At 39.4% G+C, this 72,089-nt stretch overlaps 2 pseudogenes across 2 annotated transcripts; one reads left to right on the plus strand and one right to left on the minus strand.

Annotated features, from left to right (window-relative positions):
* Positions 1 to 6,235: 6,235 nt before the first annotated feature.
* Positions 6,236 to 6,644, minus strand: LOC311173664 (large ribosomal subunit protein uL1-like; annotated as a pseudogene). Its single transcript has one exon. The product of its transcript is annotated as a large ribosomal subunit protein uL1-like (transcript).
* A 4,635-nt stretch (positions 6,645 to 11,279) lies between these two features.
* On the plus strand, positions 11,280 to 33,224 carry LOC311173665 (large ribosomal subunit protein uL22-like; annotated as a pseudogene). The gene is made up of 4 exons: positions 11,280 to 11,367; positions 12,345 to 12,918; positions 17,584 to 17,715; positions 32,935 to 33,224. The product of its transcript is annotated as a large ribosomal subunit protein uL22-like (transcript).
* The last annotated feature ends 38,865 nt before the right edge of the window (positions 33,225 to 72,089 follow it).

Below are 72,089 nucleotides of genomic sequence, written 5' to 3' on the forward strand. Positions count from 1 at the left end.
GAACAGGGGGCACAAGGGTGAAGGGAAAAAGAGGAAAAGAGCAAAGGAAAAGTGTGTGAAAGACAAAGATTTCTAAGAAACACAAAGGGTCCTCCAAAGAGCATGTGAAGTATCTACTGTGGACCTTAAGCACTTTGCAGGCACAGCTTAACACAATCTGAAAGAGCTGGAGAAACCCTACAACATGCTGAATATACTCTAGGAGGTACACATTTTCAAACTGGGAAGTTTTAAATAACTAATTTATGAGGTGCAGGAAACAAAAGACAATAGAAAAAAATACAGGGTTTTAGATCCCCTTATAAATATAACTGTGGTTATGGAAACTTCTTATGTAGCTAATAAGCCCCTTCCTTACAATTAAGAGAGTTTCTACTAAAACTATACAATTGTTTTGGTGAAATATTTGCTTTCTTATTCATGCCATGTGAATTCTTATTCACTAGTGAGATTATCTTCAACAATGATTGAAAAGCTCCTATTGCCATTCATCCAAATCCGCCACCTCCCCAAATGACCAAAATAACGGGAAAGAGAGGACCCCACTATGTGTTCTCTAGGCCTTTTCGAAAACAAGGAGTTGTTCCTTTGGCTGCATATATGTGCTTCTACAAGAAAGGTGATATTATAGACATCAAAGGGATAGACACTGTTTAAAAAGGAACACCCCCAAATGTTACCATGGCAAAACTGGAAAAGTCTATAATGCCACCCAGGAGGTAGTTAAGTATTGTTATAAATACACAAGCAAAGGGCAAGATTCTTGCCAAGAGAATTAACATTCGTATTGAGCATATTAAGCACTCTGAGAGCCAATATAGCTTCCTGAAACCAGAGAAAGAAAATGATCAGTAAAAAAAAAAAAAAAAAGGCCACAGAGAAAGGTACTTGGGTTCCGCTGAAGTGCCAGCCTCCTCCACCAGAGAAGCACTCTTTTGTGAGAACCCAGGTGCCTTTCGCACCTGAGCTGGAGGAACCCACTCCCAATGGATTCATGGAGTGATACAGTGTGCAAAAGAATAAAGAACCTCTGGACTAATAAAAAAAGAAAAGAAAAGAAAACTCCCTGTGATAAAATTGTTTCTGACTTTCATTTTGATTGTGTTTTTAATGAATTTTGTTAGCTAGATTTTAAGAATTATAAAATAAATACACGTTCACAATAAAAAATTCAAAGCCTATACAAAGAAATAATAGTAAAACGTTGCTGCTCCCTCCTGTATCTTGCAACCCATCATGTTTCTCTCCTGGAGGTACTGCAGCACAAATTTCTTGTGTGCTTTTCTGTATATACAAGCATACATATATAGGTATATACAACTTAAACTTCATACCCAAGTGTGAGAAAACAACTTTGTAATCCAGTCTATTCTTTTAACAATAGACTGGTCATTGTATCTGCATAACTGGAGTTGGAAATGGCCTTTTAAAACTGAGACCAAAATTTAAAAAAAATTTTAAAAAAACCAAGACCAAAATATAATGGTTAATAGTGAAAAATCATTTCATTCAGATTTAATGTTTTTAAAACACATAAAAATCAAAAAACAAATATTTCTCACATTTAACAAAATTTTGACCATCATTGCAACTTTATGGTATTTCTTGGAAGAAAAAAGATATCAAATATCACTTTGAATGAGGGTTAGACCCTTCCTCTCCAAATTATGTGATAGCTCCACAGAATAGCATTATTTTCAGGAAACTCATAAAGAACCATTTCTGAGCTTTATCAGTTTTCCCAAAGTTCTCAGGTAAAAATTCCTTTGACATTCCAGTTTTTTTCCTTTGAAGTATCCATCCTGTCATCACTGTTATTGTTTTTATCTTTTTTAATTGTTGATCATCTAAGACTATCAGCTAGATATTGGTTCAGGAATGATTTTAACTTTTGAAAATGAAAATAGTGGTGAATCCAGCATTCATAAACATTCGTATTTGTACAAAGAGCTAGAAAAATACGTTTTTAGAAGTGGAATTGCCAAGTCAAAAAGCACTGGTATGTTTTAATATTGATAGATTCTGTCAACTTGCTCTATAATGGCTACACAAATTTATCATTCCACCAACGATGCAGGAGAAAGCCTATTTATCACACACTTGACAACACTGAGTATTACCACAACTTTCAAATTTTTTGCCAATCCGATGTTGGGAAAATTGCTACTGTTTTTATTCTAGAATTGTAAGTGATATTAATCCTATACATTCATCCCTTCTTCTTTCACCATTTGTATTTAATTTTCTGTACCCTTCCTCTTAGGTTCTTCAACTATCTTTATAATTAAGTTACTCCTGCTTTTCACATTAATTTGTAACATATTATTACTTCTTAAAAAAGCAGATATTTGCTCTATGGCATGCATATTTCCCCCTGATACAGGGCAGCAAGTGGCACTAAAAACTGGCCAAGGACACTGACCAAATAGTTTACTGGTCACTGTCTTAGTTCTTCACCCGCACACACAATTGCAAGACTGCTCAGGCTCAGGGAACAACAACAATGGGATTTATTTAACAAACCAGGGAAAAACAAAGAGTTGCTGAGGCCAAAAATGGCTTTTACCTCACCCAAAGCAGTGTCCAGTGTTTTTCAGGTCGAAACAAAAGCCGCTGTGATGATGTCTTCCTGCCACTGAGGACACAGAGCTCCTCTCCTGAATAGGCCACATCTCCACGATGGCTTCTTCCTGCCTCTGTCGACCTGGAGCATGGGGCAGCCAGACTGTAGGCTAGGTTCCGACTCACAAAGACAGCAGAAGACAAAACAGGAGATGCTCCTGGAGCTGCCGGGATGCCCCAGCGCAGCACCAGACAAGCAACACTCAGAACAGCAGCTGCAGCAGCCAAATGACCCAACAAATGGCCACGCTCATGTAGCTCAGTGAGGCGCCTGGCTCTGGGTCTTCACCTCCTTTGCCAGGCTGAATCCACAGCAAAACCAGGAACAGTTTCAGTCGCATAGCTAATTGCAAAACCCCCAAAATTTTCCTCTCCCAGTTTGGCTACTGAAGGCCTTCACCTTCAAAGTCCCACAACAGCCTTCTGGAAGATCAGCGTGGTGGGGCCCAGAATCTGCTGACCCCAAATGCTGAAGATCCCAAAACCTTGAATCCCAAAGACTGAATTAATCTATGCCCCCTCCACAGTCACTTATATTTCTAATTGGTCACCCCACCCCAAAATGCCATACTTTTTAGCATTTTCCCTGGGGCTATCTATTCTCACCAGCAACCCCCTCCAGGGGGCTTCACTTGTAAGAGCCTTTTGGTTTTAGCTATAGGTTACAACCCCACTGGTCATATGGCATAGACTATTGGGTATTGTAATATACTCATCAAATTTTTATGTGGTCCATTTTAGCAGCTTCTCATTTATGACTTCTGGATTTTGTATCATGTTTAGTAAAGGCTCCTTTACTGTAATGTTTTTTTAATTCCACTGTGTGTGTGTTTTTTTTTCCCCCAAGAACTTTTACTTTTTGTTTTTTAAAGCACTAAATGCATTTGGAATAAGAGAATTTCAAAATAATGGCCTTTCTTTTCACTTGATTACAACCTTAAAACCAGGGTGGGTCATCACCAAATCTCCATCTTAAAAGACATGTGCAATAAACAACTTCCCACCACTGATTCCCTCTCTAACATGGCGAACATTTGTGCCCACCTTGTCTGATTACAAATTATGACTGAAGGCATGAGGGGAGGGTTTTTGTATATATAAGTCACCAGATGTTTTATAATGATCCTATTAATATGAGTCTCAGGATTAAACTAGAACCAGTGTTACAGGTCAAGACTGAAGCTCATTGACCAGGTACGCGGGAAAGTTTGTGCAGTGCCTCCTGGCACAATACATAAATATCTAGATTTATTACTCTCTGTCTCCAGTACTGAATTTGCCCACAGATTTATGAAAGGGAAAACATGAAATTGAGATTTGTAAATATTTGAAGTTTACTTCTGAGATCTAGAAAGGCAGTAAGAAGGCTAGTAATAAATTCAAAATAGAGGTTGGGGAATGCAGTAAGTTTGCAATTATAGGAATATAACTTAAGGAAGGAATCACAAACAATAAAATTTAATAATTTCACCCTTGGTTCATAAAACACTGAGCTCCAACTGACATAAATTATTAGCCTAAGGAAAGAATGGAATTAAGTGAATATGTACTGTCACAAAGGAAATCGTTGGCACATTTGGCAACTAGAATTAGAATCTCTAATTCTTCTGACAGGATGATTCTCCCTTCAAGTAAGTAAAGGCCAAAAGTCTTTAAGAATTTTTACCTACATGCATAATGTTCTGTGTCCTTTGCCCTTTTTATAACTAATGACATCTTCGAAGTCCCTAAAAGTAGTCATGTCAGCAGTTAGATCAATCTTCCATTTTTTTATTAATTAGGAATCTATTTCCTTCAGGAATCAATTTTATGTAGCTTTTAAGAATGCCAGTCTGTGTCAATTTGCAGGGCTAATACTAGGCTTTATTTAAGAAAAGGAGTTAGGCCAATGATGGGAATCTGGGCCTCAGAGTCAGACAAAACTAATTTTCAATTTCTACTTTGTGAGTTAGCAGCTATGAAACCTTGGCAAATAATTTACTCTCCCCCTAATTCGATTTCCTCATTTTGTAAATGGAACTATTAATAACTCTATTGAAAGCCTAGTAAATATAAAACCCCTCCACGTCTTCTTCATTAACATGACAGTCACTCCTAGCTGGTACTAGACTTTCTGATGAGTTTTAAAATGCAACCCAATAGGCAAATAAACTACAAAGCAGTACCTCATCCTGTGTACTGACACAGCTGGCTCACATGATTTCATGTGTGGGCTGCAAAGTGCATGAGCTGATTCCAGCATTTGCTGGGCACGTTTTTAAAAGGGAGGCCCTGTGTGGAGCCCAGATTTTGTACATTTCCTTGATCTCAAAAAATGTAGACCCAGTTTCTGGCTTAGGGGTGAGCACAGTTGATCACCGAGATGAAAAGGGAAGTTATTGGGGCCTCCCTGGTGGCGCAAGGGGTTAAGATGCAACCTATGTCCGCAGCCTCTGCAGTACAAGTTCGATCCCCCCGCCAACCAGGGAGCAACCCACATGGCACAGCAGACCTCTCCTGATTCACCCGCTCCTCCCCTCAGCAGTGCATTTTGGTCAATCTGTCTGTTCTGTTCCCCACTCTGTCTCTAGTGAATCCTCTCACCCCCCCCACCTCTGGCCTGTACCCCAGCTCTTGTACGCATAAATAAATAAATAAATCTTTAAAAAAAAAGAAAAGGGAAGTTATTAAGAGAGCTTCTTGGATATGGGAAAGGGGCAGGAGAAGAAAAGGTTTGTCCTGTTCTTTGTCACCCTTGTGATCGTGTGATGCTCTAGGTTCTTGTGGTCATTATACAATTGTGAATGGAAGACCAAGAAACTTAATCTAGAACTCTCATGACAATTACCTATGGCGACAATGCTAGAATTCCTCTATTCCTTTATTTCTGCATGAGAAAAATCCTATTTTCTTAAGCCACTGTTCACTGGGTTTTTGTGCTGCTTAAAGCCAACAGTTTTTCTAATTAACAAAGAACCATGAGTATAACTACAAAGATTACAAGAGGTGATATAATTATGCTCTTAGTCAGGAATATAAAAAGGACTCCATAATTGATGGCTGCCATGACAATGATGGTCATAGTCTCATCATATTAAGCAAAATTGGAAGTGTTTGGGATTAAGATAAATCTACCTCAGTTCGAGTTTGTGGCTTTGTGTCTTGGGCAAATTAACTATGGGAGGGCTCAATTTGCACATCTGTAAAGAATTAATACTTGTCTCACAGGGTAATTGTGAGGACCCAAAAGGAAGGAATGTGAAAAGCATTTTATAACCTGTGACGTATGATGTAGGGATTAGTGGTTATTGCAGTATTTTAACTGTCAATTTCAAAGACAGCATAAAAACTGCCCTCAAATTAGAGATAAAGCAATAATAAATGGCTGACTTTTATTTTAGATAGAGGTAAAGAGTATTAAGAATTAATAGTAACTTTCAATTTGTGTTAGCCATGAACTTATATTTTCTTCAAACTTGGGAACTGAAAAAAGGCAATAAAATTGCCTTATCTAGAAGAGGAAGTGTCCCTTTTCCCCCACTGCTTCACTGCACTATTAAGAAAAAAAAACGTGAAAATGAAAACACACACACACACACACACATATATATATAAATGATTGCAGTAGAGTTTATTAAGCTGTGCCGTAGTGCAGGCACTGGAGCTTGCCCATGGTGCTCTTGATGTATGAAGCCCGAATTTTCTGCCACTTCTTCTTAAGCAATGACATCAGGAAAATGACAGCTAAGTGGATGTTGCACACAAGCTCATCATCTGTCATCTTCATGTGCCCAACAGCCACTGCCAGACATAGCACCTTCTTCATTTGGAATTGATGGCTGACTTCACTTCATAAACTGTGGTCACCATGTCCTCGTTGTGGATCAACAAAGAAGGGAACTTGTAGCCTTATTCAGGTGTGGGCCCAGGATTCATGTTATCTGTTTGATCAGAGACTCAGAAGCTAAAAAGGCATCATTCCTCTCGGCCAGCTTCTTCACCAACTTCTCTTAGTGATTTTCTTCCAGTGCCTCAACGTCCATGTGGGTGTTCATCCAGAGCCTTGACCTTGTCACGAGCTGCTGGTCCCCCAGGACATGCACACAGAGAACTTGGGATCAGGGGTGGATTTAAGCCTGACAGTGCCTATGAAATGTTTGTCCTTTTAAGCGTCATAGTTCTTCAAGTTGATCTGCATCTCCAAAAACCTCAAGCTGATCTGCATCTCCAAAAACTTCTGGTGCTTGCGCAGGTTCCCATGTGGGACTTCCCCATACGGCCTCAAGAGGGCGTTGCAGAAGACTTTGCTGCTCACATGCCTCAAAATGAGAAAATTTTAAATGGATCTTGACACAGCAGAAATTATAGAAGTGAACACCAGGTGTTTCCTTGAAGGTGAGGTTTTTCATGTGGTGTTCAGTGGAGAAGCTGACCTCAAGAAGGATCCAGGAAAGGAAGGAAATTACAACTATCCTTTCCTTTTTAGGATTCTCTGGCTCCACCTATGGTGGGCACTTCAGTGAGTTATATGTCCCATGCAAACAGAACTGGGACTTGCTTATGGCCCATTCAGTAAGGGGTGCTGTTTAAAGGGTCTGCCTATTATCCACAGTGTCCTTAAAACATAAATATACAAATACCACAAAGTACAATAAGATGTCAATAACCAGAGCTTGTATCTGGCATTTCACCTTCTACACTAAGGCATTAAATGAATGTTCAGCCAACAATGATTAAGAAAATGTCTCCATGCCTGGTTTGGTATGAGTTTTTATTTTGTCATCCTGATTCCAAGTAATTCAGTAATTCTATGTCTCGAAATGCTCCAAATCCCAGATGGATTTGGTTATTTTCTTGTAACACAGTAGAGCTATGAATTACTGGGAAGTCTCTGACTAATGAACATTACTAAAAGTTCATATTTTTTAAAGTAAATTTCATCAACTGAAAATGTTTGGTTTTATTTCCATTCTGATTTGCAAAGTTGGGGATTTATGCAAACCCAGGAAGGCTTTTCCTGGAATACGGCTTCTGCAGAACCAAGTTCCTACAATGGCTTGGAAACTCAATTAATCTGAACTGGGTGGAGGTTTGTTGATGATCCCAGCTTTTTGTAGGAAAGAAACGCCCGCTGGATGACTACTATTACCAGATAATCTTTGCCCATTAATCAACTAACAAAAACAACTAACTCTATGGTTATTTTCTGAGCTATATTACTACCCCCACTCGGGGCTTGCTTTTTAATTATTTTTTGCCTATTTCAATGTAGGCGACACAAGCAGACAAATTCAAGTGCTGTTCCTAGCACTATTAATCAGTTAGGCGTTTAATTCTAAAGAGACTGTTCACTCACTCATGTAGCCGTGTTAATATTAGTCTGTTTGTTAGTGTACATGCTGAACTGCTAAATATGCCGCCATTTATGATGACTGAAACCAGAAAGATATTTGTTTCTCTCTCAAGGAACAGTTCAAAGGGAGGTGTTTGTAGGTAGCTGTGACATCCTTACAACACTGTGCTGGTAGATAGCTGTGACATCCTTAACTTGTGCCTCTCATTTGTGGGTTGTTGGTTGCCATAGTACATTCTATCTCAAAGAGACAGACCTAGCCATTTTTAAATGCAAGGCTTGGAAGTGACTCCCATCACGCTTCCAACCATCACATTAGCCAGAAAGTAATCTCCCCCAGCTGAAAGCAGGGGTAGGTAAATGTGGCAGTGAAAATTCACCAACGTGACCACCTAAGATATTATTATTGCAAAAGAGAAGATGGATGTTGAGCAATAACAGAAGTTTGCTCCACTAGATATACTGGAATAAAACTTTTCAACCTTTAATCTATATATAAGTTACCTAGGATCATGCTGAAATGCAGATTCTGAACCGGTAGGTCTGAGTTGGAACCTGAGATTTTCAAACAAATTCCAGATGATTCCAATGTTATTTTTCTGTGGACAACACTGAGCAGCAAGGAACAAGAATACTCTCTTGATTGCAAGAAATGGGAATTTGTTTAGATCACCTTAAGGAATCATTTACTGCCAGGAAGACTGTGAAGAATCAGGGCAATTCTGGGTATTTCAATTCTCTTTTGACCATAGAGTATTTATCTTTGCCTGAATGTACCATTCTTCTCTCATACCAAACTGGATAATTTTCTGCAAAATCTTTAGTCCAGAATCTTACAGAAACATTAGTTGCTTTATTTAGACAAGAGATATTGATTTCATAGATCACCTAGAGGGATATAAATGGGATAAACTTTCTATCACTAGTAGCCACATCAACATGAATAGCCTGACTTAGCTTCCCTGAAGTTAAGCATGGCAACTTCAGCTACAAAAGCCATACAGAAAACTAAATATAGTTTCTTGGCTTGCATATTATAGCAAAGCATAGGAACTTCCTATTTTGTGTATGAAAAACAGAATTATCAAGGCAATACAGATATATACTTTAATATGCTGTCATATAATTATTACAATTGGCAAATTCACTGTTTTCTCTTTATAGAAATAATAGATGCAGATTGTTTGTATTGAAAAGCATAAGGAAAAAAAACACAAATTTAAAAAACAAATTTTAATGCAGTTAATTCTTTTTTTCCCCAAACTGAACTTAAATGTAAGAAAGGAGTATCAAGTTATAGAAAGAACAGAATAGAAAGATATTAAATTTTTAAAAATTCACTGTTCATACTTCATGTAACTAACCATCCTTCGTTCTTTCATCTCAATGTATTCTCCTTGACTAATGGCACAGTAGGACAATTTCCATTCTTAACTCCAGCCCACTTCAATTAGTAGATCTGTTTCGTTTCTGATTCTCTGAGCATCCAAACCCTATTCACACTCATCTTAGTTTCTAGAGAGCTCTTTTCTCCATGGAAAAGCTCCTTTTTGCTTCCTGGGCTCTGCCTTTCTATGCCTTCTCAGAAGGAAGTATACGCTGACACAACTGATGCAGCTGTTTTTCATTAACCCCTTCAGCTGTCCTCCAGATGAATGACTTAATATGACTTGGCAAACTGATGGTTTCTAAGGAGTCATACATATTTACAGCACAACAATACGTTTAATAAAATTAACCCATCTTATACCAGCAGTGCAAAATGAAACCAGTGTCTCCATCCTACTCATAAAATTCAATTCAGGTGACTAACAATTCCGATGTTATTTCTCAGTGAGCTGAAGCCTCCCAATTGGAATTTACAGTTCTAATAGATTCTATTTCTCCTTTGGGAGGATTCAGGGAAAGATTGATCAAGACCAGAATGGGCTCCTTAGGACAACTGTGGGGCCTGGGGAAAGGGTGGCTCTTACACATGACTGAATGTAAAGGGTATAAAAGGTTGGGCGAAGAGGGTGGCTGAAACCTAGGACCAGGCTGAACACAGAGTCAAGCTGTGTGAACCAAAGCAGGAATCAGGAAGGCAAAAAGGCAAAAATTGTGAAGGGAAATGAACCAGAAGCAGCTATAAGAAAGTCCTGAAATAGGGCCTTCCCGGCAGCACAAGGGGTTAAGTACAGCACTGTGAAGCAGTCCACAGCCTCTGCAGCACAAGTTTGATCCCCTGGCAAGCCAGGGAGCAACCCATCTGCGCAGCAGACTTCTCCTGTCTCGCCCGCTGCTCCCCTCAGCAGTGTATTTCCATCGATCTGCTTGTTCTGTTCCCTACTCTGTCTCTGGTGAATCCTCTCATCCACCACACCTCTAGTCTGTACCCCAGTTCTTGTATGCGTAAATGAATAAATCTTAAAAAAAAAAAAAAAAGAAGTATTGAATAAACTTTAAAAAAAAAAAAAAAAAGAAAGTCCAGGAATAAAGAATATGGTTATTTCCTTGTAATTTGCCCATCTATCACACCACCATGGGGGCTTCTTCAGTATTTCTCTTGCCAACCTGAAAAAGTATGCATGGCAGATTGACAGAAAGACCAGAGGAGATTAGGTAGGATCAAATAAGTCTTTTTTTGTGAAGTACAGTAGCCACATCAACACTGGGTCTACATGGAGTAGGAAAGTTAGTGGTATGCAGGGAAAAGCAACTTGAAGGCCTTAGGTACTTAAGGAAAAGGTATATGAAGGAGAGGGTAGAAGAAAAAGTTCAGTCTGAAACTTTCATTTAGGGTTTCCTGGTTTTATTTTCACAAGAGGAAATTACCTGGGTGAATGCAAAGTGCAGTATAGATAACAAGTGTGCAGAAATTAGAGTTAACCCAACAAAGAGATTTGCAAAGCTTTCCCTTTCATCCTCTCCTATTTCTTAGATGGGTTCCAATGAGAAGCTAAGGCAAGGCATAGGGTAGGTGTATATTCATATAGGCTCATTCTTCAGTGGAGTCACCTCAAACTTCAAATAAAGAGGGTGCATTAATCTTTTCAAATATGTAAGGTGACGCAAAGCAGAAGTCAAAATTTGCTAGGAAAATAATATATATATCAAGCCAGGAATGATCTGTTAGAACTATAAATCGGAGACATTCAGCAGGGGAGGGGCAGAGAGAAGAATCAAAACAGGAGGGAAGAGCACAAGGTCTATCATGATGGTTCACAAGTGTCTTCGTGGTAGTAATGTTATGGGGACAAATTCTGAAAGGAGAAATCAAACATTGTACAAAAATGAACAATGATGTAAAAATACATTTTTTAAAAAGAAAGCTTTGTCAGCAGCCATGGAAATAGAAGCAAAGAAGTCCCTTAGTCTAACTTGTTCGTTTTTAGACAAGAAACTACATAATTTGATGAAGATTACACAGCCTTGTAATGACAGAACTATTCTAAAATTTACATCTCTGACTGTTAGTCCTGATCTATTTCATTACATCATTCTAGGCCAGCCAAATATTACGGGGAGAAAATTGTCCAACTGCTCAATCTATTATGGTCTACATATGTCAAAATATCCTCCGAGTGGGGATTGGTTGTGGTTAACCTAGGGTTAATCCTGAATGCCTATGATCACTGCTAGGAATATTTGAAAAAAAAAAATCAATCCAGATTCATTGAGCTGATTAAATCAAACATGGGCTTGCTCTTGTTCTTGTTGTTTGTTTGCTTTTTCATGGAATTTCTTTCATTATCTCAGATTCCCAAAACTCAACCTTTTTTGGCAAATGATCCCATAGGTCAGGGACCACTAGGATTCAACATCAATAGATAGAGAAACAGTCACTGCCATTGATAATCAAGAACCCCTGTCGAAAGAACTAAATGTCTAAATAGGAAACTGTCACAGCAGTAAAAAGAAGGCAGGGAGAAATCCCACTAGGGAATGCAAATCAAATAAAACAGAAGAGTATTTTATTCAGGCCTATTAAAATAGACAATTAAAAACAATACAGTTGTCCCTGCAGGGAAACAACCAAGCAGCTCCTCACTTATATATGCAGAGCATGCACGTTTATGAGGCACCTTTCAGACAGAACCTTCACAGCACGCTACCAGCATCACTAAATATATTAGCCTAAGTCAAAGTACACAGGGACTATCATTTCCCTGTTTTGTGATGTCTGAAAAGTCTAAGTCTACAGAGCAAGCGTCACATTTAAGTAATGAGTTAAACTCAAGTACCCAAACTATTCATTTTTGCACTCTTAACATCATCAAGAAAATTCCTAGGAGAAGAATCGTTAAACAACTATTGCTTTAAAAAGTGAAGACTCACGGCATAAAAAAAAAATTGCTGAGCAGTCACTGCTCTTCCTCTTCCCGTCAAGGCCTTGGGTGATATCTGAAAGTGATTCACTACTCAGTTGACCCAGAAAACCCTACAAAGTCATGCAAATGAAGAGGTTCAAATCTTCCTGTTCATTTTAAGAACACTGGTGAAACTGCACAGGCTACCAAGGATATACATATCATAAAAGCCACAACGTTTCTGAAGGACATCACTTTACAGCAGCAGTGCGTGCCATTCCCTTGTTACAATGGTGGAGTTGGTAGATATGTCCAGGCAAATGGTGGGGCTGGATGCAGAATCAGTAGCCCCAAAAGTGTGCTGATTTTTTTACTGTATGTGCCTAAAAATGTAGAGAACTTAGAAGTTTAGATGTCATCATTTCTCTGGTCATTGAGCACATCCAGGTGAACAATACACCCCAGAAGCATCGCAGAATTTGCAGAGCTCATGGTCAGATTAACCCCTACATGATCTCCCCTGCCACACTGAGGTGGTCCTTACTGAAGAAGAGCAGATCATTCTTAAACCAGAAAAAGAGGTTGCATAGAAGAAAAAGATATCCCAGAAGAAACTGAGGAAGCAAAAACTTATGGCCCAGGAATATGTTCAACATAAAATAAATGGAAATAAAAGTGAAAGCAAAAAATATATATATATACTTTGCCAACCCTAGTTACCCCTGATCTTTCAGTTGGTGTTGGGAATGGTCAAACATTATTCTCTAGTCATTCATTCAGCAATGCGTTCATTCAACAAATATTTTTGGGATATCTGCCAAGTGCCTGACACTATTCTATGCTTGGGATACAGCAGCACATAGTACATAGAAAAAGTGATGCCCTAACTGAGCTTATGTTCTAGCAGGAAATGTCCAAGTCACCCTTCTCTCCTGTTTTGCTGCTCCCTGTCAGGGCTGACCTTAGACTTGAGCAAGGAAAACCCTGCCCTATGTTTCATATATGCCAAAGACACAGGCAAACAAATACTCAAGAACTAGGAATGCTTTTATCACTAGGAATCTGGCTCTCAGTGCTGACTCCACGTAGCCTACAACCATAAATATCTGTCCCCTACCCTTAGGACTAATACTATTCAAGTCCAGGAATCTGCTTCTCTACATTACTTTTTTCACATCTTTATGAAACAAAGGGCGACTATATCCAAATATGATGAAGATTTGAGAAACAGGTTGTTACTGACTTCACAGAGGAACTCTGCATCAGAACACGAACATGAGGAATATTTGAGAGGTGAAAATGCTTAAAAGAATGGTTGAATTGCCAAACCCCTCTGAAACAACATTTTATTTCAATAGATTATTGCATAAGGAAGCATCTTTCCCCATTAGTGCCACGTATCTAACCTCTGGTGTCCCTTTGAATTAAATTTCATGGTACGAGAAAGTTCTAGAGATAGCCATAAATACAGCACACGGTATTTACAACAGTTGTGCATGGCAGTTAAAGAAAGTTTTGTAAAATTAAACAATTTTTTAAAAGATGTATTTATTTATACATACAAGAGCTGGGGCATAGACCAGAGGTGCAGGGGGTGAGAGGATTCACCAGAGACAGAGTGAGGAGCAAAACAGGTAAAGCCACTGAAATACACTGCTGAGGGGAGCAGCAGGTGAGTCAGGAGAAGTCTGCTGTGCCATGTGGGTCACCTCCCTGGCCGGGGATCGAACTTGTGCTGCAATAGCTGAGGATTGCTTCAAAGTGCTAATTCTTAACATCTTGTGCCACCAGGGAGGCCCCAAAATTAAACAATTTGTGTTTGCCTTATATTCGTATACTGATAAGCCTAGCTAGACATTGCATGTATGAAGTGTGATACTGATTACATTATCACTGAGGTAGACACTGAAAGCTGTGAAAGTTAGAATGGAGAATAATGTTGTTTTTTAAAAAGTTTTTAAAAGCTTTAAATAGGTATTGCTTTTCCTGTAAAATACTTTGAAATAAATGAAAACATTAACTTAAATTTTTAAAGCCTGAATTACAATTTTAAGTTCAGTATTTAGACATATGATAATGAGGGTATATGTTTGCACTCTTACCTAGAGCCTATAACTATGGAGGTAAACCTATTTCTTTTCCCTAATCCTATGACATAATTGATGGATAAAAAGTGTTTAAAATGTAAATAGAATGTCAAATATGAGCAATGGCCAAAACGGAGAAAAAGGAGATAGCAGAAATGTACCCCCATGTTTATTGCAGCATAATTTACCATAGCCAAGAGCTGAAGACTTAAGTGTCCATGGATGGATGACTGAATAAAGAAAATGAAGTGTATATATACACAATGGAATACTTCTCAGATATTTTTTAAAAGGTGAAATCCTGACACTTGCAACTACATGGATGGATCTGCAAGGTATTATACGTAGTGAAATAAGTCAGAGAAAGACAAATACCATGTGATTTCGTTCATATATGGTTCATAGTGAAATCAAGCAAACAAATGAACTAAATAAAATGAAAATAAACTTAGACTATGAGACCAAATTAGTGGTTACCATAAGGAAAGGGGAAAGTGAATAAGGTAATTGGGGTATAAGGGATAAATTATAAGGTGAAGGATAGAAGAATACTTTTAATAGTGAACTTAGTGTAGTATATACAAATGTTGATTTATAATGACACACACCTAGAACATAAAATTTTATAATGTAATGCTACTTCAATTTAAAAAATTGAGAAATATTATAGATTTGTTGAAATTATTAAAAATTAGCCATTTTAAGTGTACTCTGTTAGTTTCACTTTGTCAAAACACCTCCCCCTGCCTTTTTTTAAAATAGCTTTAGACTCCTCTTCTTTGAGAAATCTCCATCTTGACCTCCATGACATAGTGTATATCTTCCAAACTTATCTTAAAAGTCTCCTATTCCGGGCCTCCCTGGTGGAGCAAAGGGTTAAGACACAACCTATGAAGTTGTCTGCAGCCTCTGCAGCACAGATTCGATCCCTGGGCAGGGAGCTACCCACACGGCACAGCAGACCTCTCCTGACTTGCCTACTGGTCCCCTCAGCAGTATACTTCGGTCAGTCTGCCTGTTCTGTTCCCCGCTCAGTCTCTGGTGAATCCTGTCACACCCCAACACATCTGGCCCGTACCCCAGCTCTTGTATGCATAAATAAATAAATCTTTAATTAAAAAAAAGTGTCCTATTTTGTGTTTTATAAACAGCTTGGGGAAGAATCGTCGTCCACTTTTTAGCCATGTAGTGTATGTTTACTTTATGAGCATAATAAATAAAAGGTTAATGAATAACAAAATATAAAACTTTGTTCTAGCAGCATATTACATGGGGACATAAGCCTTACCAGCTTCCAATTCTAAATAGATAAATCTTCAGAAACACTGTCTCAAAATTCATACCCAATTTCATGGTTATGAAAAATGTTCCATTGTCACACAGATGTGCAGTAACAAACCAGAGAGTGTGATTCACTAAAGACTATGTCAGTAAGAAAATCACAACAGCTGGTATTATTGAGAACATTAAGAACACTTAAGGAGAAATAATACCCACATCAACTTGGAAGAGCATGAAACTGAATCTCACTAGGGCAGTTCCTTTCCTTCTACTTATCACTATCCAGGAATGAATGGATCAGAAAAATTTGCAAATGATTTATGATTTCCTTATATCTGGAAAGGGAATATAAATAAGTAAAAAGATGAACCCAAGAGGCTACGTGGTTAAGTGTGAACATGGCAGATGAAATTGCAATTAAGAGAACAAACACCATCATACTGATGAGCCTCAACCTTATACACATTTCTGAAGGAGACCTGATATGACTTGGTGTCTGTCAAGTGGTTACATTCTGTAATTCAAGAATTAACACTGAAACACTACACTAAACAAATTCCAAGGGGGTGTTTCTAGCTTCTGTTGACATCTTTTTACTGAGAACTACTCCACCTTTTGATACCCATGGGGAGTTACACGCTACTAGTCACAGATAACTGGACCAGGGATGAATACTTGATCCCAACTAGATCAACCTAATTATTTTCCTGTGAAAATATGGAAAATATTATTTTCCTTCAGAAATATGGAAATCAGAGTCAAATGGATTACCTTTAGAAGCTTTGGGGTAAGCCTCTTCCATCATGTTTTCCAAGAACAAGACCTGAGATGCAGAGAGAGAAGCAAAGCTTCAGATTGCCTGCATGGGTGTCTGCTGGCTCTATAAGTTCTGCACTTAGTCCCTGGTAGGCCAGCTGTCTTTGGGGTCTCTAAAATACTCCCACATCCTTCCAGTAAATTCCCTTTACTACTTAAACAGTTAGTTTCTCTCACTTTTAACCAAAACAACCTTACTAAGAAAAGGGATACACATTCTAAGCACATCTGTAATGTGCTTGCAACCTAATTATGATACAGAAGTCCAGGCCTACATCCCCAATGAACTCTTCAGTGAATGTGCGAGAGAAGCCACAGGCTTCAGAAATAAATAGTTATGTTTGAAAACAAATACTAAATCATTTTCTTTCAGTATCTAAAATGGAAGAAAAATAAAGTTTAGGGAGGAAAATTGCACATTTAGTAAATTCTTATAAAAAATACAGGACTTGGGCCTCCCTGGTGGCGCAAGGGGTTGAGCGCAGCACTATGAAGCAATCCGTGGCCTCTGCAGCACGAGTTCTATACCCGGCCAGCCAGGGAGCAACCCGGTGGTGCAGCAGATCCCTCCTGACTCTCCTGCTGCTCCCCTCAGCAGTGTATTTAGGTCAATCTTCCTGATCTGTTTCCCACTCTGTCTCTGGTGAATCCTTTCATCCCCCTGTACTTCTGGCCTGTACCCCCAGCTCTTTTATGCATAAATAAATCTTTAAAAAAAATACATAGGATGGGCCTCCCTGGTGGCGCAGGCACTTGAGTACTACACTGTGAAGCTGTCGGCAGCCTCTGCAGCGCTGGTTCGATCCCAGCCGGCCAGCAAGGGTCCCACATGGCGAGCAGACCTCTCCTGTCTCACCCGCTTTCCCCCTCAGCAGTGTATTTTTGTCAGTCTGCCTGTTCTGTTCCCCACTCTGTCTCTGGTGAATCCTCTCACTCTCCCGTGCATCTGGCCTGTACCCCAGTTCTTGTATAAATAAATAAAAAAATCTTTTTTAAAAATAAATAAATAGAAAAATAGGACTTCAAAATACACATACAAACATGGAAATAGGATGGGAGAGAAGAGGAATGAGGAAAAACAATCTATTCAAGATTTAATCTTTTCAGGAACTTGGGCAATGTTTTGCATATAATTCACGCATTATCTTGCTTTAAGTTGGATGGAACACGCACAAGAGAGCTGGAGATAATGTCACTGTGAATATTAAATCAACCAGGAAGAAGTGCGAAGGTAGTGACACTGAAGATCAGATCAGATACACAACCCAGTCATCATTTAAAGAAACAAGTGAGCCCTCCAGGGGTAGAAATAACCATCAAAGTGAAAGAAAATTAGAGAAAAGAGAGAAAAATAAGATACTCTAATGAAGCAAAATGTATAATGGCTAGCACCTCGAATGCCATTTTGAGTAAGATAAGATACTGCTACCAGAACTGGTTGTATAAACCTTCATGGAGATCAACCTTATGGAAGATGTTGTACATTGTTGTAAGTTGTTTTTCCCCACTACAAAGAAAATAGGACCAGAAAAGGAAAACAATGACCGGATTTTACAAGTACAAATGGACCTTATGCTTAAGTGGACAGTGGGTGACAGTGGGGTCTTTCGTAAAGAGGAGGAGCCTTCCTCAGTCAGGAGAGTCCATTTAGAAAAAAAAAAGTTTAATGTACACATTAGTAGATTGGTTCAAGTTCATTGTCTCAGGCATTGGTCTCAAGGCAGTTTTGCCTTTAAAAAAAAAAGATATGCGGGTGGAGGGCCGGGGAGGGGAGGGATTGGGATCAAAATAAGGGGGTTGCAATTGTATGGGGAATATAAAAATAAAATTTATTTAAAAAAAAAGATAAAATCATTAAAGATAAAAGAGGACATTAATTTAAAAGTGTAACAGGGTGGTCCCCAGGAAAGGGGGAGGTTCCCTGCCCCACCCAAGGGAGGTTGGAGCTGAGCAGGAAGAGGAGAAGCTGAAGAAGAGACTGAGGTAGGAAGCAGGATGGAGCCAGGAGACCTGGAGGAGGCACATGGAGCCTAGAGACACGTGAAGAAACTGCGCTTGTCTTTTGGTCGTAGACTGGGTGACACAGATGTGGGTGAGACCCGTGGGGAGGTGACAATGGCAGCTTTTATCTTGATGTTGATTTTGCTCTTTTCCTTCCGGGCTTGTCCGGTTGTTTGTGACCCTTTTCTGTGGGTCCCCACTGGAAGATGCTTTAGACTTGTGGCAGGCCTTGGGGCCTTGCTCTGGGCCAATCCCATTTGGGTGGACTTTTACCCACGAGGGGATAGGTAACTTTGGGTGCTTGATTTAGAAACTAGATTCTTTGCCTTACCTGTATTGTTTCCTAGTTTTATTAAAGTTCCTTTTCATTAAAGTCTCCTATGTTTTGTGTTGATGCGGCGGATGGCAGAACCCATTTAGAATAGGCAGGTTTGCGGGGTTTTGGGCTGCCCCTCTCCCCGTCCTATAACAAAAGGACATAATCCAACACTTTTCATTTTTTGCTGAAGTTCCTTCCTTCATTAAAAGAAATATCTGTTTCCCAACCCAAATGCCCAAAAATAGATGACTGGATCAAGAAGATGTGGTACATATATACCATGGAATATTACTCAGCATTCAAAAAAGATAAACACATGCAATTTGCAGCAACATGGATGGCGCTGGAAGGGATCATGCTCAGCGAAATAAGCCAAAAAGAAAAAGAAAAATACCGGATGGTCTCACTCATAGCAGGAATCTAGAAAACTTAAATAAGGGACCAGGAAAATGAATAACTATAAGAAAGTGAAAATCAAAATCAACAAAAAACTATGAACCAGAGACACTTTTAGGGGGGCGGGGGCGGGAGGGGAGGGATTGGGGTCAGAATGGGGGGGCTGCAATTGTATGGGGAATATAACAATAAAATTTATTATTAAAAAATAAAATAAAATAAAATAAAAAAAAAGAAATATCTGTTTCCAAACACTAAGGTGCATGTTTGTCACTGAACTTTGTATCATGTTATTCTACACTGTGGTTTGACAGACTAGGGATGCTGCTATTTGTTATCATTATATGTAATGTATGTATCTTATGGTACATATATAATACATTTGTGTGTTCCATCACATGCCAGGCCCCATGTTTGATGCATCACCTAAGTCAGATTCTGTGCCAAATATAAAAATTCTGCCTTATGTTCTCAATATCAAATAACAATAAAATTTCACCATTTTTAAGAAACATCAGGAATCACATAATCATTTGTATCTGTGGGGATAGGAAGAACTTGATTCTTCTTTTGCTTTCAACTTCTAATATTGTGACAAATTTGATGAAGATGACATTAGAGAACAAGTTGTATATTAACTTAGCTAAAGAACTGATAATTAAGACCGCCAGGATTGTTGCAAATTACTAAGTGCCTCTTTTTCATTTGCCACAGTTGGCTAAATTTTGGGTTTTGACAGATGGGAGGGATGATTATGTTCACCCATAGATTGCAAACTGTTATCATTTTCTCGCGTAGTATATAATCTGATTTTACACTGTTATTTCACACTCCCAGTTAGTTTTATCACCTTAATTTTATAATATTAAAATGGGAGTGCTATATCAACAAAAAAACTGTCCTTAGAACCAGTTCATTTTTTATGGTGAAATTGCCTTATGACCAATTAGTTAATGTTTGTTGCAAAGAAAGTAATGTAATGTTAATAAACAAGACACATGATTCATATTTGCTGCCTTCCACAATTAAAGTCCACATTTTTGTTTATTTCAAGTGTCTCAGTTGGTCAGAAAATTCTAAGTATATAATAAATATTAAATTTAAATATGTATCAAATCATCAGATTGTATACCTTAGATTTTCAAAATGTTGTATGTCAATTATGCCTAAATAAAACTAGAAAAAGTTAAATAGTTGTAAATGCATAAATCTATCCATGTGGGAAATGAATCCAGAATATTCTTGAAGGATTGTGACAAAAATATTAAATCTCTTATATATATGACATGGATGATAACCTGTCAAATGTTTTATTAATATTCATAATTGCTAAATCAGTAAATCTTTTATCAGTTTGTTAGCAACAATAGCAAAACAAAGTGAAGTGACTTGTGACCAGATTCATATTTAGGATATTATTCTTCCTGCACTTTAAGAAAGTTCTACTCAGGGGCCTCCTTGGTGGAGCAAGGGGTTAAGTCTCAGCACTATGAAGATATCTGTAGCCACTGCAGCACCAGTGCTCTCCCCAGCCAGGGAGGTGACCCACATGGTGCAGCAGACCTCTCCTGCCTCGCCTGCTGCAACCTTCAGCAGTGTATTTCAGTCAATCTGCCTGTTCTTTTACCCACTCTGTCTCTAGTGAATCCTCTCACCCCCACACTTCTTGCCTGAACCCCAGTTCTTGTATGCAGAAATAAATAAATCTTAAAAAAAAAAAAAGACAGTTCTACTCAGGTGAAAAGACTCTCTACAGTATAAAAGCATTAGACCTTTAATGCTCAATGAGCTCCAAAACATGCTGGGTATAGAGAATGTAAAGTTCATTGTGATTGAGATTGACCTAAAAATCAATATAGCAAACTCATAATATTGTAATTACTATGAACAGATGATACAATCTTTAAAAAAAAAAAGTGCTAGTATTGAGGACAATTATTTGATTGTATACCAGTGAGTGTGGGTTTTTAGATTTGGGGAAAACCAGATTATAGAATTCAATTCTACATACATTTAGAGAAAGTTTACTGTGAGCTAGTTACATACAGCATGTGGAAGTATAAGTTGCACTCCCCACCCAGGAAATCAAGAGTTTTACATAGGTTTATATCTTTGACACAGTAATTCCACTTTCAGATATATTTTCTAAAGTAATAATCAGATGAATTCATAGGTGATAATTTAAAGAAGCAATATCAATACATTATGAATGCTTCCAAAAATTGTGAGAGAAGAATACTTCTGAATTCATTGGTATAACCCTTATACCAACTAAAAACCCACATCTCTTATGAATATTGACACAAATATTCTCAACAAAATACTAACAAAACAAATCCAGCAACATATAAAAAGAATTATACATGATCAAGTGGGATTTATTATAAAAATGCATAATTGCATTAACATTTGAAAATAAATGAATGTAACAGCCATATCAAGAAGAAAAAGCAATCCCACATAATCTCAATAAATACAGGAAAGAAGCATTTGTCAAATTTCAACATCTTGTTGATGTTGAAAAAACACTCAACACACTAGCAAGGGAAGGGCACTTATTTAATAGGATAAACGACATCTACACAAGTATGCTCACCACAGCAATATTTAACAGGAAAGGGGGGAGGAGGAGAAATCTAGATGTCCAAAATTAGGGTAATAATGTCATGAATTATAGTCCTACATAACACTGAAATATAATATAGCCATTAAAAAGATTTATGGAAAGTCGGTATAGGGAATACTTAAGCATGAGCGTTCTGAAGACAAACTGCTTGTATGTGAATCCCACTTCTACCACTTAGTAGATTCAAATTACTTGGGCAAATTACTTAACCTATCTAAACTTCAGTTTCTTTATCTGTAGTGTTTTATTAGGATTAACGGTGATTATATGAAGTCCTTAGCGCATCACATAACACATAATGAATGCTAAATAAAAGCTTAAAACGAGTGATTATGGTATACTTTTATTAACAGGTGGACAGTCTTAAGATATGGTATCAAGCAAATAAGCAGGGTATTAAATTGTTTATAAAATATTCAACAAACTTAATGAATGCTTAGGTAGATGGTTGGAGAAATGAATGTATGGGATGGATGAATCTGGAAACACATGATGTGAGATTATATTGTGCTATATCATTCTCTTTGTGGAGTATGACATCTGATTTTTTTACTGTTCATATGTAACTGTCTTTTTTTAAAGGATTTTTCTTAATTTTATATGTTCTCATTTTGTGTCTTGCCTGGTTTTCTGCTAAGAGGATATGACACTAATAGAAACACTTATGGGCCATAGAGAAAATAGAATAGGTTATTTTATTTCAATTCAGACACCAAGTAACCACCACTACATTTCTATCATTGCTCTCCTTGGAGGCTGCCAACAGTCTGTTGTGCTACAAGTGTATTCCTCATTCAACTTACTCTTTTTTTAATCCCCCCTTGTTGGCAATTAGCAATCAAATTCTTAATTAGCTAAATCCACCTGGTTATTTTGCACCTAATAAATCAATTAATTCAATTCACATGGAGGGTATTGTATTAAGTGCCATATTTCAGTCATTACTGACCATCATTGTGTGTGGCTGCTGTACAGTGAAGACATGATCTCCAAGCAGAATTTTTGTTCACCACTGTTTTGCAGTCTGTCAGCTAAGTGGAGAGTGTGGTTGGTGTTTTTAATGTAGAAAGGGATTTAGCAACAGGCCTCAGAAGGCCAAAACAGATATTAGGAGTCTAGTGTACGTAATAAACAGGTTCACTGTTTAGGTTACAGCCTTCTAGATATGCCTGATGATGTGCAGTGTCATTCATTTAAGACTCAAATTGTATTTGTTCAGTAGAAAAATCATGATATTATATTCTCTGTTGTTGAAATAAAGGTTGCTGAATGGTGGCATAGAGGTTCCAGGAACGCATCAAGAATGAATTCCATATAATTATACTTTGCCCCCAAGTCTCCTAGTAAATACACACAGTGTTAAGAAAGAAGGAAAATTGGGGATTTCATTTTTCAAATCAACTTAAAGGACTTCCAAACACAGACAAGTTTTTTTTTTTTTATTCTTCACCATTTAACATTGTTTTTTGAAAGACAAACTTCTTTGGGGGAATGGTAATAACACAGCAGTGTGTAGAGAATTTTAATGATCAAAAGAAAATGTTTAAAAATAAGTTAAGATGTTATGCAAACCCTATTACCTGTTAATCTCTTAATTATTCCAGATATCTAACCTAGTGACTTGGATTATTAAAAAAACAAATTTTCCAATGCGCACTATATATTAAAATATTATAATGTTTAGATGTGGTTTGAAACCTATTCCTTTTTCTGAATAGAGTGCATTTCATACAGGGGTCTGAAAATAATACTGCTTCCTGATAAAATGATGGATTACAATAATCTATTCTTATGTAGGCTTGTCAAGAAACATTTAGGAACCTCAGAATCAGTCCTGGGAAGTAAGGGAGTTAGGAAGTGAGGCAAAGTCTAGGAAACCAGCACCACTTCAGAGCTAGTTCTCACCGAAGTACAAATTTGAATGTCTCCTGTGAAAGGAAAACTTGGCTTCAGGATTTTTTTTTTTGACTCACAGCTTTATTGAGATATAGTAGACATAATTCATATATCATAAAATTTTGCCTTTTGAAGTATGCATTTCAGCGGTTTTCAGTACATTCACAGAAGAGGGTAAATATTACCAATATCTAATTTAGATTTTTATCATCCCAAAATATTAAGTCATTTCCATTAGCAGTTATGCTGCATCCCCCATCCCTAGTCCTTGGCAAACACTAACCTAATTTGTGTCTCTATGTATTTGCCTATTCGGAATCATTTATTCATACAATAAATATGTGGCTTTTTTATGACTTTTTTTTTTAGCTTAACACAATGATTTTAAGGCTCATCCACATTGTAGCATATATCAGTATTTCATTTTTTATTGCTGAATAATATTCCACTTTTTGGACTTACAACAGCATGTACATACATTGTCCCTTATGAATGTTTGCTGGATAGTTGAATTATTGCCAGCATTAATGATATTTGTGACCTAATTCAATCTCTGTGATACAAGTGTGAAGGAGAGGGATAGGACCATAAAAGTAGAGGCAAGGAAGTCCTCCCTCGTGGCACCAGGGATTAAGTACAGCACTGTGAAGCTGTCACAGCCTCTGTAGCACAAGTTCACTCCTGGCCTGCCAGGGAGCACACCCACATGGCTCAGCAGACCTCTCCTGCCTCGCCAGCTGCTCCCATCAGCAGTTTATTTCTGTCAGTCTGCCTGTTCTGCTCCCTACTCGGTCTCTGGTGATCTCTCACATCTCGCACCTCTGGACTGTAACCCAGTTCTTGTATGCATAAATAAATAAATTTTTAAAAAGTAGAGGCAAGGAAATCAATTAAAAAAATACTATAATACAACTGAAGAGAGACAGAAGGAATAGACGCCTAGAAACAGAAAGGGAGAGTGTTGATGAGTAAGTATGACACTTTTGACCTTGTCCTTCTTGAAGGGGAAGCTGAAAGGCTCTGATGCGTGCTATTCCTCTCTAGCAATTTTTAAATTTCCCATGACCTCAACTCTCCCTCCAGTACAACCATAAAACTCATTCCTATCCATCCTCTGGCTACTATTTTTCTTATAAAAATAGTTCCCTCCCAAGTCACCAACAACCTTCAATTTGCCAGATTTCATGGGCATTTTAACAGACTGGTTCTTAAACAATTGCCTCCTGCATCTGCAACTCTAAAACTGTTACAGGGCAGGGAGAGGGGCAGCTCAGACCCTGCAAACCTGTCTGCCCTAAATAGGTTCTGCCATCTGCCGCATCAACACAAAACATATGAGACTTTAATGGGAAGGAACTTTAATATAATTAGGAAACAATACAGGAAAGGCAAAGAATATAGTTTTTAAATCAAGCACCCAAAGTTACCCATCCCCTCTTGGTGAAAAGTCCATCCCTGCTCAGCTACACCCTCCTTTGTGGGTGAGGCAGGAAACCTAGAACCTCCCCCTTTCCTGGGGACCACACTTACAAAACTACTAAAAATGCTCTCTGCATCTCTATAAAATGACACCTGCAGCACCACTGTCCTAATTCCTATCAACTTTCCTTTTTCCCTCCATTTTCTTCATCCTGCTCCAGAGTCCTAATTATGAATGTTTTTCAGAAACCCCCTTCCAGACATCCTGCTTTTCTGATTCAGGACCATCACTAATGCAGTAGCCACAGGCACATGAAACTATTGAGCATTTTTAAATGTGCTATTCCAAACTCAGATATGCTGAAAGTAGAAATCACACTCCATGTTTCAAAGACTTAGTCCAAAAAAAAGGAAAATAAAGTATTTCATGAGCATTTTAAATTAAAAACATTAAAATGGTAACATTTTGTACAGATATAGGGTTAAGCAAAATACATTATCAAAATTAATTTCCATTGTTTAACTTCATGGGTTTTTTATTCCCCTTTTTCAATTTCAAAATCTTAAATTGTATGTGAAGCTTGCATTATATTTCTGTTGGGCAGAGATACTCTGACACTCTCCCTGGGCGACCTCACCAAGGATCATCACTTCTCTCAAGACTATGTGAATCTAATCTCCCTACTTCCCTGACCTTCAGAGCTGCATACAATTGACTCTTGAACAATGGGGCACTGACACCTCCCCAACTCCCCCCAGCAGTCAAAAATCTGCATATAATGTTTCACTCTCTTCAAAACCTAATAGTCTGCTATTGACCAGAAGACTTACTGATGACATAAACAGTTAATTAACATATGTATGCTGTTTCTATTATATACTGCAGTCTTTTTTTTTTAAAGATTTATTTTATTTATTTATGCATACGAGAGAGAGCTGGGGTATAGGTCAGAGTTGGGGGGGTGGTAAGAGGATTCAGGAGAGACACAGGGGGGAGCAGAACAGGCAGATCTAATGAAATATACTGCCAAGGGGAGCAGTGGTCGAGGCAGGAGAGGTCTGCTGCGCCATGTGGGTTAGTTCCCTGGTTGGATATCTAACTCCTGCTGCAGTGGCTGCAGATAGCTTCACAGTGTTAAGACCTAACCCTTTGAGCCACCAGAGAGGCCCTATGTACTGCATTCCTTTAAAAAAAAAAAAGATTTGGGCCTGCCTGGTGGCCCAGTGGGTTGAGCACAGCACTGTGAAGCTGTCCACAGCCTCTGCAGTGTGGGTTCAATTCCCGGCCAGCCAGGGAAATTCCTACATGGCGCTGGCAGATCTCTCCTGTCTCACCCGCTGCTCCCCTCAGCAGTGCTTTCGGTCTGCCTGCCTATTCTGCTCCTCACTCTGTCTCTGGTGAATCTTTTCATCCTACCGCGCCTCTGACCTGTACCCCAGCTCTTATATAAAAATAAATAAATCTTTTTAAAAAATTATTTATTTATTTATGCACAGTAAAATCAGTTAGAAAAATGAAAATGTTAAGAAATGCATAAGGAAGAGAAAACCCAGGGACCAACTGCATCCACCTGCTGGGGGCATTTCCATATGGATAATAGGTAACAACCACAGATGTCGATTTACTGCTCTCAACGTTGGGACACCATTCTACATACTCTACAGTTGTTAATTCATTTATAATCCACAACAGCTCTGGGAGGTAGGTACTATGATGATCCTCTGTTTTACAGATGAGGAAACAGAAGTAAAGAGAAGTTAAGAAAGTTGTCTAAAACATATATAGATTTTGATATCTAGGTGTACATCAACATTTCTGAACTTTTGCCATGGACTAGCAAAAACCTAAAAGCCAAAGTTACAACTCTCAGGTGAGCAAGAGAGATAAATTGTTATTTTCTGCGGGCCCAGGATGGCTCATTAACTTAATTCCATTGTATGTTCATTTAACAAATACTTTGTTCAGGAAATAAATATTACCAAATAATACCCTTGGGGAAAAAAAAAGAAATATGTCTTAAGTTCACACAAGTAGTGATTCTCAGGTGCAAATGTAGGTCTTTCTGTTTCAGGAGTCCATTTTCTCTCTTAAGATTCTGCTAAATGGCCACAGGTATTCCTTTCAAAACTGAAGCCCACCTGTTCATTGCTGAACTCACCACACCACGTTCCTCACCAACATTAAGCTGTGTAACTTACATTTTCCACTCCAGATCCACTCTTGCTTTAAGAGGATAATCTATATGGCCTGCATCGATGGGCCTCCTTGCCTTCTGTTTCCCCGTGCAGTTGGGTTTGGCCTATGAGAGGTTACCCCAGCAGATCTGAGGGAAAGCCGAGCATGCTAGCCCAAAGTTTGGCTCTCTGCCTTCACCTCCCTGCAGAGCTGCAACTGGCTGGCTGCTGTCCCTTTTCCTTAACTGAGGTCACAGTTGTCAGGCAGCTACTCCATGCATGACTCTGTCTCCAGGTTCCCATGGGCAGTCCCTCCAGATCTTGTGTTGATAACAGCATTCCGTCTCACCCCCCACCCCCACTATTATTGGTCCCAAGGAGCTCTCTATTCCTCATATTTTCTTTATGCTCTGCACACAGATTTATAAATAATTTAGACACTAAATTCTCCTCAATTACACAACCTGAGCATGATTCCCATTTCCTGTGGGGACCCTGACCAGACATACAAATTCTTTTTTCTGTATTCATTAATTCTTCTCTCTTGGGACCATCAATACCCAGTCACAAAAGGTAAAATCAGGAATGAGGCTCCATTTTATCCTCCCCTCATGCACTTCCCACCACCCCCTTTAACCTTTACTAATTCTTGTTCCTTTTGCTGCTGCTTTTTTTTTTTTTTTAACATTTTGCAAGGACAGGTTTATTAGTGAAAGGAGAAATTTAAAAAGAGAGGCACCTGAACAGTCACAGATGGCAGTATTGGGAGGACAGCTGCCTCATTTTGCTTCTATTTTTATTTATATATTTATTTTTTAAGATGTATTTATTTGGGCATTCAAGAACTGGGGTGCTGGCCAGAGGTGAGGGGTTTTAGAAGATTCACCAGAGACAGAGTGGGGAACAGAACAGGGAGACTGTCTGAAATACACTGCTGAGGGGAGCAGCAGGCAAGACAGGAGAGGTTTGCTGTGCCATGTGGGTAGCTTCCTCACGGCCAGGGATAGAACTTGTGCTGCAGAGGCTGTGGACAGCTTAACTCTTTGCATACCAGGGAGGCCCCCTGCTTCTATTTTCTTTAAAGATTTGTTTATTTATGCATACAAGAACTGGGGTACAAGCCAGAAGTGTGGGGGGGGGGAGTGAGAGGATTCACCAGAGACAGAATGGGGACCAGAACAAGCGGATTGACTGAAATACACTGCTGAGGGGAGCAGTGGGTGAGACAGGAGAGGTCTGCTGCACCATGTAGGTTAGCTCCCTGGCTGGTGTGCTGCAGTGGCTGAGGATTGCTTCATAGTGCTGAGACTTAACCCCTTGCACCATCAGGGAAGCTCTCATTTTGCTTCTTAATGGCACTGCTTCAGGCCATCATTTTCTCTCTCTCTCTCTCCATTGTGGTACTAACCCCAAAGAGACTTGCTCAAACTCATTCTCAGTCGCAGAGCCAAAAAGACTGTCTAAAATGAAAGATCTCAGCAGAACTCTCCCTTGTTTAAAACCCTTCCACTCCTCCACACCACCAAGCCCTCCCTCCTGTCTGAGCCCACATCCCATCACTCTCTACCAGATCATTTATCTTCCGAAAACAGCAGACTGCTTGTGGTTCCATGACTGTACTTTGCTTCTGCTCACCACTCCCTCTCCTTGGATTCCTTAGCCAGACATCGCTAAGAGGACTATTCTGTGCTCACCAAGGATATTTATCCCTTGATTCCATCAAGCTAAGTTTGTTATGGTGTGTTCCTGGGGCGACAACAGTGGTGAGAGACAGTAGCAGCTTCATGAGGTGCGATCCACGTGGTCCCATAGAGACCCCTGTTTAGAAGGACCTTGCTTGTCCATTTGTGCTCTGCCACTGCTGTCTTGAATTCTCAATAATGTTTGAACAAGATGCCCTAGATTTCATTTTGTGCTGAGCCCTGAACATTATATACTAGTCTTGCTGGGAGGTAGGAACTAACAAGCACAATTGGGGAGAAAAGTATACTTAATCCCCTATACATTCTTTTCACGTAATCAGGCCAACTCCACTCCAGAAAGCAAAAGAATTCCCTGTCCTCACCTTGAGTATTTTCCCCATCTGGATAATTTTATAGGAGGAAGATGAATATAATGTCCTAAAGAATGAAAAGAATCAGACGGAACGACAGGTTGAAATTATTTTTTATATTACAGAAAGTCATACCACTTTGGTGGAAATAAAGCAGCTATGATTTTTTAAAAAACTATAAATCTTAGGATCTCTAGATTCATGTAAAACAAATTTAAGCTACTGAGGAAACTCCTGGAGGAACAACTGCCTAGATTGTTTTCTTTTTAGTATTTACATTTTTGTAAAGACTTAATTTTCCAAAAATTTTATGGAAAACTTTTTTTAGAAATTGCATATTGATGAGTTCATTGATTTAGAACTGAGACCCATGATGGTTCTTATCCCTGCTCTACTCTGGGAGGCAGTAGAACATAGTGTGAAAGTCAAGGTTTTAAAGAATGATGGTTTACAATCCCAGCTCAATTTCCTTGGGCTCAACCCTTAAAGATTCTGATAACCACTAAGTTTCCTTCACTTTAACTGGGAGACTAAAACTCATCCCACAGGCTTGTTGTAATGACTGAACACAATGAGGCACATAAAATGTTTGACTATGTGCCAAGGTGCTGGGATTTCAGTCAATGTCTATTGCTGTCCTTAATATTCCTCTCTTCTTTTCAAGTGGAAGATATGTCTAAAAAGACGGAGTCTATAAATTTAGATAGTATATTTAACATATTGAGGCTTCAATACCCTCATTTGTGAATTGAGTGTTAACACATTCATGAAATGAGTGTTTCCTGGAGGGTAACAGATAATCAGTAAGCAATATAATCAAAGTTGGGGTTCAGGTTTATTTTTTATTTATTTTTTTTAAAGATTTATTTATTTGTTTGTTTGTTTGTACATACAAGCACTGGGTACAGTCAGAAGCGCGGGAGGGTGAGAGAATTCACCAGAGCCAGAGCGGGGAACAGAACAGGCAGACGGACCAAGTACACTGCTGAGGGGAGCAGCGGGCGGCAGGAGAGGTCTGCGCGCCATGTGGGACCCTCCTCCGGTGGCCGGGGAGCCGCCGGGGATTGAACCGGCGCTGCAGAGGCTGCGGGCAGCTTCGCAACCCAGCGCTCAACCGCTGCGCCACCAGGGAGGCTCGGGGTTCAGGTTTAAACAATGTGGGGGAAGTATGGTACACAACAGGAAATGTGCACACAGTTCCCGCCAAAGTTGCTCTTACCTCTTAATGTAGTGAGAATTGTATTTGAAATTTTTTTAGAAGATTACTTTCTCTAACAATGTATAAGAATAACAATCAAAGTATAGAACACTTGCAGTTTATAAAACACTTTTATCATTATCACATTTGGTGTAGTCAAACAGCTGGTAAATGACAGGTTGGAATCCTGACTAAATTTTGTAATCTTTCTTCTTCACCACCTACTTAAGCTATCAAATACTTGGAGGCTCACTGTAGTGTTGGTTTCAGGAAATTACTTGTGTACAGTTACTTACAATAAATAGATTAAGCACTCTATAGACAGCTGTTTTTCAGTGCTTAGGAACGAAACTCTCTTCTTCTTCCAACTGGCATTCACATGTCATAAATAGTCAGATTGTAGAGAACAGGGTGGAAATTGTGGATACAAGGGCCATACTTAAAGTCCACAGGAACTTAGAAAATACTCGCTTGTGTCCTAGGCCTATCTAAATCAGTCCTGAATTTATGCAATGGTGTTGGTTTAATTTCCTGATTTCAAAGAAGCTCTATTATATCCTAATTATCAAGCACCAAATAAAAGCACCCCATCCCACAATAAAAGCCCCTGTCTTCCTGTAAAGTGTTCTCCATGATAGACCACATTGGGAAGTGATTTGTGTAATTTTTTAGATGCTCTGTCTTCTAGCTCCAATCTCACTTGGGCCTCAATGTCAAACCCTGGCTCTAATCCCCACTAATTCAGGTTCAGTGACCTTGGGGCCAGTCAGACAGGGCCTGGGACTTCTCACAGGGATGCCCTCCTTAGACGTTTACCTTTTCCTGGGAATAATAGGCTACTCATCTCACACTCTTCCTGCCTCCAACAGGGCCCACTCCTGATGGATCATACTACAAGACAAAACTCTAGTTTCTTGGTGGTTGACTTGCTGAGAAAAATTAACTCTCCCTTCTAGCCACCAAATTATGAGAAATGGCAATGAGTTTTATCACCAATCCAGTGATAACTCTGTTTTCTTACATGCCCAGATTTGCACAATTTGTTTAATGGTGATCAGTAAAACCAGTTATGTGAAAACTATTGCTGCAAATGTCATAAAACGTTTGGATTTTATTTTTTGACTCTAAGTAGCCCCTCTACACGTTTCCACATGGGAAATTCAATTTATAGAAATAGAATTTTAACCTCCTCTGGTAGAAATGGAACAAGAAAGATACTATACTTCCCCTTTTTTCCTTTGCTGCCTGAGAGCTCAGAGTTACATGTGACCAATAGCGTATTTGCTTCCTCGTCCTTTCCTTTGCTCAGACTTTCCACTTTATCACCTTCTTAAGATGGTTCAAGTAATTTAAAAAAAAAAAAAGGGTAGAAATAAGTCATTGCATGTGTCTGTAATAAAGACTTTTTGTTTTCCGAAGGTGGCTTTATCCACCATCAGAAAGGGAAGGGTCCCAGATATCTTGCAGAATAATTAGGGAATAAACAGACAGACCAAGTCTTCATTATCCTCAAATACATGACCTGATGTTGTGGTTCTCAAACCTGAGGGAGGACGAGAATCTACTGAAGGGTTTGTTAAAATACAGACTACTGGGCTTCATGCCCAGAATTTTGATTCAATGTGTCTGGGACGGGGCCTGAATAGTTGCATATTTAACACATTCCACAGGTGATACCAATGTTACTGATCAGGGAGCAAAATTTGAAGACTATTGATTTATTTTTTTCTTTTTCTTGTATTCAATTTTTTTTAATTAATTAATTTATTTATACAAGCACTGGGTACAGTCAGAAGCACAGGAGGGTGAGAGAATTCACCAGAGCCAGAGCAGGGAGCAGAGCAGGCAGAAGGACCGAAGTACACTGCTGAGGGGAGCAGCGGGCGGCAGGAGAGGTCTGCTCGCCATGTGGGACCCTCCTCCGGTGGCCGGGGAGCAGCCAGGGATGGAACGGGACACTGCAGAGGCTGCAGGCAGCTTCGCAGCCCAGCGCTCAACTGCTGTGCCTCCTCTCCTGCCGCCCGCTGCTCCCCTCAGCAGTGTACTTCGGTCCTTCTGCCTGCTCTGCTCCCCGCTCTGGCTCTGGTGAATTCTGTCACCCTCCCGCGCTTCTGACTGTACCCAGTGCTTGTATAGATAAATAAATAAATCTTTAAAAAAAAAAAAAAAACAAGACTGGGGGGAGGTGGGGTAAGGAGGTGTCCAGCAGGCAATAAATCTGCCAACATTAGTTTATCGAGGCAACAGGGCTGGAAATGTGGAGGCATTCTCATGGAAGATATAATTCAGTCAGGGTAAGAGGACAATAACCCTCATGCTAGCCTTTCCTCCCTGAACCCCCTATTCCTGTGCAGCTCCCTGAAGCACTGACATCTCTGGCAAGTTGCAGCTGAAAGTCTCCGCCCCCCATCTCCCCCACTGCAGTCTATGCCCAGGCTGCCAGGGAGAGGCACATCAGTCACACAGAACCACCCTTGCTGGTGGCTGGCACCAGCCTAGGTCCAGAGGCCAGTGTGCTTTCACAGCCTTTTCAGGGCCTGGAACTGAGCACCCTGGCTCTATGGCAACCCTGGCAGGCCCCAGCTGGCAGCAGTGGAGATGGCAACAGCAAAGCCCTCTGTCACCACACCCTGGGGGCAAGTCCTGCCAAGAGAGGGAAGGGTCAGGCCAAGGCTGGAGCCCAGGCAGGCAGCAAACTCCCACTAGATTTTTAATTCACTTGGAGGTGAACCAGAAGGAGATATTACTCTAACAACCAAGGCCAGCAGGAATGTCAAGGCCAGGGGGAAATGTGATGACACTGAGGATAGTTCGGAGATAAGCACCCAGAGAGGCCTTCTGGTAAGGAGGGAAAACTGGAGGATGTCCAGGGGAGATGAGAATGAAAAGTTCTTTCAGGTTCAGAGGTGGAAGAGAGAGGAGCATGAAGACTAGGGAAAGTCTTTTGAGAACAGAATGATTTGCAAACTGGAGGCTCTGGGGAAAAGCCAAAGATTCAGTCATCAGAACAAGAGGACTAAGATTATCCATAGTGACTTAGAGTATATTGGAAGAAAACGGAGTCCTTAAATCACATACAAAGTAAAACCAAGAAAAGTGAGTATTCCTCATATCTTGAAATCACCACGCATATTTCCTGGTGCCACGGAATATATCTAGTGTGTTAACAGCTTCCTAGGTGTTGCCAATGCTCAGCAGTTTGGAGGCCTGGTACAGAACATACTGAGAAGCTACCCTGGCTCAGGGGGCTGTTTGGTCCTCCTTCTGCAGCAGCAGAGAAGGATTAGAGGAAAATGGGCCAGTGGACCACAGAGCCTTGCAGGTTATGAGTTGCATGATATAAGAAGGAAAGCATAATTTTGAAAAATTATCAGGTTCAAAGATTGGGAAGCTAGAAAGTGTCAAGGAAGCTCTGATCTTTATAACCTGAGGTGTTGTAGCAGTAGAATCTGGAAATTGGAGCAGGTTGGACAAGAATTACACTTTAAAATTGCACTTTCATAATGGACTGAAAATAGAGAGAACCAATTTGCTAATCATATCAATGTCCCTCTGGAAAGTGTCAGAGTATCTACCATAAAATGCAAGTAGTTACAGTCATCATTTTATTGAATCTACCTAAGGCACCGAAAATATAGGCATCGTCACCATTTTACAGGGGAAACACAAGCTCCAAAAAGTCAAATATCTGGTCCAGTTTCCTAATCCATGCCTGTGTTCTTTCTGTGACATGGTCATGCCACTACAAAATATTCTTGCTTTCCTGTCTGTTCCTTGAAATCAGGCTAGTGGAGACAGCCAGTCTGATAAGAACCATAATTCTGCAGTTCTTGGGGCTGAGGAAACAAGATGGCTGCAAGAAAGGAATGATGCTATCTATCTCTCTTTCTTTTCACAAATGTGCGCAGTGCTTATCCCACTGAAACAAAAGTAGGAATTAAACAAATGCATGGGTTACAGTATTGTTTTTCTTCTATAATAGGAAATATGGGAAAAACAAAAGCAGACTTTGAACTCTCACCATGTTCTGTAAAGACATATTACTTTAAAGTCAGAATGAGTCAGCCAAAGAGAGGTCATTCTTAGCTTTTCCTGAAGCTCTGTTTTCTCAAGCATACTCCCAAATATTAGATCCTAAAAAAAAGGGTTTATGATGTCCAAAGTAAACCAGCCAGAGGCAAGAGTAGCACTCAAATGTCTTTTTAATCATTACTACTTTTCCTCCTACTTCTCAGCATGTAAGCCTAACTGCCAGTCCACCAGGTGGTTGTGACAAGCAATTCAGTAACTTCAGTAAATGTGAGGACATTGATATCAGCAATGTATTAAATACATAATTGTCATCCAGTGGAGCACAATGCCATCATGAAAATCTAAAGACTATACTCTTAATTTATTAAGTTTATTTTTGGAATAAGTATATGTATACCCAAACAGAAGCTTTTTTTTTTTCAGTTCCAACATAGAACCAGTGATCTAAAAAAGTGTTGCAACCATCAGGTAAGTTTCTGAACCTCTAAGGCAGTTACAGTGACAGTGAGTGGGAAGAAAAGAGGCTCTTTATCACATTTGGGTGTGACCTGCAGGCTCTATGATCTCCCAGGGCCAGAACAAAGGCGTGCAGAGGGCCAGGCTGCCTTGGTGGAGTTGCCAGTCAAAGTTCAGCATGCCCTGTTTTCATCCTTCTTGGACAGGACTGGAGTGCCAGGTGTGATTCTTTGGTTCTCAGCCCAGGTTTGCAGGGATTGTAAAGGGTGCCAGTCACTTCCAGTTACGGCCAGAAAGTGCATCCTGATGGTGAGTATATTACACTGAGTCAGAGGAGGTCCTAGCCAGGCACAGAGCTCTGGAAGACAGAGTATCCCAGGCACTTTTTTTAGAATAAGGTATCATATCCTTAGGTGCCAAAGGAAAGTCTTCCTAAATGGACTCTGGCAACAAATAAAATTGCAATTTTTGCACTTAAATTGCACATATTTCTTTCATGAATTATGAAATTTATAATTTTCAAAAAGAGTTACCTTCAGTTTTTGCACTGCCAGCCTTTAACACAGGAAAATGGACTGTTTAATTGATCTTGTAATTTTTTGAAATACTGTCATTTGTTTAAAGGAAAAAAAATAAAAGAACCTGATGTTCTGCAGACCTTTCCATCACTAGCAATGCTGATACTAAAAAAAAAAAAAAAAAGACCGATCCTTCCTAAAATGGATACTTATTCATTCAAAAATGTTTCTCCTCTTTTAAGTTTTAGGGCAATTAAGAAGAAAAAGCAATAGTCCATATTAAAATGATTAAGTTCAAGGATGTTTGCTATTACAGAGACAATGCTTCAGAATTGTATAAATGTAAAAGTGAAACAACTTTTACTCATTGTGAAAGAGTATCGTGATGTTTTCATTTTGAAAATATATTCTGAAAATGAACTCAAAATATATACTTTAAGTCTTTAAGAATGTATGACTATGGAAAAAAATAATTACCTTTTCAACTTGAGAGAAGGAAAACTGTTGGAACAGTTTAGGCAATGCCTATCCAATAAGAAAAAATGTTTCTTGGACCACAATTCATTCTCTAAACCTTCAAAAGCCTATCATTTATCATTAATTTTGAAATAAAACAGGAAATACCTGTACTAAGAGAACCTTTGAAAACAAGCAGAATAATTGGCAAGGAATATTTTGGGAGGCACTGACAATAATGTAATGCCTGGATTAGTCTTTCAAAAAAACATGAAATTGTAGCTGGGAGGCATATGTAGTTAAAGATTCAGCATTCCAATGCTAAGAATTATAACCCAGTTCTCTTGATATTCTGACATATTATTTAACAAAAAGCACATGGAAGATGTTCTCAGAACCCAACTGCAGAACTCCTATGTGATTCCTCTGTGGTTAAGGAGCTCACGGATACAACTGGCACAAAGGTTTGAAAGTGCTGTTATGCTGGGTCATTTTCCACAATGAAAAAACACTTTTAAATGGCGTTATATATTTATGCAAGTACACATATACATATTCATTTATTTAATCCAGGCCTACTTTATTCAAAAACAGAACTCTAAGATGACTGGATTTATTTGTCTTTTAATCTGGCTTCATTTTCCAAGCGCTGATATCAATTTGGGGGTATAAAGGTTTACAGTAGTATCATTTGGCTATCTATTCTATTATCATTGGATAATATGATTGTAATGTGATTAGATATTACTTTTCCTCAAGCAAATCTTGAATCTTTCTACCTCTTTGCCTTTGGGATACTTCCAATTTAGAATACCTTTCCTTTGGATTTCACTCCAAATTCATTCAAATGGCACATCCTCTGGAGCTAGAAAGGATTATGCTCAATGAATTAAGTCAGAAGGAAAAAGAAAAATATTGGATGGCTTCACTTATAGTAAGAATAAGAAAAGAAAAAAAAATGGCAAGTACTCTCCTCCTTCCTGGGTTTTTTGTTTGTTTTTTATCCTTTTCTTAAAGCATTTTACTTTATCTTGGATTAAGCTTAATAATGATTCCATTTCTCTCTCTTTTTTCCCTCTTCTCCCATCCCCACAAACACTAGGTAGTATATATTTTTTGAAGGAAAATACTTTCTTTTCACCTATGCAATACTGTTTAACAGTGACTTTGCATATAGTGGGCACTCAAGAAATAGTTGATAAGTTAGAATGAGTTTTCCTGAACTGAATTTCTGAACTCTTTATGTTCCTTAGGAGAGAATTCACTTTTCATAGTATTTTTGGTGTTGTTTATTCATAAAGCAGTTATTTAAAGAATCACTTAATATGAAGATATTATTTTTCTCTTCATTTTCCCTATTAATCACTGCATCTCCTCTTTTTCTCCTTACCTCCCTTCAAACATTAGTTGAATACCTGTTACCTGGCAGTTACAAAACACAAAGAGAATTTTTTTTAATCTGGATTAAAATTTAGAAATCAGTAATTCTGACAAAGTTAGAATATTCTAAGTTAAGACAAAGACTCATCTGATGCATATCTCTTATTAAAAAAAGATATTTAAAACATTACCCAAAAAATATATTAAGTAGTAAAAATTAAAATTCAGTCTCAAATTGTTCCTCTTCTAGTGAACAACTTTCCATCAGATAAATAAAATTATTTATAATATGTTAATAGTTTAATCCTAAACTATATATATCTATATATATCTTAAATATATTGGAAGAAAGGTAGGTTTGAATTATCCTTACACAACCCCATTGCCCCAGTCCCTAGCACAGAAAAGGCAAATTGCTTAACCCTTCTAAACTGCCTCAAGGGTAAAGGGAAATTATTCAGTCATTCATTCACAAATATTTATTGAATACCTAGCCAGGCAAATGTTCTAGAGGCTAAATTTAATAATAGGGGAAAAAAAGCATCCAAGTCAAAATGAATATAATTAGTTCTACCTTTGAAGGAAACTGATTCAATTCATGTCAGTGGAGATACAGGGTTGCCAGACAAATATAGGACACCAGCTAAATTTGAATTTCTGATAAACAATAAATAAAATTTTAGTATAAGAACATTCCATGTAATATCTGGAATATACTCAAATTAAAAGTTATTTGTTTAAATGAAATTCAGATTTAACCAGAGGTTCTTCATTTGTATTTGCTGAATATGAAACCTTAGTGGGAAAGAATGGCTGCATTACTGCCTTCTCTTTGCAGAAGCCGGTTGGGGCTGGAAGAATGAGATCCAGAACAGAAAATCTGGCAGGTGAAGGGTGAGGCTTTGAGTTTGTACAATTGTGTGGTGAGGGCAGAGAATTAGGACACGGGAGCAGACTACTTTGCATAATAAAATTATAAATTATTAGGAGGCCGACACTGAGCATGAAAAAGAAAAAGGAATTGTATAAGGTAGTAAGAGGCTGGAGCCCAAGCAGAAAGATCCAGTTTTGGTTCACACTTCTGTGATAACTAGTCTCCATCTTTCCAAATCTACAGCAATGTCTGCTGCAAATACACATTTACGTGTATGTAAACAGCAGATTAGGGAATGTTTCATATAGTTAATACTTCAGTCTTTAGCACATTAACTAGTTTTACTGTGACATAAGTGAAACAAACCAGATTTCAGTTGAGTTCCATTTTGCTCCTGCACAGCGATAGAAATAGATGTGTCTTCTGGAGCTGGCTGAAACAGCTCTCCATCCGAAGGGAGCCTGTCAGTTCTTGCTTAAGGTCCTAGGGCTATCCTACGTATGTGCAGTAAATAGCCAAAAGAAGGCAAACCTTCCTTCCTAAAAACCAGTAAATTTCTGCCAAACTTCATGTTTGTGGATCTTGCTCCAGGGTTAAGGAGAAATCATTTTATATTGACTTCCAAAGGGCTGAAGCCAGCGCCTGGTGTTTCCATGGCATTATCAAATGACAGATCCCTAAATACCATCGCAAAAAGATCAGCCATATCTGCCTGGCTGGTTTGGTAAGGGCTCTCAGTTACCTGGAGTGTCTCCATACCCTCTGGGTCTCTAGGATCCTATATCCAACTGGCGGTGGGGTCTGAGGCTCCTCTACGACTGGACTCATGCGGAGAACCTCAGATACACCCTATGTCTGTACCCGGAATGCGCACTCTCTCCCAACTGCAATTCTGAAGACTTGCTTTTATTCTGTTTATTTCAGTTTGGAATCCTCCCCATAAAATCTGGAATCTAAACTATACCGCATTAATCATGGTGAAAAGTTTTCAGTTTCTCTCTTAGACAACCTTTTCTGCTCCCTTTTTGTCCTCCACCCCAGCCATGTCCTTCCTCTGAGGCTCCTGACTCCCTCCCTCAACCTTAGCTGTCAGGATATCTTGTCACCATTTAGTCATGTCCTCTAACTTGTCTCCTGGGGCCTGAACAGACCGTGTAACCCTCCCATAATTCTATATTTCATTCTCTCTTGCGGTTAAGAGTGGGACGCGTTAGACAAAGTGTCAAAATTACTCACCTGCACCTCCACTTGGAGTGAAAGGAAGAAAAAGATCGCACAGGAGTCATGCTCAGTGCTGTGGCAAAGTCACAAAAGTCAGTGGCTGCAAACAATAAAAATACACATCTTGCTCACATAACAGAAGGGGTGACAGCTGGTTCTTCCTCTGCATTGTCACTTGGGGCAATGGTCCTTCTGCCTGATGGCTCCATTACTTCATAGGGCTTCCGATTCACGTGCATTCAATTCACAGATGCGGAAAGAAAAGGTGGAGAGCATAACACATACCCGGTTCTCACAGTCTCAGGTGGAATCACATTTGCACGCAAATGCAAGTGGCTGAGAAATGTACCAGGTCCCCGATCTGGCATCCACTATTCAGTGACAACTCTGTACCATGGAAATAGACATGGGGTGCCCTGTCATAGATGGGAATTTTCACTTGTCTTATTCAAAAACACAGCTTCACCCTCAAGAATATATAATACGTAAAAATGTTATAACTTTCTTTAAATACATCAAACTTATTGTGAAGAAAAGTTTTATGTGGAAAAGAAATAGAAAATGCAGTAATTTGAGGATTCTCTGAATGTTTTATGTATCTAGTGTCCCTTTCTTTGTTTATATAACAGCACATAATTCATTTCTCAATCTCCTATAGCTAAACATAAATAATTGATATATGACAGTATGTAACTGTTTTTACTGCCTATTCCTAAGCACACCTAGTTGAAATAAAGTAGACTCAGGGATATCTGAGAGCCTTCTCATGTTTGTTATTGCATATAGGTTAAAGAAGAATGCTTGCTAAGCAGATGTATTTATCAACATACACTAAGTACTGTATCATGATCATTAAACTAGGCACTAGAAACATTAGAGCAATAAACAGGGTCCTTGTTCTCGAAAAGGGCTAACGGAGTAAACAATGCTTGTCAAAGTAGTTCTATTTTTTTTAGATTAGACAATGTTGTGCTTATCCTTTGAGAAGAGATGGCTAGATATTAGAATCTTCTATGGTCTATTTGAAGGAAAAATGTTGAATAGATTAACTGTATTCCTTAAGGGTAGAATCTGTGTCTTTAATAATCAGGGTTGGTCTTATAAGGCAGATAGCTGCCTACAAGACACACTTTGAGAAGTTATGCATGGTTCTTAATGCAAATCATTTTCCATTAATGACTTGACTTGGAGAGGCACAATTAACTGATAAGGTAAAACCTGGGACTAGTATCCTCTCTAGCATCATCACTCTTAGCAATAGTCACAAATTCGTAACAGAAAGAAAGGTTAAGGGAATGGAAGAGAGGATCAGCATGGAAGAGAGGATCAGAAACAGGAAAACAGGGAAGAGGGGATTGGAAGGAAGTGGTCCTGGACTGTGCAACTTGGAGTCAACCTAGAGTAATACTGAATAACAAGTCAGGAAAAATGACTAATTCTAAGGGTCACTCCTCTACTCAGACAATGCATCCAACCCCAGGGCAATTTGGGGGAGGGGGTAGATATTGAATACCTTAAGAATAGACTGCTACTTTTCAGGATTTTAAAGTTGGGTAATTAATTCAAACAGGGTTTTTTTTTTTTATACCATTGGAGATGGAAAATTGGCATACAGGTTCATTGAGAATGGCAATGTGCAGGCTTTTCCCAGATTGCCAAGTACATAAAGTACTTTTTCAGACTCCAAAAATCCACATCTTTCAGTTTTCCTTGGTTGAACTCAGCTTTTATCAGGAGCCTTGTCATGAAGATCCACTATCTGGAACTATCTCCAGCCTCCCATTTTCGCTTGTTGACCTCCTTTATGGTATTTACTATATTTTATGGTGGATTATTATTTGTGTGCTCCTTATTTCTCTTATTTGATGGAAAACTGTTGGCAGTAAAAAGTGGTGGTTAAATACATTTTCTGGAGTCAGATCTTGAAGCACTCCACCCAGGACACTTAATAACTGTGTGACCTCAAAGCAATAGTCAACCTTTCTTGAAACTCAATTTCTTCCCCTAAAAATGAATGTGTAACTAGTATGTGAAATATCAATAGTGTGTACTTGAAATATGGTACTTGGTGAATGAAAACTAGTTTTATTAGACCTCTTACCTTTGTTAATTAATTTAATAATTTCAGCCTCAGAAAGCCAGTATACTAAATCCATTTCCCTCAGTAGAGCTTTATGTTGAAGAGGTAATATAAATCTTCTCAAGGTTATAAAGTGAGTTGGTAGAAAAATCTGAATTTGAACCCAAATTGTGTCTGGGCAACCTCTCTTTCCAGGCAGCAGGGAGCCTCTAGTCACATCAACAACTGACTTACACTGTGAAGTTTTAATGACAACTTTTGTGTGGCTTGTTTTTTCCTGGGTGAAACAAATAGGCTCCCATAGTGATGAATCTTTGTTCAAGTATCTCTGTGTTCACCACAGAAATTGCAGTCAGTAAGGGTCCTCCCTGGTGGAGCAGGCGGTTAAGCGCAGCGCTGTGAAGCTGCCCGCAGCCTCTGCAGCGCCAATTAGATCCCGGCTGGCCGGCAAGAATCCCATATGGTGAGGCAGACCTCTCCAGCCTCGCCTGCTGCTCCCCTCAGCAGTGTATTTCAGTCAATCTGCCTGTTGTGTTCCCTGCTCTGTCTCTGGTGAATCCTCTCACCCTCCCACGAATCTGGCCTATAACCCAGTTCTTGTATAAATAAATAAATAAATCTTTTTAAAAAATTAATTTATACTATTGCAAAAACTACTTTATCTCTGACCTATTAAAATAATGTTTATTTCACATAATATTTGAAAAATTTCTCAGTTGATCCCATGTCAGTGGACTCATGCTCTGTCACTCAAGAATTCAACCAGCATTTACAGAGTGCCAATGACATGCTAGGCACTGTGATCAGTGCTGAGGGGCACAAGCCTAAAAATATTCATTTCCCAGCCTCAATCTCTCAGCAGATGTGTAAAGGAATTTTATTTTACTGTTACAGTAAAATAAGCAGATACAAATTCCTCTAAGCATCATTAAATAACCTCTATTCTGAGTAAGTCTGTCTTGATGTAAGTCTGCACTATTTAAGCACTCAGTGCACTGTGGAAGATTTTTGACCCCAGTCTGCTATTTTACTGGTTTTGTCATAAGCTACATTTGATGATCCTGATGAAGGGTTTTTATCGTCTGATAAATATTTGAATGTCACCTTGTATAAGGCAACACATTACTTTCTCTGCAGCCTAAAGTGAATGGTATAACTAGTAAGTGGATGCAAAAAAATTAATGGAAAAGGTAGGAGTTTGAGCTGGGACTGTGGGAAATATGAAAACATATTTCCCAGTTATTGGCCTTTGCAACAGAGTTAATAAAGATGATAACCATTTAATTGGGTGAGTACTTTCTTTCCTCAAGAAACCTGCCAGTCACGTGCCAGGTACTTATTATTTCTGATAGGATTTTTATTCAGAACAATTTCCGGCTGCCATACTCTGAAAAGGCACTTTAAATTTTTTTTTTTAACTCTGAATATTGGTATCTGCTCTTAATTTTTTTTTAAAGATTTATTTATTTATTTATTTATACAAGCACTGGGCACAGTCAGAAGTGCAGGAGGGTGAGAGAATTCACCAGAGCCAGAGCAGGAAGCAGAACAGGCAGACTGATGAAGTACACTGCTGAGGGAAGCAGAGGGCGGCAGGAGAGGTCTACACGCGCAATGTGGGACCCTTGCCCAGCGGCTGGGGATCAAACCAGAGCTGCAGAGGCTGCGGGCAGCTTCGCAGCCCGCGCTCAAATGCTGCACCACCGGGGAGGCCCAAGGCACTTTAATTTAAAGACCCTATATCCACTTGCCCAAAACTTCCAGTCAGCTCCAATCTTGTAAGTATTAGCTTCATGCCTCTGTTCCTTCTTCAGAACTAGGAATACACACCAAAATATTAAAAAGGGCTTGAGCATAGAATAAAGTGACTTGTGTTTGATATTATACAATTACATGATCACTTCACTTTTTAATCCAGAGTACATTTGCTTTAAAAAAAAGTTTAAAAATTAAAAGATTACAGAACCACCTTCTCCAGAGTCAAAGACAGCTTTAAACTTCCAAAAGTGACTCCCAAGTCTTACGAATCAAAAAGGTAAGAAATATAAAAAGACCTAGAAAAGGAGAGTTGTTCTAATTCAGAATGTCTTCACTCATCCACTCATAGCTTTTCTTCCATAAAGGAGCTCTTTCGTGCCTCCCTGGTGGCTCAAGGGGTTAAGTACAGCACAGTGAAGCAATTCACAGCTTCTGCAGCACTAGTTTGATCCCTAGCTGGCCAGGGAGTGATGCACATGGCACAGCAGACCGCTCATGTCTTGCCTGCTGCTCCCCTCAGCAGTGTATTTCAGTCAGTCTGCCTGTTCTGTTCCCCACTCTGTCTCTGGGAATCCTCTCACCCTGCTGCACTTCTGGCCTGCACCCCAGTTCTTGTGTGCATACATAAATGAATCCTAAAAAAATAAATAAATATATATATAAATAAAGTAGCTCTTTCTTTCCACATTTGTGTGATATGTGTGTCCCAGTGATCATCCAGTGGAGATGAAGGAGAGGCTGTTTGTAGGTATAGCATCTTTGGCAGGGGAGGGGACTGGAAGAAGAGGGAGACAAGAGGGAGAAGCTAAAAACTGTCCATGAAATCTAGTTCCCAGAGGATCAATCATTGGTCAGTGTCAGTTTGTACATGGAAGTCAGAACCAGAACCTAGAATTTTTTTTCCCCCTGAAATTTGGAGACCTTCACACAGCTGCCTCGGAGGGTTTTAGTTTAGGGCTTCCTGGTCTTAAAGTCAGTTGTGAATAGTGACTGATGACAGGTTTTCTGAGGATAAACTCACTTCTGTGAGTCCTTAAAGAGCTTGGTACCCAGCAGGTAACCAGTTTGTGAATAATGAATTCAATCTTTTGTTCTCCACAATCCAGTTACACTGTGTCTAAAATAGCTGAAAATTGAGTTTTTTTCTAGGATGGGCGCACTGATTGGAATTGTACGCCTGAGATGAAGGTAAATCACCTAGGATATTTGGTCCTCCTCCTCCACCTTAAACTGTGCTCTGTGGGAATCTGTCGCAGTGTATAATCTGAACGTGGGTGCCCATTTTAGTCTGTGCTCCAATATTGAGCCCCTGGATCACATAAACCACTCCCAAATCTCATGTGTGGTTTCCCTAACATTCTAAGGATAAAAAAAGAGCAGCAATATGTCTTAAAGTCTCTTGGAATAAATCTATGTATAGAGAATTTACAGTTTATATTGATGTGTTTTTAGCACATTAGAATAGTGTAGATTGTTGGTTGAGTACATTAGTGTTCCATTATTGGAATAAAATTTGGTGGTACGCCAACAAGTGTCTTCTGACTTGACATCAAAGTGGTAATGATAGTCAACTTGAAAGAGTAAACTAGAATCTGTGAAGTTCCTTATCACTTAGATAACTGATTTTATATTGACATTTTCCACTTTCCTCATTTGCTTTTGCTTTTCTTCCTGAGCAGCATATTTATTGTTGTTATTTTGGATCAGTTTTTGTGATGTTGGTATTAAGTGAGACAGCTATGTAAACAAGTTGCAAGAGATTATTAGTTTATCAGCAGAAGGCTGTCTGGTCCATTGCCAAGATTCATTGATCTGTTTATTATGACTCTACCCAGTACAATTTTAGTGGCAATTTAAAAAATGGTCTTAGGATTTCACTTACAGAAGTCCACTGGTTCATTTATTAACCTACATTTGAGGGCTAACTCACTGTATAATCTTACCAGCATTATTATGACAGTTGTTATAATCCACCGCAGCCAGGGAGCAATATCCCAATTATATGTTCTATTGTTTCACTTGTGATATGAGAGCAATACAAATTGTTGATGATAATTATGTTGATTTTCAGCACTTTGCAAATTAGTAAATTAGTACATTTAGAAATATAAATATACCCGAAGGCTAATATGTGTGTTGGGGCTAGTTAGCAAGTATTTATTGAGTGCCTACAGTGTGTGTGGTGGACTATAATAGGCACAGTGGTAGGGATACCAGTGATGGTGTAAAGCAAACAAGGAACCTGCCTGTAGCAGGCTACAGTTTGTGCTGATAAAAGTGGAAGTATCGTACTAATTGAGTTAATCTTTTCAGGTAACAAACAATCCTGAAAATTAATGACATGAAGCAGCAATGTATTATTTCCCACTATTCTGTGGGTTGGTTAGGCAGTTCCTCAGTTGATTTCACCTGGACTCAGTCGTGCTAGAGGAGTATCTCACTAGCTTGGCTCCAAGTGAGCCTCGCTCACGTGAATGATAGATGATGTTAGCTGCGGGTTGGGGATCTTGCTTCTCTTGCAGGTGACCTCTCATCCTCCAGGAGGCTAGACCACCTCCTTCACAAACTCACAGAGCAACAGTCTAGAAGGGTAGAAAAGAAATTTGCAAGGCCTCTTTGAGGCCAAGTCTTGAAAATCACGTAACATCATTTCTGCAATATTCTACTTCAAAGCAAGACACAAGGCTGATGCAGATTCATGGAGGTAGAGAAATAGACTGTACCATGTGATGAAAAGGGTGTCAAAGGCACATTACAAAATGTGTATGTGCCCGATGGGTGGCATTCATGCCATAATTTGCACTCTACCAATGGCATGTAAAAATGAATCCTTCACAAAGATTGCCTTTGCATTTTAAAATTTCCTTTTCTGAAGTTTATATAGTTTCCTTTTCTTATGTCTATTTATGTTCTTTAAGTGTTGAAAACCTTGCATATATGATTTGCTTGTCAAAACTTCCAGTTTGATGCTCTGAAAGTAGTGGACTATTTGAGTTAATATTTAGTTTAAAAATAGCAGACTGCTGCTAGTGCTTAAAAAATTGCTAGAGGGAGATAATCATAGAAGCCTGAAAACAAAGGAGAACTAATTGACTGTGCTTCATAATGTTAAAGTCCATTTGTCTTCAGTTGCTTTTAAATTTTTGGATTTGAAGGCATTGTCTTCTTTAAATGTTTAAATAATATCTTCAATAAATATCTAACACAAACAATGGTTCTAAAGTAATAGATTAGAAAATTGTATTATTTTCTACTATTGAACATTTTTATACATTAAAACACCAGATTTGATTACAGAGAGTCTTGAAATAAGTCTTTTTAAAATGAAGTTGACTGTGTTACTTATTATTTAAATTGCTTTCAGAATATGCTATTCATTCATATGATTTCTTGTTCAAAAGCTGAAAAGTGATATATAAGGTCAAAATTCTTACTCTCATTTCTTCCTCACTGACAATTAGTGTCATACATTTGCTATGTGTTCTTCCAAAGACCTGTTATATTATCCATATATATGCAAAAACTTTTTTATACAAAATGTAGCATATCATGCCTGTTGTTTTTCACTGTGTTCCAAGATATAATAAGATATCTTACTCCATTTCAATATTTAAAGATATGTTTATTCTTTTAGAGAGCTACATAGTATTCCATGGCAATGATATACCTTATTCACTTAATCATTACTTTATTGAATGGACACTTTGTTTCCTATCTTTTGCCTTTACAAACAACATATAATGTCACTACATCATGTAGAGTAAGTAGAAGTACATCTAGGATTTCTTAGAAGTCTAAAGGATATAAGCATTTGTCATTTTGATATTGTTAAATTGCCTTCTGCAGCAGCTGAATCAATTTACACTTCTACCGAAAGTGTGTGAATGTGCCTGTGCCCCACACCCTTGACAAGTGTTATCAAGTGGTTGTTATTGACTTTAGTGATTATTATTACAACTTGCTTTTCTTCTATGCCTTAAAGTCAACAAAATAACATACTCTGAGTTTATACAAGACTGGGTTAGGTTTTAGTATCTTAATTTCCCTGGTGATGATCTGAAGGATCAGTTGCTGTTTATTAACTTACCTAGAGTTGGGTGACAGGTCCAAAATCAGACCTGGAGTCTGGATCTTCTTGTTCCAAATCAGAACTTTCAGTAGCCAAAATAAGTGAGACAGCCTTGATACGTGAAACTGTGATTTGAGTTGAACAAGTTGCCTGAATCATGCCACACTAACCATTGGGCACCATGATAGACAAAAAGCATTAAATCCTGACTAATGAATATCTCACATTATTTCATGAAGGGAGAAGGCTAAGAGCCCCCATGTGCAGTTGGAGTGTAACCCATCTACATTCTGAGGTATAACCCAAACCAGAACAAGCTGTGATGCTGTTCTCCTCTTTTTTACCTCATGGACTTATCCTTTAAATATCTCCTCTTAACTCCCTTCAGGAAGCCAGGCTAATTTTCCTTTCCAACATGGTTCCCTCAGGCATGAGTCTCTTTAATAAAACCTTTCCTGGTTCAACTACATCTAGCACTATCTGGTGAATTCTTTCCTTAGAGGGCAAAGAATCCACTCTTTTGGGTTGGGGCCTCTACCAAAGGCAGTTGTAAAAATCGTGAGAACCTAACCTTCCAATATACTCTGATGCATGGCACTGAAAATAGCTTCACATTTTGAATTTTTAATCACTCAAAAAATAATATGTAATGTGGGTGATAACAGTATAGATATCAGGCCAGATGGCAGAATCCAAAATTTCCTTGTAGTTATACCCCCTCTGGAAAAATAAGAGGATGAAAGACTTTGTCACTGCTTGATGCAATATCTGAATGTAGTCATAGGAATTTAAAAAGTACTTTTTATTACCAGACACACACCCCTTTCTTGAGAAGTCTCTGCTCAGGCTACATAACAAAATATCGTAGACTATGGTTTAAAGAGTATACACTTATTTTTCACATTTGTAGAAGCTGTACGTCCAAGATCAAGGTGCCAGTCAATTTGATTCCTAGTGAGTTTTTTCTTGATTTACAGACTATCTCCACACTAGGCAGCAAAAGTTAATGCTCTCTTTTCTCTTCCTCTTCTCACAAAGCCACTAATCCTATCTCATTTGACCCTAATTACCCTCCCAAAGGCTCCATCTTGAAACATCATCATATTAGAAGCTAAGGTTTCAACTTTTGAATTTTAGGGTATACAATTTAGTCCGTAGTAAAACCTGTGAATAACTGGTGAGGCCCTAACTTCTAAGCCTTAGTACAGGACTAGAATTATTGATGAGAAAGCAGCCCATACTTGTCCCAGATATGAATCAAACCCCACATCCTCTCCTCAGAGTCTTTCTTTCATTCTCTCACTCTGTCCATCCACAGACATCTGCTGAGCATCTATTGTAGACCCAGTGCTGTTTTCTATGTGCCAGGAAGAGCATGAACAAAACCCAAGTCCTACTCTGATACAGTACATCTCCTGGGGTGAGACAGACAAATTGCAAATAAACATTAATGTCGAAAGGTGATAGTTGCTAAAAGGAAGAAGAGAGCAGGCTCACGGGACAGAGAGAATGTTACTTGGAAGAGCTTTTTTTTTTTTACTTACAAATATAATAGTTAATCCCTTCCTTTCATGACCATGTGACTTCCTGATACATATAGTAGATTTTGTCTTTCAGTACAGTTGACATTATTTGAGAGAGTATTTAATAGAATACTAGCTATTATTTACTGAGCTCTTACTATGTGATATGCTCGAGGCTATACAGTGTTCTTGGATTTATTTACTAAAAATCCCACGATGCCTGACCTTATGAGGTAAGCATTATTATTGTCTCCATTTTTCAAATGAGTAAACTATAGCACAGAGAGGTTTAGTACTCAGTCTTAAAGTACACTAACTGACCAAACTATTAAAAAGCAACCATGCCAGGTTTTGAACGCTTGTGCTCTTAATCAGACAATGCCAAATAGGTAAACTTATGGTCAGGTTAATTCAATTGTTAAATTGAGATATTATTCATATACCATAAAATTTACCCTATTAGAATACATAATTGTTCTCGGTGTGGTCACAGAGTTGTGCAACCGAAACCTAGCCTCATAATATTTTCATCATACCAAAAAGAAATCTTACACCATTAGTATTCATTCCCTCTTCTACCCTTTCCCTGGAAACCACAAATCTCTTTCTGTCTCTATGGACTTGCCTATTCTGGATAGGTATCTCAATGTGATTTTTAAATAATTTTGATGATGGTAAATACACCAAACATTAATTTTACCATCTTTACCATTTTATGGATATGTCATACCCCTAATAGTTGGTATTTTTTTTTTTTACTTAGCATGTTGTTTTTATGATTCACTCATTTGGTGGCCTATAGCAGTACTTCATTCTCTTTTTTTGACTGAGTAATATTCCATCGCATGGATATACGATCTTTTATTTATCTTTTCATCAGTTGATGGACATTGAGTTGTTTCTGCTCTCTGGCTATTATGAATAATGTTGCTAAGAGCATCCTTGTGCAAGTTTTTGTGTGCTTGTATTTTTCAATTATCTTCTTATAGTATACCTAAGAATAGACACGTTTTAACTTTTTGATGAACTGTCAACCTTTTTCCCAAAGAAACTGCACCATTTTACATGTTGGCCAATGGAGCGAGAGTTCAAAGTTCTTCACATTCTGGTCAACAGTTCTTATTATCTTTTTTATTAATGCCAGGCTAGTGGGTATGATGTAGTATCACAATGTGATTTTTAAATAATTTGATGATGGTAAATACACTACACGTAAATTTTACCATCTTAACCACGTAAATTTTACCATCTTAACCATTTTTAAGTGTACAGTTTAGTGACATTAAACATATTCACAAAGTTATGCTAACATTACCACTATCTACCCACAAAAATCTTTTGTTGCAAAACTGAAACTCTGTACTTACAAACACTAATTCCAATTTCTCCTTCCCTTCAGCCCCTGGCTACCACCACTCTACTTTCTGTCTCTATGAGTTTGACTATTATAGCTACCTCATATGAGTAGAATCATACAGTATTTGTCCTTTTGTGACTGGCTTATTTCACTTTGCATAATGTCTTCAAGGTTTATCCATGTTATAGCATGTGTTCAATGTGTTTTTTTTTATTTTATTTATTTATTTATTTATTTATTTTTATAGAGGCATGTTTTATTTATTTATTTGTTTGTTTTTTGTTTATACATGCACTGGGCACAGTCAGAAGCGCGGGAGGGCGAGAGAATTCAGCAGAGCCAGAGCAGGGAGCAGGCAGGCAGAAGGACCGAAGTACACTGCTGAGGGGAGCAGCGGGCGGCAGGAGAGGTCTGCGCGCCATGCAGGACCCTCCTCCGGTGGCCAGGGAGCCGCCAGGGATCGAACCGGCGCCGCAGAGGCCGCGGGCAGCTTTGCAACCCAGCGCTCAACCGCTGCACCACTGGGGAGGCCCTTCAATGTGGTTTTTATTTTATATTTCCCTGATGGCTAATGATGTTCATATTCTCATTGGCCTTTGGTACATTTTCTTTGGAGAGATGTCTTATTGAAACCCTTTCAATATCTATAGGTTGATGTCCATTCTAGACTAAAAATCTATACATTTCTAGGCATTTCCTCATATTTCCCCCATTAAAATTCATACAAGAGGTGTATTACTTAGCCACAACCTTTGTGCTAATGGAAGCTCAGCAATAGTTACTGTTTACAATAACTAGAAGTCCTGATCAATCCTGATGTGCCTCGACATAAAAAAGAAAAATGCTAATTATAAAAATAAATAATGTATAGGCATTTTAATCATCTGATTCTTAAAAAATGGAAGTAAATACAGATTCTGACCTTTCATTTCTATTTTTCCTCATTTCAGTCCATCATAAATTCCTGTCTCAATAATTTTCAAGTGTAAATCTGACCATGTCACTCCCTAGCTCAAAAATTTCTATAGCTCCCCATTGCCAACCAAAATAAATATAATCTCCTATAATTCAGATATTTCAATTTTTTTGACCTAAGAAACCGGTAAGAAATACATCTTCTGTCATTTAAATAACCGAACACAAACATATACATAAGCAAGCATACATACAAACAACAGAAAAAATCTTTCACAGAGAGATCCTATACTTACTCTATACACATATTCTGATATTTTGAAATTTTTTTTAGGTACATAATGAGACACACTAAACTGATTTTCAAAACTGAAGTTTGGAAAACACAATTCTATAACATGACCAACTGTGATAAGGTTATTCAAAGTCTGGTAAAATCTACCACGGTGATTCCCAAATCTTAGATTTAGTAAGAGAATTGAAATTAAAAAAAAAAAAAAAAAAAAGCTAACTTAGCTCTCTACTCTTAAAATCCTCATATACAAGGTCTGAAAAGGAGCCCAGAAATCTGTGTTTTTATTAAAGCTTCTCAGTTAATTTAGCTTTTGTGGCCATGGTTGAGAAGAGCTGCTTTTCTCATGTAGTACTTGCCTTTTACCCATCTCAAACAAACACCTCTTCTTGCACATTCTTTCCTTGTGCATTCATTTTCCTTCACTTAGCATTCATGCCCTGTGCCCCCTAGAATCTTTCCAGGTCGATCTGAAATACCACTTTCTACTTCTCCGACTAGAATGGTCTCATTTCCTTAGACTTCCCACAAGTCTTTTTTTTTTTTAAGATTTATTTATTTATGCATACATGAGCTGGGGTACAGGCCAGATGTGCAGGGGGAGGGGGTGAGAGGACCCACCAAAGACAGAACAGGGAACAGAACAGGCAGACTGACTGACATACATGCTGAGGAGAGCAGCGGGTGAGTCAGGAAAGGTCTGCTGCGCCATGGGGGTTGCTCCCTGGCCAGGCTGCGATTGCTTCATAGTGCTTAATGCCTTGTGCCCCCAGGGAGGCCCTTCCCACAAGTCTTTATCTGAGTTTTGTTGATGACACTTTTGTCGCACCTCACTGTACTTATCTCCCTACTACATTGTGAACAACTACATTATAATCGCCCCTCAGTGGGAATACAAAGACCTTCTCACAGTCAGGATTTGATAAATTTCCTTCAGCAGTAGTTGAAATGGAACCTTTCATTCTGCTGTAAGTTAATAGAGAGCATAAATAACATCAAACACTGATAATTATGAATGTGATGTTATCATCATAAATAGGTGAATGTTAGGTCTTTTGCATGGGATATCCATGCAGTCTAGACTTTTATTAGCTATTTTTCAGCATTTTGTTCATCACACCCTCCAAAAGAAGAGACAATGGCCAGATCTAAATACCCATTTCCAGGAGACTCCCTGGTAGCGTAGGGCTTAAGTCTCAGCACTATGACTGCTAAGGCCTGAGCTCCACCCCCAGCCACGGAGCTGACCCACATATGGCACAGCAGACCTCTCCTGTTTCACCCGCTGCTCCCCTCAGCAGTGTATTTCAGTAAATCTTCCTGTTCTGTTCCCCGTTCTGTCTCTGGTGAATTCTCTCACCCCCCCACACACCTCTGGTCTACACACCAGTTCTTCTACGCAATAAATAAATAAATAAATGCTCTTTTCCAAAATAGACTAAAAATCTCCCCATATTATTTTGGTGTTAGGCTCCCTTAAGCGTTCCTTGTCTCTGACTAGTGGTTTCCAGGTCATGTCTTTGAGCTTGAAGCAAACGAAATACCCTAGGCGTTTTGTTCCCATCAGATTTGGCTGCGCGTGTTCAGAGCACCGTTACAGTATTATGTTTTCCATTTTGCATGGGTATAAATTAAAGTACAGAGAGGATTTGATTAGCTCAAGATCCCAGAGTGACTGGCAATGATGGGAATAAAGGCCTGCTCCCCAGATTCCTGGCCCATTTCACTCTGCACCAAACCACAGGTATGCTGCCTTTTTGCTTATGAGGCCACACAGCGTTCCTTGGAGGGGATAGGACTAGCTCTGGGAGGATGAAGACTCAAAGGGAGGCTTCTAGAGAGCCATTTGGAGAGTAAGAGTAAGGGCCAATGGCACCCTTATGTGAACATTTCTGAATATGGTTTAGAAAACATATGGTTAGCAAATACTTAATGGGGTTTTGGAATGTTTAGTTTAAATGTCAAGTCACTTTGCATTCATGGGCAATATCTTGTCCTGCATGTCAACCTCTTATTCTCAGTATAAAGCAAAGGAAATGATAAGCTAATGAAATATTTTTAAAAGGATGCTGTCATTTGAATTCTTAGGAAATGCTAGAAATATAAAATGGCATCAATAACAAAGCAATGGTCTTTGAAAATCTTGAAACACAGAAAGTTCCTGAGATTCTTGCTGTTTCTCAAATTCTCTTGTCCACCCAACCCCACAGTAGGTACTCTGATCGGTGAGTCTCACCTTGTATGGAGGGACAGACATCTTTGAGCCTTTTCCTTATTTACACTAGAAATGTTCATGAATACACATGTTCTTTTTGCCTAGCCTTTCACTCTAACTTTTATCTTTCCTCTGTTTCTACTCCCTGAGGACATACCAGCCACACTCACCTTTAAATTTCTATTTCACCTCCTTTTACCCCCAGGGCCTCTGCAGGTATTGTTTTCTGTGCCTAAGAGGAACTTCCCACTAATCTTTACAAGGTGTATCCTGAATCTAATCTCAGCAGAATATCACCACTCCAGAGAGACTTCTTTGTGCAATGTTTTACTCCACAGTTATCTGCCACCAACACTCACTCTAAGCCACTGTGGACCATAGCACCCTGTTTTATCATCATTAAAGCTTTTATTGCCATTTGAACTTTAATATGTGAACCTGTTTACTGGGTCTTCCCCTCTAGATAGTAAGCTCAGGGAAAGTAGCCCTTGTCATGTCTCAGCACCTAGAACAGTACCTGGCTCCTAGTAAGTGATAAATATATTGGTGTTGAGAACATGAAATAACCCGCAGTGATGTCACTGGGGAAAATGCTGCTTCAACCTAAGGCCTGCTCTGAGAAATTGCCTAATAATGATCTTTGGAATGACTTCAGCCAGTATATTAGGTAATATCCCCAAAATGCCGGCTGGCTTATGTGAGTCAGACTTCCTAGTTCATCCAAGAAGACACACTCATAGTTTGCATAACCAATGGGGTCAACTTCCTATTGGACAATCTTTTGCTTACAGGTAGTATAGGATAGTGGGCAAGTGTGCTGGGCTGCAGGGAGCTGTGCACCCCAGTATGCAGTGCCTGTGGCAGGCAGCAGAGAGCTCTGATGAAAAGCAGAGGAAATTACAGTTGTCGAGCCTTGTGGTCACAAGGGCATGTGTTGTATTTGCAAGGTCATCATGGGATAATTCAGGGTGTAGCTTGTACACATTCTGCTGCTAAAAGGGAGATTTTTTTTTCCTACCACATCCGACACATGGTTTGCCAGAGGAAGGGCACGAGATCAGCAGCACTGATGAGCTGGCTTGGTGTTTTCAGGCCACAACTCTACTGAACCAGTGACTCTCTTTTGACTCCTCCAGAAGAGCCAACAGAATTTATTCATTACCAAGTGTGAACAGCAATCACACAAAGCCACCAGACTGCTTTTGCCTGCTATGCCAAAAGGCATGCCTCAAAAAAACTCTTAAATAATCATACTGTCAGTGTTTTTTGTACTAAGATCTTTGGGAGAGAAGAGCGTTAACCACATCTAAGCTACAGATAAATACAAGTTTTATTTTTCCATTATAAATCTAAAAAGCAAAAGAGAATAGAGGACCATAATTATAAAGCTACATTTGGGAAAGCACATAGTCACTTAATATGTATAAAGTAGACAGAGCGCCAAACAAATACTCGATGCTGTTTGCTTGCTGTAGGTGCATATTAAGACTACGTAGCTAGAGCCTCCCTAGTGGTGCTGGGGGCTTGTGATGCAAGTTACGGGGCTGTCCGCAGCCTCTGCAGCACGAGTTTGATCCCCTGGCTGGCCAGGGAGCAACCCGCATGGCACAGCAGACCTCTCCTGACTCACCCGCTGCTCCCTTCAGCAGTGTATTTCAGTCAATCCGCCTGCTCTGTTCCCCACTCTGTTTCTGGTGACTCCCCTCACCCCCCCACACACACCTCTGGCCTGTACCCCAGCTCCTGTATGCAAAGATAATAATAAATAAATCTTTAAAAAAAGAAAAAGACTACATAAGTAGGTGATTGGGACTTGCCCAGAGTCATTGGTAATATAGGATTCTGAAGACATAAGCCCATGTGGCTAATGAGTACATATGCCCATCAGAGGATGAAGCATTGACGCAGGAATGGGAAGCTTGTGTTATAATCCTAGATTTTCTATTATTGTGCTTTGTGGCCTTTGTAAAGTTATCTGGTCTCTCTGAGTTCTAATTTCTTTTTCTGTAAAATAGAAATGAGAACTATCTTATAGGATTATTGAGAAAATGAAACCAGATAGTCTGGATAAAGTACTTTTCAAGCAGGGGGACCTATTTTCAGGTCCCCAAAAGGTCCCATAGTTCACGAGAGCTGTAACTGGTGGGGGCAGTTTACTTCTCGTGAGCTTTGTTTGGCTACAAAGTCAAACTCTGATTGAGATTACTTTGCTTTGGTAACTTGGGGAGAGGTTCACTGCCTTGAATGAGTCCTCGAAGTTGTTTTTTTTTTTTTTCCCTAGAAAAATTGAGCTATAGTTCTATGAATTGCATTACTAAAAAAAAAAAAAAAGATTTTCTTGCTTATGTAAGGCAAATTAGAAGAAGGTACATGACTTCAATATTTTAGTTTTATGTGTAAGATAAGACTAAAGGCCTTAAAATTCAGCAACTAGCACATATTTACGCATTCTCAGGGCAAGGGCTATATATTTGTATATGGACGGAGCAAGAAGTACATGGTATAAATGAGACATGTAGTTCCTTAGTAAGAGAGATGGGACTTGGCTACATAAACACAGGGGATATAGGAAAAGAAAAAGATATGTAAGGGGCACTCTGTTTAACAAAATTACATGGGAATCATTCACATAATTCAAAAGAAATAACACAATTACGTGAGTGACACAACTGAATGTACATCAAAATAGCTCGCAATTAAAATAAAAAAGTGGCCTGGTCCTAATATCTGGGTGACCAGATACAACTAGTGTCAAAACTTAGCTAAGCACATGTAATGTTAGAATCTGTGATGAGGGGACACGAATGCCTGTAGACAGATGTTTTTCAGCTGAAGTTATTTTATGTTTATGGGCTAGAACTTTATAAATGAATCCATTGAATACATTTCTTTATTTCTGTGCCTGTTACTCTACTAAGGATGGTGGGCAGTTGAGAAATATGCAATCAATAGGCTCTCTGCCCTCAAAGCACTTACCTTTTTAGGAAGGATAAAAAGGCAGACACACATAAATTGATCACAAATACATACATGTATGATTAGGTGACATATCAATGATCCAGATTACAAAGGCTGAAGGAGCTCAGAGAAGAGAGAAAAAAAAAGGTTCCTTGAAGAATATGGCATCTGAGCAAGTCCCTGAAAAATGGATGGGACTTAAGGACTGGAGAATAAACCTGAGATGCAATCTTTAACACTTATGTGCCATGTATCATTTGCCAAGACATTTAAGATTTCAGAGCTGCACCATATAATAAGGGTGATAGAACTAAACTGTGTAGATTGTTGAAAGATTAAATAATACATGCAAAAAAATGATGAAGGGCTTGACATATAGAAGGCACTCAGTATATTTTAATTGTAATCATAAATGGTTTTTAAGTAGTGCCTCAGCCGAGTGGCTTCAAATGACTTTTTACAAGCAGGTAGAAATTGGTATGGATATGAAAGGTAAAAAGGAAGTAGTATATCCCTCCCATTGGAGAAGAAAGAGAAAAATGTAGAAATGATTCTGCATATTTGCAGGGAAGCCTATTAGACCAAAGCAGCAGGGGTTCATGCAGGAAATTAAGTACATTGTATAATTATAGTGAGTCATTTATTCATTCAACATAAGTTTATTGAGCGAGTATTAAGTACCATGCATTTCTGGGTGTGAGTTGAATAATGGTGAAGCTTGAAAACTGAACATTGCAATTTGGCTATACATGGCAAAACTAGGGCGAAATGGAAGATTTATTTACTTAGTCACTTATTATGCATAGGAGGGACATATAATAAAAACAGAACTGAAAAAGCTAAAATCTCACAGTAAATGTGTTGGAGTGGGAGTGAAAGGTGGACCCAAGCAGTATAAATGAAAAATTTGTTGTAATACTTGCAATAGTTTACCTGAAAGGATGTGGTCTTATGATTAAAGTAGAAATGGATGGACATGAGGAAAAATTGAAGGAATTTCTATGTGACTTAGTAAATTACTTGATTGAGGAAAATGAAGTCCAGGCGAAGATGATTCAAAGAAGAACACAACATACGCTCTTGATGGGTAGAGGAGCAGTAACGACAGCAAAAAGAAAGCTGGGAAGAGTAATTTGGAAGAGTTGTTGATAGTTACAGTGTCAGGGTAAGTTTGAGATGAAGCTAAGTTATTTGTTAAATATTCAGTTAGCGAGATCCACTTAGACAATAAAAGCAAAGGGACTAGAATTTGGGGAAAATGAGATAGATACGGAGATCAGATTGCAGTTGGGATGGTGCAGACATGAAGAAAAAAATTCTTAAGAAAGAGGAGAAAAATGTGGGGGTTCTAACCTTTGGGTAACTCACATGTTGTGTGTTGGGATGAGCGAACGTGAAGGCATGGGAAGAGGATGTGATGGAGAAAAGGAAGAGGCCAGGATAGTAGAATGTCTCAGAAACCATGAGAGGGTACAGTTTTGGAAAGAAGTTGATCAACATTATGAAATGCATCTGAGAATCAAAGAAAATGGGGTTTGTGGTAAACACTGAGGCATTTAATCACAAAATGTTTAATAGATAAATAGAAAATTATGGCGAATTTAAAAAATATGTTACGGTCGAACTATTTGCAAATACTTTGGTATGACCAACACACATCTAGTGTTTTTCAAATTCCTTACAGATATTAATCTTTGGATTCAGGATTATGAAATTAAAATTTCTGAAAATTCCCCGAACACCACAAGTTATTCTGTATTTTTCAAAACGCTTATGTATTATGAAATAATAATGAGTGACTATAATTATAAATAGTGAATCATTTTTCTGATAGAGGTTTCCTAAAAATGCAATAATTAATTCATGGTTTATTAGTATTATGCATAGGAGTATAATACTATTGCATTAGTATTATGCAATAGATCTGTGATATGTGAAATGATCATATTACTAATATGTACGGATTAATAATACCTGTAAGGACATTTAGGAATAGAAAACACTAAAAAAGTAGAAATATTAACATAAATGCCAAAAGAATGCATATCAAATTGTAATAGCAAAGCACATACTTAATATATTGGCAAATGAAAATTTAAAACTTGGAAAACATTTCCTCATCCAACAGTTTTGACTTTTGTTTCATAAGTATTCTTCCACTTATAGAAAAATTTCTTTCATGTTGTATTATGTTGGTCAAATTGTTAATGATGAATCCAACAGAATCCTCAGGTTAGACGTTAGCATAGTTTTTGTTCCATGTAAACTCATTTCTTTTTTGATAGTGAAAATATTTTGGCTGCTCTGATTTTGACTTTGACTTTGAAATTGAATTGCATTATTTTTAAGTTCAGATTTTTTTCTCATAGCAGCATTAATACTTTCTTCTCTTTGCAAAGAACTCTAGTCCATCATGAATATATTGGGTCATATATAACTAACATAGTATTCAGGACCTTCTAATAAGGCTAACACCACTATATAAAAGTATGTATTGAAATTGTCAACTTAAGGATTTACTTGGTTTCCAAGACATGTTACTTCTTGGAATACAACTCAAGGGTTCTATAAAATATACTATGCAAATAAACTTATAAATAAATTTACTTAATTTGCAAGAATGACTCATCGTTAGCAGCAGACATAGCCATGGACAGACTTAAAACGTGGCGAGCACCACAAATACACTAACTGATGAGTGGGTAATCACTTCTTGAAATGCCATCTATAATCTTTTAGCATGTGTGTGTGTCAGCATGTCCTGCTCCTACAGACAACCAGTAATGCATTCAAGCCTGTAATGTCTCTATATTGATAATCAAGTTTTAATTCTCACAGAATTATAATACTTTCTCTATTTCACTGGTTTCTTGACAGTTCTCAAGCATTGGAGAAAATATATAAATTTTATGAAAAATGAGAGAAAGGAATTCCCACACAGAAAAACGACACAGACATGACTTTTTTCTGTAACATTTAGGAAGCTTTAAGCTGCAAGTAGCAGAAAAGCAGTCTCAAAATGGCCTAAATGATAAGGGGATTAATTATATTACATAGCAAGGAGTCCCAAGCCATGTGAGGCTGGTTAATTCAGTTAAGTCAATAATAGCATCAAGAGCTCATACACTGCCCCCCTCTCTTGTTTTGTCATCCCAGGGGTGTTGGCTCCCTCTTGGTCACAAACAGATGCAGCTGTTTCAGGTATCACTTTCTTACTAACACCCAGAGCAGTAAAAGGACAACTAAATTCTGGTCAGTTTTTTCTTTTTCTTTGTTTGTTCTAATGAGTAAATGAATCTTACCCAAAGGCCACTCCTTCCCCAACTTCCTCTCATCCTTTAGTGGTGAGAACTAAGTAACACCCCCACTCTTAAACCAAGCACGCCAAAAGGGAAAAGGCCATTTCGTCAGTTTAGTTCAATCTCATTTAACTTGAGGCAGTTGATGAAGAAGGGAAAGTAGCTAAGTGTAGGCCAGTGATTTGCAAACTTAGCTCTCAAGACGTCTAAAAATTGTTGAGTACTGAAACAACTTTTGTTTATGTGGGAAATAACTACTTGTATTTATTGTATCAGGAATTTAAACTCTGAAACTACGGAATAGTTATCAATTCATTTAAAATAGCAATAAACCCACAATTTCTTTCTTTTTTTTTTTTTTTTCTGGAAACCATGTGCTTTATTTGGAACCCGCTCCCAGGGTCCCTCCCCCAGGGGTCCTAGAAAAGCTGCAAACCATGTGGTTTGGTCCAAGGCAATGGCTGCGGGACTGCAGGCAATCCCTGCCCACTGAAACCTACCATTTCTTATGACACTGAGGTGAGCAGAATAATGGCCTCTAATAATAAATCACATCCTAATCCCTGGTACCTGTGAATGTGTGGCAGATGTGATTAAGGCTCTCAAGATAGGTAGATTATTCTGCATTATTTAGATGGCCCCAAATGTAAATGCATTTGTAAGTGAAAGAAGGCAATGTCAGAGTGATGCAGCATGAGAAAAATGTGTGCTGCTTTTGCCCGCTTTAAAGATGGAAGGGCACCACCAGTCAAGGAATGTGGAGGCTCTGGAAGGGAATGGATTCTCCCCTAGGGTCTTCAAATAGGAAAGTAGGCCCACAGACACTTTGATTTTAGCTCAGTGAGACCCATTTTTGGATTTCTGACTTCCAGAATTATAAAATATTAATCTGTGATGTTTGAAGCTAGCAAAATTTGTAGTAATTTGTTATAGCAGCAGTATGAAATGTAGATACCTATTTTTAAATGAGAAATAACTTTTTCAAATGAAAAAAATAGTGAGATGAGTGGCATTTACATTTTGGGGCTAATCTCTAATATAAGATAGGTGGATTTTTGTATCTGCTTCTGCATTCAGCCTACTGTGATATTGCATTGTCTTTGGGAAACTGCTGTGCACTCCTGAGAGAATGTGAGAAAGGCAAATCATTTCTCAGTAGTGTAATAGAAACAGTGTTGACTTCATGACCCTCTTAAAAGTGTCCAGGGGGTCCACAGGGGTACCGAGACCACACTTGAGGATGGTAATAGGAAGTAAGGAGTCTGTGTTAAATTCACCAAAAGAACAGATATGGAACTCTTTTGTCCATATTCCTCAAGTGAGTTTGTCTGGCTCTAAGGCCATTATCAATATAGCATAATAATGATTTTGACATTTGTCCCTTAATTCAAACAATATTTCTGAGTTTATTTTGAATCTGACACCATTTTATTGGGCTAAAGCCATCTAAGTAAGCATGTGGATATAACTCTTGCTCCCATGGAGCTTACATTTTAGTTGAAGAAAAATAATGAGCACATAAATAAGACAATTCCAGTTATTGCTAAGGGACATAAAAAAAATAAGCAGTGGGAGAAAGTGTGAGGAGTATTTCAGGTGGTGGGCAAACAGCTACTTTATAATTAGAGTCTGAAGATGCCAAATTAGAGTTGGGATGTGACAGGTAAGAAGGAACCACTAGAAAATTGGGAGAACATTCCATGTAGAGAGAACAGCCGATACAAAAAACCAGGGCTTGGCAAGGTGGAGGAAAAGAAATCTAGTGTGACTTTAGTGTTGTCTACAAGGGGAGTGAAAAATGGTGTCAGGCAGGAGATCATTAGGACTTGCAGAACACAAAAAGGTTTTATTTGAATTGCTATACAAATGCACTGGAAGAAGTAAGGGATTGGCATTTTCTTATATACTAGACTTCACTTTTGTAAATTCTTTCACCTTTTCCAAGCGCTGCTCTTCAGCCCAACCCATTCCCATATTTATAATGATGGCTCTCCAGAAAGGTACCAGAGCTCAAGTAGACATATCTTGCCTCACATAAGTTGTTTGTTTGCTAACATCAAAAACAGGCAGATCTGGAACCAATCAGGGGAATGTAAATTGCAGGTTGCTTGATGTGGAATAACTTCTGCCTGTTGGCCAGTGTAGGTGTGCAGCCAAAAATGCACTGTGTGAATACAATTGTTTGGCAATTGCTGGTCTGTCACTTGTCCAAAGCGGTAAGTGTGTGAATGGATTTGTATGGGTAATGACTCTGAAATTAGCAACTAGCTTTTCTCATCTCTCCGTGATACAAGAAAACACATTGGAACTTGGCTCTCATTTCTGGAGAATTTCTGTGATGATCCTCAGTTGCTCAGAATGCACATTTGGTCGTCATTATCCCTTGTGTAATCAGTTTCTACAAACTATAGGATGATGTTACAGTTATGTTTACAGAGTAAGAGAACATGCCCCACACCTTAATCAAATCCTTTAAAGACAAGTCTTTCGAGATAACATATACATACACATGTATATATAGAGAAGACATGGGTAGTCATTAGGTATCTAGCCTATATTTTGTTTTATGCTGAAGTGAGAAGTAATCTTGTATCTTCCATTAGAAACCACCAGATGAAACATACGACTAGAACTCTAACATATTTTTACTATAAATGATATGGTAGATGTGTTGAACATACAAACCTTTCCACAAGCGAATGCAGAGAAATCACAGATGCAGAAGTGACTTGAAATCAGCTTTGTAAGGGCCAAAAAGGAATTTGGACCCAATCAGTACACAGAACTGCAGGTGCGGTGACCCCCACCTCCCTTTTAAAAAGCTGCATCCACGTGAATAACAAGCCTAATCACAGTTTGAGAACAGCTGTGGTGATTTGGGCCTTAGTCTGACATCAGTCATGGCTCCCGAAAAATTTGGGAAATCATTGCGAAAATTCATATTAAACTTAAGACCAGACTGCATCAAAAAAAATAAACCCATGCTATCCCAAGGCTACATATATTCAAAGGAATTTCATTGTGACCCCTGAATGCGATTAAGCAGTTACTCTCCCTCTCCGGGGAAGAGAGAATGGAAGATTTGCTCTTTTCAGTAGTAACCGGTAACCAAACCTGTTGTTCTGCCAAGCAAGTCTTCGCCTTGGCCGATTCTGATTTCTAAGTGCTTAGGGAGTATGCTTGAAACCTGTGTCTTCCTCCCATGTTTGATAAGTAGAAAGTTTGCTCTAGCTATGATAAATCTGCACGATGCGGAGATGTTTTTGGCACAAAGTGTACGTTAGAAAGATGATGCTGGTTCCCCCGGCCCCCCTCCTCGCGGCCGGGAGTGTGCTTTGCCTGCCTCAAGCAAGGTCCTTCGTCTGCGGGCGTGTGCGCGCAGGGCGAGCCTGCGTGGTTTTTTGGTTTTTTTTTTTTTTTTTTTGCGTCTCCAGGGCAGGGCGACTCGGGTCAGCTGCATGTCCCCCGCAGCTGTGACCGGTCATCCCTCGCGCGCGCCCGCGAAGCCAACAGCCCGGTCCACTCTCCCGCCGTCTGCAGCCCGAGGCCCGCGGCCCAGACCCGGGGAAGGGGAAGGAAGCCTTCGCCGCAAGCCGGCGTCTGGGCCAGCACAAAACACGCCGCCACCAAAAACTTTTTCCCCAGCTGCGTGTAACTTTTTGCCTTTTCGCCCAGCACATTCTCGCTCCAAGTTTCTGTCCCCGAGGTTTTCCTCCACCGTCCTCGCCTCCTCCCGGGCGGCACGCGGAGGACCCGGACCCACGGGGGCCAAGGCGCGGGCAGGAAGGACAGGGGCAGGGGCGCACGGGACAGGGGCGCGCGGGGCAGGGGCGCGCGGGGAGAGGGGCGCGCGGGGCAGGAGCGCGCGGGGAGAGGGGCGCGCGGGGAGAGGGGCACGCAGGGCAGGGGCGCGCGGGGCAGAGGCCCGTAGGGGCGGCGGCCGCGCTTCACCAGGAGAAACTGGCCAAAGCGGACGGAGACCCGCAAGTGGCCGAAAAGGAAAGCGAGGCCGCGCTTTGCAGCAGTCGGAATAAAGTTCGCGCCCTTTCCACGGCGTTTCGCAGCCTTCCTGTCTCCCACTCCTTGACAGCTGCGTTCTAGCGGCCACCTCCACCTTCACGCCCGCACCCCCCGGGGGGCGCCAAAGTTGTTTTCCATCTCCCGACTGAGCAGGGGAAAAAGTAACAGGGCGGGGGGTGGGGGAGACGAGGAGGTGGAAATACACATCTTCCGAAACCCCTAGAAATCTGACAAACAACAAAACTACTTTTATTTTGCAAAAGGGAAGCAACATTGTAGTCACCACGACTTTGCAGAGAGCAGAAACTCCCGCGGCTGCCAAATCCCCCTGAGGTCACCTCTCCACCCCCGCCGGTGCCCCCCCAACCCCCGCCGCGAGCAGCCCCCTCCCGGGACAGTCCGTTCTTTTTTTTTATCTTTTCTTTTTTTCTTTTTTTTTTTTGTGTCCCGAGGAGCCGAGGGAAGGCGGCGGGCTCCGGCTGGGGGAGCAGGCGCGACCCTGGGCGCGTGTGTAAATCAGTCACCTGAGCGCAGAGGGGCCGCGGCGAGGGCGCGCGCAGGCGGGCGGGGAGAGGCGGAGGCGGCGAGCTCCGCGGCCCGAAGGAAATCGGGAGGGGGAGGGAAAGCAAGGCCCAGACCCAGGAGCGAGAGGCGGCCGAGGGGCTGGTCCAGGCGCGGCCGCTAAGAGGAGACCAAGAGGCGGGGGCTGCACTTGACAACCAGCATGCCGAGATGGTAAGAAGTTTCCACCCTCCTTCCCCTTTTATTCTAGACTTCGTAAGAAATGAGCCCCGCGCCCGCGCGCCCCGCGGCCCGCCCGGGGGCCGTGTTTTCGTCCAGTCCGGCGGCGCGAGATGGAGGGGGGCCCGGCGGGGAGGGCGGGGAGCACAAGAAAAACCCGGGTCCGAGCTGGCCCCTGCTGGGCTCCCGAAAATGTCCCCCAACTTGGCCCAAGTTTCCGGGAGAACTCTAGGTGGGCAGGCGAGGGTGCGAGGGGGCTGGGGAAGGTCGCCCCCTCTCGCTGCTGGCGAGGAAAGGTGAGCGGCAGGCGAGCTGAGGCTCCCGGGGAGTTGGGGGGCGAGCTGGGGGTTGGGGGGGGCGCGGTGGGAGCAGGCGGGGGATGAATGGAGCGCTGGCAGGAGCTCGGGACCGAGGGAAGCGAGGTGGATCCCGGGGAACTTTTTTAAAACTTGCCGGCGAGTGCGGGACCCGCGGCTGGGCGTGGGCGCCGGGGCGCGCTGGTGCGCAGCGAGGACGCCGCGGGTCCCGGCACCTCTGCTTTTTCTCCTCCCCTCGCCCCCACGTTGGGAAACCTCCCTTTGTAAATGAAGAAAATGTAGGAAGTGCTCCTGGAGTGTTGTTGGTTTTTTTTTTTTTTTTTTTTTTTTAAAGACTGTGCAAAACTGTAGGGCAGAAAAATAAACCCTGGAGACAGAGGCTTGGAGATGCAATTCTGAAGGAGCTGATTTTGTTACTTACACATTGGCTGCTGAGTGGCATTTGGGGCCCAGGGAGGCGGCAGAATAAGAAAAAGAGAAAAAACCTAGATGAAATGCCCTGTGAAGTGAGGCTGAGATTTAGGCAAAAAAGTTCCAAGTGCAAGTGGTGGAGCTGGGAAGGATTTGCGAAGCGAGATTCCAGCACAGCCGGTCTGCTCGGAGCGGCTTCTCTGCAGCGAGGACGCTTGCAGTTAGTTCGCCTGGTGATGGGCGCTCTGTCCGCTTTCGGGGAAGTGATTTGTTAGAAATGGGCTGGACCACTCCCTTCCTTTAGTTTGCTTCCAACCCAGTGTTGCTCTTGTTAGCCCCACTTGGGGATCTGATCTGCTGTGTTCTGCATGTAAATGGAATATGTAAGAAAAAGCAAGCTAGCGGGTTGGCCTTTTTCTTCTGTTCCCTTCCCCCTAATGTGACATCTCTTGTTTCAGTGATCAAAGTCACGACAGGAGTGTAGGAGATGCGACTGTCAATGCAGGCGCGTGCCCGCGCGTGCACACACACACACACACACACACACTTAGTTTGTGCCCCAAGACTGTGGTTACAGTAACGCTGACAGAAATTAAAGTGGTTTTGAAAGAAGAGGAGACTTAACGGTGTGCCCAGTTTACCCTGGAGTCAAGCTGTTTGTAAAACAGATGTGCAAAAGGTATCATAAAATTATCCTTTATGCCTGGGATTAAGCTGGTACATGGAGTGGCCTATTTTGTTATTTTTTAATGGACATTTGCAGTGGTAGAACCTGTGCTTAAGAAGAGGTGTCAAGACAAAATATTAAATAGATTTGTTTGGCCCTGGAGAATTTTTCTTCTAATGGCATTTTATACAAGAACGCTGTAAAAGCTGGTTGTAATTATTCTTTCCTTTGCCCCTAGACTATATTACTATTTGTTTACACATCTATACCCCATTACTAGTCACCTTGAACGATGGCTAAGCCCAGGTGTCATCCACTGCTTTATATTCTGTAGTTTCAGATATTACTTAGCGCGCGCGCACACACACACACACACACACACACACACACACACACACACACACACACACACACACACACACACTTCCACTGGAGGAATTATTTCTGGCGCTGTTATTTAGTGTGTGTGATCCGAAGATGGACTCAAGAGTAGTAAGACCTTGCACAAGTTAATAGAATTTCCTTTGCCTTTTGGAACCGCCCAAAAAATCCCTTGTGAACCTTTATAGGGTATCTGTGTTTTACGTTGTATTTGTAGCTGTTTCATTTAAGCTGTTCAGCCTTAATGAAGTTCTTAGTTGTAACTACTCATTCTGTTACCGGTGAGTAGAGTATTTAAAATCCAGGTTGCTAATCACTTCACCAAAGTACAGAAGTGTCTTCACCTGAGGGAAGTAACCCTGAGCCTGAATGTGAGCTTTGAGTATCTTGTGAGAAATGTCTGAAACTGTCATTTTTCCCTCTTGAGAATATTAAGTTCTTGTTTGCATGTGAGCTTTGAACAAGAAAGTCTCGTGATTTTTAAAAATAAATCTTAAGAAAATATTAATAGCCGTTGTATAGTCCCAATACCTGATTTTCTCCCCCCTCTACCTGAAATGTAAGGTATCTGTCAGGCCAGGGATATGTGATTACAAAATGAAGCAGACAAAAGCAGAGCTGACTATTGCTATATTAAAATGTAAGTGTTACAGTTTGAATTTTCAAGTGAGACTTTTTGAGTTCAGTGCTTTACATAACATTTTGTCCTAATCTTGCTTGCTGTCAGGGATGTTTCATGGTTGTGCAATTGCTGCAGTCAAGAATGCCAATTTGCATTCCACGAGTGTCATTTGATTACTTTTATCTGCACAGCTCCAAGACCGGCCCAGACCTCTCGTTTCATCTTGCCATGTCACGAGTCAATGCTGTGTCGTCTTTTCAAAAATCTGCCTGATTTAGACAAGAAAGAAAAGTACTTTCATGTTGCAGCCGCAGTCCCCTGCTAACTTGTCAGCAGCAGGATATGATTCACTTGGGCCCAGAAGAATGGAACAGAGAGGCGGGTTAGGCGGTTCAATAAAGCCCATGGACAGGTAGTGTGTGACATCCCCAGAGAACCACAGTTAATGAAGAACAGGTCTGCTTAGTTCTCCACACGCTGACCTGGTGCTGTCCCCACAGTTTTCTCATTTGATCTTTCCCAGCAAATTGATCTTTTCTTGTATTTTTTTTGCCTTCCAAGTTAGTCCTTGTGGGACTGAAATTAGCAGAGCAACTTAAGTTGGATAATACAGCTGTTCAGAAAAGAAGAAATTGGACACTGGCTCAAAAAGAGGCGGGTGTTGGGGGGTGGAGGGAGCTACTCTTTTTTTGTTGTTTCTGGGAGTATTTCTGATACTAAGGGAGCCAAAAGAGGTGATAACTTGAAGTTAGTTGTTCCCTTTATTTGTAATTTTAGAGTTAAGGTTTAGCACTGTTTTGAATATTCCTTAGGTATTTGAAAGATGGTCCTAGTGCGAATGAGGAATTTGATTTAGCATTTTTCATATTCACTTGTTTGAAATGATTTGCCAGTCCACTATGGCTTTTATGGCTATTGCAAGATAGACTAATTATCAATGGCACACTTCAACTACATTGTTTATAGACGTCGAAATAAATGCAATCCCAAAATACCCAGTACTGAACTGCAGAAAAGATTAAACAATAAAAAAATCATTACCAGTGGTGTGTATAAATATTATGGTACATGGAAATGTTTTCTGCACATTACCATGAGCATCTTTGCTTTACATGAATTCCACAGTACACGCTTAATGAAACTTAAATGTTTTAAAGACTTGTTATTTAAACTAGGTTTTTAGGATTGAGACCAAAATCACAAATTTGAATTTGTATAGATAGCCCGCATTTTTTTTTTGAGGTTACGATTAATTTTACAAGATGGGTAAATTCTAAATCAGGAATGTATGTGTAGTTTAAACAGGTTAGTTTCACTGTAGAATTTGGTATATAAAACTTAGGTTGGAAGCAATTAATAGATTCTTGATCGGATATAAGGAACAGTGCTTATTCCTGAATAAGCTGAATTCCTCTGCAGATGGTCTCATTTAACATTTACATCCACACAAGAAGCAGTTGAAAACGATATTTCTTGAGGCATGGGAGGCTGCTTCCTCAAATCGTTCCTTTTGGATGACAGTCGTATAGGATCATTGGTTAGTAAACTCCTCTCTGAAGAGCTAGAGGGAGCCTCATGATTTTATTAGATATAGTTAAGGGTGGAAAAAAAATCACCCTGACAATCAGAATGTTGCAGAGAAAGAGTAGATAATGAATACTGGCTTAGTGTTTAGGTTTGGAAGTGCTGTTGTGTTTGTTTGTTTGTTTGTTTGTTTGTTTGTTTTTAAATTTGTGGCAGAAGCCAACAGAACTTTCTACAAGAACAGTCAGGTAGACAGCTCAGATTTCTAGGGTTCTCCCTTTCAGATGATTTGAAGATCAAGCAAGATGCAACCATATTTTAAATCTGATTTGTTAAAGTAATGTCATTTTGTCAACGAAAGGAGTTCTGCTAGACTAGTCTTCAGAGATTTATTAAAAGTAACTTCCTATCAAATCACTAAGGAGTGCTGTACCTTCTTTCAGTTCACTAAGGGCAGGCTTCTTTCTGTAAATAATGGTTTTGAAGTAGTTCCACATACAACTGTTGTACCCTGGAGAGAAAATGATTTTAAAATGAATGTTTCATGTTGTAAGCACATAGTAAACCATTTATGAAACTGTTATATTAGGAATCAATACATAAGTTAAATTTAAAGAAATAAGGTTAAATTTAAATTTAAGTGGGATTAAATTTAAGTGGGATTAAATTCAATATATGTTGTTTAATTTCACATTTATCAGTCTTTCCCCTGACATTTGTGATGTGTTTACATTAAGGTCATCGATCATAATTCCTCTTTAGTATTTATTTACTAGTTTTTAGTAGCATTACTTTGGACAAACTTATTTACCATTTAAGTAAATAATATAATCCAGTGAGATAAACTACCCAGATTTGTCTTTTTAAAATCCCGTGCACAGTGGCTCTCATTATGTTGCTAGCCAGTAAAAGTCTTTATTTGTTGCTTATTAGAACCCTCAGTACACTCAAGAGTTCAGCTATAATTTAATTTGGCTGTTCAAAGAGGCTCCCTTGTTTTAAAACATGTTCTCAGTAGCTTTTACCGTTTACTGTGAACCTATGTTCTAACTCATGCATGTGCATTGGAACAATTATACAGATGCACTACTTTTTAAGATTTTGCCATGCAAGAGTCATAACTTTTTTCCTTTTTAAAAAACCCTGCATCTTAAACATGTAAATTTCTTTTTGCCTTAGGCATTCTGGAGTAATTTTTTTTTTCTTGGTGTGTTAAATAATCTTCCTCTTATAACTTAAAACCATATTCCCAAGGAATATAACCTTCCCTTAAGGTGTAGTGAGAAAAGCACTTAAAGTTTCAAATACTAAGAATTTTAGTTTAAGGGCATTTCACTCTTGCAGTGGCTTGAAATTATACAAAGTTTGCCTTGTTCTTCACACATTGATGCCATGATAAATTCTGTTTCTTTACAGTAAGCTGCTGGGGTTTTACAATGAGAGCAAGATGGCTTTAGAGTTTTGGTTATATTTGTAACAAAAGTACACTAAAGACTGGAACTTGGCTATAAAACTCTAAGATGAGTATCAGGCATTCTTCCACAGGAAGGCAAAATGTGGAACTGCTAAATGAGTCACTGCATGTATATCTTACCAGTGGAATCGATCAGGCCAGTCCTCTAGATACAGTATTTAATAGTTGTCAAAATGTACAGTATTGTCTTGGAACTTGTGGTTCATGAGTTCATAGTTCCTGCTTTTTTGTGTTTAGTACAAAGATGTAACAACCCACACAAAACATTTTTCTCTTATTATGATCTTACATTTGCCAAAGTGCCCCATGCTGAAATTCCTTTTCAGTGTCTTTTTTTTTCTCTCTCTTTTTTTTTTCACTCCGAAGCCAGACGTGTACCCAGACACAAAAGCCTCTGTGTATAGCAAGCTGTTTTAAATATTGTGACTCTACGATGTGCTGTCCTTTCTCTGCTTGAGCCAAGGATCTCTGCTCAGTGTCTGTGGATTACCAAGCGCCTTCTTTATTGTACCTCTTGTCAACTATTCCTATTCATTTAACCTTTCATTAGTGTCTGTGCAGCTTCACTGTCTGGAAAGGCAAGGAAAAACCGAAAGGCCCCACTGTCACAGTTATTAGATTTCTCGGTTACATCCCAGCAACCATAAAGAAGTAAGAGTCGACACTATTGTCGTGCATGCTGCTGTCCTGGGGTGCAGCTCTTCTCTGCATGTCAAGGACATGTGCCACATGTTGATATGCATCCCAGGGATAAATGCACAACATGGGGGATAGGCCGACACTGGCAGTAATGAGCTTTGTAGGAGTTATTGCAAAGACCAACAGTTTGTGAAGGAATTTTGCTTAACAGGCCAAGGAGATAGACAGAGTTGAGGGCTGCCAAGATTTGCCTGTGTGGAGCTTGTCAGTCACATTGTTTTCATCTAAACTTCATTTGAGGGGAAAATTGAATACCTTTGACAGCAATGTAAAGTCTTATTTTCATTTTTTTGAGCTTTCTGAGGACAAAAGTGATACAACTTGTGACTCTTATGTGTAACTATTTTACATATTGACTGAATCATATATATGAATAGATCTATTATCAATCTGTCTTAATTCTTGAACAAATTAAGAAACGAATTAAGATACATTCATCTAGACATTTTAAAGAGTACATATAAATAATGTAGTCTATTAATTTTCTTATGCTATTATTTCCCCCTTGATTTCCTTCTAGCCTAACCTGGTGTTCTTACTTGGTTCTTGAGCAGTGCATTTGCCATGTTGCCTCAGTGTGAAGGGAGAAAGGAATGATCATCCTGATTTTTGAGCCATTTTCAAATCATAATAAAGACAAATATTTGCAGATTTTGGATTAGCAACTATTACTGAAACCTCTTAGAAGATTCATAGAATTACTTTTAGAAGTTTTCAAAATACTGACTAGAAAATGGTAAATGATAGTACCTTTATTTGTCTTACCCAGAAGTTCTTTAGTTTATTTTTAACTAGGAATATTGTTTTGCCAAGGGTGAGTAAACTATTTTTCTTTCTAATTTAAATCATTTTTGTCAGTTTACCAAACTCTTTGGGGTTTTCCAATAACTTGGCCAATATATTGATTTATTACCAAATCTTTATAGACTGATTTATGATTTTTATTGCACCTTACCTTTTTTTGCCGGGTCTGAGATTTTTAGTAAATGTATTTGAAACTTTCTCTGGTAAGCCTTTCATGGTGTCTTGTGAATGTATTAATGGACTGAGTTATCTTTGTTTCAGGGAAGAGAGATGAGCTGTTTCTCATACTACTCTTGCATTGGTTTTCCCCATGGGAGACTTGGGAATTGTATATTCAGTAGTTGATAACAAAGTGCCCAGCCAGCCTAGGGCCATGTCTGAGTTTCTTAGCCATTGGATGAGAGTTCTGTGTTGATTCTCTTAAGGTGAATATGAGGTGACCTGGTGTGTCCTTCCCATAGACAAGCAACGGTATGTTAACTTTCCCATAGTTCTCATAGTCCTATTTCCGTTCAA

Source organism: Talpa europaea (genome assembly GCF_964194135.1).
Source record: "Talpa europaea genome assembly, chromosome: 7".
NCBI lineage: Eukaryota > Metazoa > Chordata > Mammalia > Eulipotyphla > Talpidae > Talpa > Talpa europaea.